This window comes from Lycium barbarum, chromosome 1, assembly GCF_019175385.1.
Source record: "Lycium barbarum isolate Lr01 chromosome 1, ASM1917538v2, whole genome shotgun sequence".
In the NCBI taxonomy this organism is placed as follows: domain Eukaryota; kingdom Viridiplantae; phylum Streptophyta; class Magnoliopsida; order Solanales; family Solanaceae; genus Lycium; species Lycium barbarum.
In genome coordinates this window covers 6,750,871-6,812,080 of record NC_083337.1, presented here as the reverse complement: position 1 = coordinate 6,812,080, position 61,210 = coordinate 6,750,871, and the positions used below count along the sequence as shown (strand labels likewise).

Here is a 61,210-nt window from a genome sequence, read left to right as displayed (position 1 = left end):
TAATTAACTCAAAAATCGGTATCTGCAAAATGATTTTTACTTTTATTTATGAGTCGTATTCTTAAATTATTTAAGTCCTAATGGACTAATAACTAGTTTTTCATTATCTATTTATGTATTAGTCTATTTTCCCCAATCCTCAATACATATATATGTATATACACCATGTATATATCAATATACATGGTGAATATACATATATGTGTGTATATATATATATATATATATATACATATATCAACCGGGCCAGCCTTTTTTTTTAAACAAGGATAAAGGACCAGGCCCAGTCCAACAAAGGACCAGACCCGATCCATTAAACGACTTAAAGGAGGGGGAGTCTTATACTCCTCCCCGTCATTTTTCTTTTTGGCCTTAGGGGCTTGTATGCAAAGTGAAGAGGAAGGAGGCGGCTAGGGGTAACCCTAGCGCCGCCTCACTGTTCCACCACCTACCCGCCCTTTTCTCGGTCATGTCCCATCGGTTTGGAAGCGTGTAAGCGGAGGAGAGGATGAAGCATTAAAAGATTCGTCCTTCTCTCACCAGAAAACAACCAAACAAGCCCTTAAAGGTATTCCCCCCCGCCCCCCCCATTTTATATGTATTGCTAGGATCGAAGTGTTTTGGACCTTTGATTTCATTTTTACTTCAGATCTGGACCGCATATTGGAGTTTGTGAGTGAGACTTGCATAAAACTTGCAAGTCCCACATCGTTGGTTGTAGTTTCAACAGAATTCTGGGGTATTCACGAAAAAGAGAGTCGGAAAATATTAGGGATTTGAAATATTAGTCCTTAAAAGTTAGATTTTCTCAAAAGTTTTATGATTCTTCGATTTTTACTCGAAAACCTAGTTTCTAAAATTTGTGTTCTTTGTTATTTTTGGCATTTCTAGGCTTGAGTTTGGAGGAGGTAACATCCAAGTTCTAGGCCGTGTCAACAAAAGGTAAATCTCTCTCTTGTTATTCTCTTTTTTAGATTTAGTCATTTGAGTGTCTGTTCTTATTATTTCGAGTAGCTTTGTTGTTTTTGTGAGTTGTGTTGTGGATATAAGTGCTCCTTGCGGTTGATTGTTTTGAAATAATATATGCTCTTTTAGTTGTTACTTAGATATTAATAGTTCGAGTCTAAGTCAATTGTTCATTTCAACTTGCTTGTTTTGGAATGAAATAGGGCTTAGTCATCTGATTTGTGGACTTAACTGCCTAAAATGAGTTGTTTTGAAGTAAAAGTACTTTACTTGTAAACTATTGGTTAAACTATGTGATTATTTATTACCATTAGGAGTCTATTGTGGGAATCGATTATTTTTGTAACCTGTTTGATAGACTTACTTGCTAGAAAATGTTAATATTAGTTATCTGGGGTTGATTAATAACAAAAGTGATTATATGGATTGATACTTGGCATTTGGATGCATTAGTTGTGTCCAGGATATTTGTTACTTGACTGTGTAACCTGGGACAATGTAAGGCTAGCATTTGGCTTGTTTGTGATGATCTGGTGAGTGAGAATGATTTAAGGGATAACTGGAGATTGATTTTTTTTTTTAAAAACGGGTCAATATAGTTGTTTTTCTACAAACTTTGGAAACTTTTTGGATTGAAATTATCCCAACTTGACTTGTCTGCCTTACACATGATTGTTCTTGAAAAAAAAAAAGAAAAAGTTTTAAAAGCCAAAAAGAAAATGAGATTATAGGTTGGGGGTGGGGGTGGGGGTGGGGGGTGGGTTTAAGTGCAAAAGGTCTTGTCATTTGACCTTCCTTGTTCTAATTTGATCTGTTTAGTCTCATTGTCTCTTTTTATTATCATTTGAAAGTCTGGCTGTCTTTAAGTATGGTAGTTTTGTCATAAAAACCATTTGCAACTTTTGTTTCTTCTAATTTTAGATAAATGTCTTATATGGGCAAGTCTGATGTTGATAATGTAGTATCATTGATTAAAAAGGGTTTTTTTTTTGTCAAGTTATCTCAGTCCAAAAAGAATAAGGATCAATTCCCTTTATGCCATCATGTCCCACTAAGCTTAAATAGGGTGAAATAATGAGGTAACAAGAGATTAAGTTTGGTCTGAAGGTCTAGGAAAAGTAAGATTAGATTCTGGATTTCCTTTGATATAAGTGCTTTTAGTTGACTAGTTGATTGTCTGGATGACTATGCTTGGTTAATTGTCTATTATCTTATTTAAAAGGGTCAAGTTGAATTGTTCTGTGATTTGCTAATTGTTCAATTTTCATTTTGATCAAAGTAATTTGGCATGAAATGGTCAACACTTTTTTGCAAAAAACAGTAATCATTATCATTTGTGCCTGTTTAGTCTTTATGAATTGATTCAAAATAGAGGTCTAGTTCATAGATTAGTGTGATTTCTGCTTGCTGTATTTTATGTACTTAATGGGTCTATGCAGAAACTTCTCTTTCCTGTGTGTGATGAGTCTTGTTGAAATTGTCTTTGATAAAATCTATGACTATTTTTGGGAAAATCAATGTTTTATGATGGGCACATCCAGTCTGTAAAAGAACTTGTATTGTTTTAAACTTAAGGCTATGGGCATACTAGCATGTAGCTGGTATCTCTTGGATTGGACTTCAAAACTCTTTCTTTTTGTCAAACATGGGATACTGTTAGATCTAGCACACCCTCACACTTTCTTTGAAACAAAACGATGATAAGTCTGCTAGCAAGTTGCACTGATTGCTTCTTTTAAAAGAGACTTGCCATTTCAAACTCATTTTGTCCTGAGTCTAATAATATAAAGTTAGTTCTTGCTTTTTCCTTATTGATAAAATGAAATAAGAAGCAAAAGATCTTCTAGAAGTATTTGATCAGATGCCGGACCTCTCTTCTCTGTCACTATTCTGTAGGGCTGGTTATTGTGGTGCTTTAGTGCTTTGTTTCTCCTTATAAGAGTACAAATCCCTGTCTCTATATGGTGATCGTGGCACTGGCCTGCACTTACTTTTGTTAAATTTTTAGGCTTATATTGATAGATCTATTTCCTAAAATAGTGGCGTGATTTACAAACAGTGATGTGCGTTTAGCCTAAACATGTGTGAGTGTTTGCTTCCTTCTAAAACTAAAAGTAGGACTGATTGATCTTTTTCAAACCTAAGTGGTGAAATGTCTTCTTTCCTTTTAAAATCATATGTATGGAGTGGCTACTCTTTTCAAATCTAAGTGTGTGAGTAGTTGTTCTTTCTCAAAACCAGTGTGTGAAGGTTTATTTTCCTTTTCAAACTCATGGTTGTGAAGTGTTTGTTCCCTTTAAGATCATCTGTGTGGAAATATTTTTTTTTCTTTCAAAACCAAGTATATGAGATATTTATTCTTTTCAAAGTTGATCCTGTTGGAATGATTGATTTGTTTTTTTTTCAAAAGCTAAGTTGTGAAGTGCTTACTCTCCTTTCAAAATCATCTGTGTGGATTGTTTGATCCTTTTCAAAGATTAGGTGTGCAGAATTTTCCTGGCTCTTCCTAAACTGAATTTGTCAATGACTACTATCTTGTTTTTTTTCTTAAAAAAACCCAGTGTGTGCTTGTTTATTCCTTCTAGAACCTAGTCTGATAGGTGTATACTCCTTCTTTTCAAGCTTATATGTGAAAGTTCTGTTTTCTTTTCAAACCTCTTGGGGGTGTTTACCTCTTCCTCCTTCTCTTTTCTCTTTAACTGAACTTATAAGTGACTAACTATGACACCCCTGGTTTGTTTATATATGTCTGTATTTGATTGTGCCTTCCTGTCTATCAACTGTTTTCAAAATTGAAACCATCAAGAGTTTTTCCTCACAATGAAAGTGTCACACCCTTGCGAGGAGTATGACGGGCTCCGACCCGTAGGCCGGGAATCACCTGACTTATCTGTCACTTTGAACATTATAAACCATAACTCAAAGAACACCTGCACGCAGAAAAGGCCCAACATAGAAATATCCGATCATTCAGTACATATGTTCATATGCGGACCGACAAGGTCGCCACAGCATAACGTATATCATAAAGCCGGCAAGGCTAACAGTAAAGTTTCAAGAGCTCAAAATAAGGCCGACAAGGCCACCAATATATTATACAACAATATGAACCGGTGGAGCTATAAAACATCTAACTGTACACACACGTCTACGAGCCTCTACATAGAATACAATGATCATAAGGACAATACCAAATAGACTGCAGCTCCGAAGTAAGTGGAGTGCTCCTGAGAATCTGCTGATAGAACACTTACGAGTCTGATCTGTCTCCCTGTCTACCTGCGGGCATGAGCGCAACATCCACAAGAAGGGACGTCAGTACGAATAATGTACTGAGTATGTAAGACATGAATAACAACATAATATAGATATGGAAGGTAACATGGAATAAGAGAGATAACCTGTACATCTGGATGCCTCATAAGGCGGATGTCATGCATGCTTAGCCTTTAAAAAAAAACTTTTCTTACATACATATATATAATATCATCATCATAACGTACCCGACCTTTTCAGGACTCGGTATGTAACGTACCCGGCCCTTTCGGGGCTCGGTGTGTAACGTACCCGGCCCTTTCAGGACTCGGTGTGTAACGTACCCGGCCCTTTCGGGACTCGGTGTGTAACGTACCCGGCCCTTTCGGGACTCGGTGTGTAACGTACCCGGCCCTTTCGGGACTCGGTGTGTAACGTACCCGGCCCTTTCGGGACTCGGTGTGTAATACCAACTGATCAGTGGTTGCACAATAGGTGTCGTACCTGACCGACTATAGCGCGGATCGGTGTAGTAAAATAATATATATATATATATATATAAAGCATGCATGAGAGCCAAATAAAAGCTATAAATACTTCGGAGTGACGTAAGGTCGGTAACCTCCGATTATCTTATGGAATAATCATCATTGCTATATCTCACCTTGAAGGAACAATTATTATAAGGTTAGATCAACAATAAAGAATAAAATCGAGAAATAGCATGAAATAATCTCCATAATCTCGTAATAGTATTAACATCATAAGCTTTGGAATTTCCAGAATTAAAATCATCATCATCGTAATCATCATAGAATCATTCGCATCTTTAACATCATCATTCATATTGTAAAAACATGTCCGTTGTTGTTGTCATAAAAGCTTATAGAATCATAAATCTTTGACTCGGAAAATAGGGACATATTGGAAAATATTTATGGATTATCAAGAAAGAAGTCATGCCTTTGAATCATAAACTCTATGAATGATGAATTTCTAGCTTTTGGGAATAAGAATATTCTTGGAAAACATTTATGGATTCACATAAAGGGATCATGGGACATTTGGAAAACACCTATTGGATTCATAAGAAAGGAGTCATGCCTTTAGAAGAAAGGGACTAGCCTTAACATACTTGTTCAACCTCCAGTTATCCACACTTATTCGTCCGAATTCATGAGTCTACATTTAAGAGGATTCACACTATCATTAGACTCATCATAGTATAGTTATACTAGACTTTCAAGTCAAACTACTCTATATTCTGCCGAAAATCGGGCAGCATCTCCCCTGTTTATATGCCTAGCCCGAAATTCCAATTCAGCAACCAACAATATCAACAACAATACCAATAGTAATAACATCATTTCCAACATCAACATATGCCATAAAACAGCCCACACGCTGTTTTCCAACTTCTATAACTAACCAACTTACTATAAAATTATTTAACGACTTTATCTCAGTAAATAAGCCTTAAATAGTACCAAAAGAGAAAGACTCATACCTTTTTCTTGTTAAGATAGCAATATCCTCAATATCCACGCTAAAATCCACCGTAAAACAATACTAGAATCACAACCATGCGTTACCCGGACCTAAACCATTACTCCGCCACTTGAAAATTGCTCACGTTTTAATACCCTCACTCTACCTTCTAAAATCTGGAAATTTCTGGGCAAATCTGGTGAAACAAAGAGGGTTCTTACCCTTTTTATTCGGGTCAAATTCGGGTCGGGTGACTGTAGCATTTTACTGTAGCAGGTCGGTACTGTAGCACGCGTTTCTGCTCTGTCAGCTGAATTTGTAATGTCCATAATTCTCTACTCCGATATCCTATCAATGAGCGGTTTATTGCGTTGGAAACTAGACCCGACGAACTTCATTTTAGGATTTTGTTTCACTCCAAAACACTTCATATGCTAAGAGATATTTGTCCCTCAATTTGGACCAAAATTTTCATACGAAACTTTACCCATCCTTTCTCCAAAGTCGTACTACTCCCCCTGCATGATATTTATCATTTATTATACTTGATAATGGCCATGTTATTGTGTTTCAAAATAGTCTTTCCCGATTACGATTTACGAGATCGTAATTCATCCTTTACTTCATTGTTACATACTTCCCATGGCTTGTACCTTCCAAAACATCATGGGACGTCTCCAATTCTCCATTACAACAGTGAAGTACGTGATATGCTCATGCTCTGAAAGTGCGGGGTGTAACAAAAAGAGACCATGCTTGTCTTCCACTAAACCTGCAGAACTTGGTAAAAAAATATATATGTGGCTTCTTGTTTTTGATTCTGTAGTCTCCAGTAGTGTGAGTAATGTTGCTTTCCCATTATGTATTGAACTAGTATACTATCTTCCCTATTCTAAGTCATGAAGAGAACAAATTGTATAGTCATAGCTCACTTTCTACTTTTTATGAAGTCGACCTCCTCCTTTAAAAAAATCCTATTGAGTTGGATGCTATTTCTTTTAATCATTTGCCTAGTCTGCATCTTATATGTGTGATGCATTAGAGACCCTCACCTAGATTATTGAACCCTTTTCTTTTTAAGCTAGAATATGATCTAATTTGAGTTACACCTAAGTGTGATGGTGCTTTTTGAGTACTAGTCTTCGCATTCTATTTAATGTTGCTAGCATGGCTGAATTACCTTGTTCTCTTGTCCTTTACCATCTTAAACTAGTTGATTCAGTTGTCTTCCCTCAGTCTGTTGCTCTTTTACAAAAGGTTGTGTATCTCCTTGTTTGAAAACTGGGTAGACCTATGGTATGTTTTGGGGATGCTGGGCATGATGTGTATTCTCCAAAAGCAAAATGACATCTTTGCTACCATGAATGAGAAATGATTACACGTGTTAGTGGATTTCCAGTTCCCTCTTTTTTAAATTCTTGTGAACCAGTTTGTAGTTGGTTTCCTTATTATGAAATACCATAGCTGGATGTTCTTTTGATACTGGGATAGATAAATTGCTCAGTTTGGGCTAATCCACATGGGCCTAGCATTTGCATTTTTTACTTGGCCCAAGTGTAAAAGTAGTTGTATATTTGGAAGGGACTGTTACCCCCCCCCCCCCCCCTCCCCCAATTTGATTTATGTAATTCCTTTCCTTTTATGTAGTTGTAAATAATTTGAAGTATTTTTTTCCTTTCCTTTTTCCCTGGTCACTGCCTAGTATGTAGTGTAACTCATATACTCTATATGAATACTGAGCTGTTGAGATGTATATTAAGACCTGGTTTGGTAGTTCGGCGTAGTTCTAGTCTCTCCGGTGTTAGCCATGCCTGGGGTTCTTAGAAACCCCTTGGAACTTGTGCAACATCGGAAATATGGGGCTAGAACCCAGTCCCCATGCCAACATTAAGTCTTGAAATAAATCCCTACGAACAGTTTTGATACTTAGGGGCAAGTATATGATTTCTTTCTTATATATATGGTCTGTTTATTTATGCATGCATGTGTGTTTGATTACTTTAGTGATAAGGGCGGTTAAATATAAACTAACCAATTCCTTTTTCTTTTCCTCCTCTACTTGCATGACCGCTTGGGTCCAAACCATCCCTTGTTGGGCCAAAGGCCCAATAGGATTTCTCATTCACATTAAGATCGAGTCTATGGAGAAAAAATGATAGCGAGGCGCGCAGAAGGCCCAGCCATGGTTGAAAATGGCCACTAGGGGCTTGGTACGCCCCTAGTTTAAAATTTGTTTCCATATATATATGATCCTATGTGTATGTAATTCTGTGTATTCAACTCATATTGTAGTGAAAAATACTTATGATTGGAACTAGACGTCTTAGGACAATGGTTCTTATGCTGTTTAGTCGACTTTAGCTCCCCGTACGCAACTTTCGAAAACCATGAGCTCAAACATAAGGTCTTTTTACAACTGAAGTACAAATAATAATAATAATAATAATAATAATATTAATAATAATAATAATAATAATAATAATAATAATAATAATAATAATAATAATAATAATAAAACCCTCTTTTTCAAACTGCTTTCAAAAAATAAATAATAAATCACTATTGATTTTCTAAAATTGAAATGGCAATTCCGTTTTTTTTTGTGGTATTTTCACAAACAATGAGTTAATTATCTTAATGACTGAATTTCCGAAAGAATCAGTTTTAAATAGAATAATATAATGAAATTGGCTTTAACTCGTATTAATAAGTGGCAAATCTTTTTTTTTTTTTTGACAAAATATTGGACCAAGTTTTTGACTCAAACAAAACCAGATTTTTCCTACCAAAATATGGAAACTCATTTCTGGAAAATAGAAATAATTTTTGCACAAACACTGTTTTGGTCCAAAGTTGGCCCAAATTAGCTTATATTTTCAGATGAGATATACTCGTTCAAAAATGTAAAAATCTTTTATAAACGTTTAAAAAACCTACGCGTAATACAAAGTTCTGGATAAGACTAAAACGTACCAATACGAGTCAATATGAGCTTCGGTGTATGAATACAAGAAATAAATAACTTACAAAAATGAAAAAAAAATTCTTTTACTCTTCTTATAAACTTATACTTATTCCTTATATATAAAAGGAAACTATTTAACTCGGAGATAATAAATCCGTAACTACGATGCCCTATAAATAAAGGGGATATATTTAAATTCTTCCAAAAGATATGATATGACAGTTCTTTTATGGAAAAATAAGCACGAAATAAGCAGTTTAAATAAATACTCATACACTGAAATTCGAAGGTTAACCGTATAGTACGGATCCTTAATACTGGGGTGCCTAACACCTTTCCCAGGGGATCATCAGAACCCTTACCTAGAACTCTGGATTACGAAGGTTTTTCATGGCATTTGAATAACCCATTCACCCCTGGTTTTTCTAATTTCCTAAAAATTAGGTGACGACTCTTTTAAAACAAAGTCCGAAAGAGCACCAACGAGCTCGTATTAGCCTTTTTAAGCCCTAAACCCGCGCGAAAAAGCGAACCGTTATAATATGTTCTTTCTATCAATCCACCAAGGTCATGATACATCTTTATTGCCTCTAAACAGACCATCTACCCTTGCTATATTTAATATAAAGTTGGTTCGATATCTTAGGAATCCATCTTGGTGAGATACTCCTTCCCTGAATCCTCTCTCGAGCTTTGGTTTAAGAGATATACCATTTCTAGGATACTATATTTTTACTCGAGTTTCCTGACATATATAGGATACTATATCTTTACTCGGGTTTCCTGACATATACTCTATCTTGCTATTGCTATCCTCGGCTACGCTACACTTCACCGGTTGAAGCTCTGTAGTAATCTAAGCAAGCCTCTCATATACTTATATCATCTCTGTAGTATATGATTTTATAACTTTTTGCTATCTTCCAGAATAGACATATCCATTTTAGTGTTAGATCCATCTTTATTTATTGTAATGCAATGAAGCTGTCTTACACGAACTTTACTCCTCATTGTCTTTTTCACTACTGCCACTAGCCTCTAGTTCATCTTTTAGGTCCATCTCATTCCATTTACTTACAATGCGACTTTAATTCTCTTATTTCCTAAATATTCTATGCCTGGAATTCTCATATCATCATCATACACATTTGTATCATCAAATAATCGCATTCCTCGCGTTCCTCCAAATAGTTTATTTTCATTTTTGTCCTCCTCAATTGATAACTCCGCATCTTTCCATCAACAAGATGTTGCTAGATTCTGGCTCGAATACTTTTGCCTTTAAGGCTTCCCTGTACGATGTTTTCCTAACTGTTCTGTGATGCTGGAACTTTGTATCCACACAATTAGCTCGCAGTGGCTATTTCACTTAACTTTTATCTTAGTCTACTATCTACGTTGAATAGAATCATACTCAATTCTTTTCAGCTTCTTCATTACTGAACTTCCTATTACACTCTTATCTTGAAATTTGAGCAATTCCTTCCTTGGAGTACTATCTCCCAATCTTTATTTAGTCATGCATATGACTGACTGGTTATGTTTATCATTAAATCGTCCTTACATCTTATTGGCCCGCTAGTGTAATATCCCTTTGAGGTAGTTTCCAATTCCTTTGTTATCATATTTCCATATTATAACAAGGCCTGCTTCTGATCCAATACTTGTCGTCTCGTCTTCCCCCCTTAGGGAGTTAACCCACTACTCTATATTTGACATCCCATTTAGCTCTTTTGTTTCTTTCAAGTACTTACTTCCAGTAATTTTCGCGACTAATCTTAACTATAACTATTCATCTTTCGAGTCTATCTAGTCAGTCGCATATACCTGTAAAGGGTCACATATCCTCATATACATTCTGGTTTTAAATGGCCTAATCTTTTATTAAAGAGGTCTTTATAATTCTCCTTACAATCCTTCCAGAAATCACCTTTCTTCTATTACTCGCTTCCCCATTTCATTACTGCAATGGTATCTATTATAGTATTCCATTCCCAAGAATCTACCCTAATTATTACTATTTCTCCTTTCTCTTGCTACATAAACACTCGTTCTTTAGGTAGATCTCTTTTAGACTACACGTTTATCTCATTAATGATGGGCGTATCTTATACCACTTTGTGACTTCAAACTCTTCCAATACCCTAAGTAATCCTTTTAAAACATCACTCACTTCCTTCACTAACCATTCAGCCTTGTACTACTAACTCAATAATCCTGTGATAATAAAACTTTTGGAGAGAAATGTTCGAGTTCTGGATGATGTGAGAAATGAATAAAAATAAACCATGGATCAAAATTATATAACGACATAAGTTGCACTGCCTCACTTCAACGGATCGTCGTTCCACTTGACGGTTCGTCCTTCCACTCATCGAGTGGCACAACCCTCAAACTTAATTTGATTCGATTCGTTTAATTTCCATCTCTTATATTCTTTTCCCCAATATACATAACAACTTATATAGCTTTAAAACACCTCCGTAGGTCTCACATACAACCCCTCAAAATGATTTATTTTCAACTCGAATCTTGCACTCCGTGTCCGATCCTGTTTAGACATTTAAGCATCATCATCCTTATAATTGATACTCTTTTCTGTTTCCATAATCCTTGTTTTACTCCCTTTCCACTCATAAATCATTGGCATATTTATACTCAAGGATTATATTTAAACACATACGTATCCTTTTCATGTCTTACCTCGAGGGACAGTTACAACTCCCATCTAATCATATCAATGTCTCATTAATAAAACACTTCTAAAGTTACTGGCCACACAAAATATAACATAATCTTTTACTATCGTCTGGCTGAAAATCCTCTCAACTCCTCTTCTTTTGAAGTCCCACCAGTAATGCTTCAAAAGTTTTCTTAACAAAATTGTATATAATATATATCGATACCACCCTCAAGAGTTTATAAACATTAATACAACACTAATTACACATGGCGTCATCTTCCATCCCCTCATACTGTACTATTTCCCCTTACTTGCAAGAAATTCATACCTTACGAATTCCTCCTGACACCTATTATTAGTAATTCTGTAAAAATAATCTCTTTATCGAACTATGTTTCCCCACACATACCTTTCCTGCCTTGCTATACTATTGCCTTATTACCACAACATATCTTTTTCCACCGTTCCATCAACATACTCACAACTTTAACTCATTGTCTAACCATAAATTCCACTCTAGGTTCCTTTTTAATATTACTTCTCTTCCGTTCCCAGTATAATCATTTGAGGCATTATGACTTACCATTGTTGCATAACATAAAACATTTCAGTTCATACTTGCTTAATTTTAACACTTTGTCAAAGCGACAAATAAGCCTTCCATTATTAGCTACTCTAATCTTGAAACTCTGACGGATGTGGGACTTCCCATAGCCCAACTCTAGAACCTTGATCTAGCATGAATCACTATAATATGGGCTGGGAAATTCGTCTTCTTGCTGCCTCTCTATCGGCCGTTCTCTACCACCTGAATCATTTACAATTGTGCCAACTTTACTAACCTGTCGGGTCTGACCACCACCTTCATTTGAACCTTGCTCTGAAGATGTCATCAAGTCCTAGTTATTAGGGTCCTCAGGCTGCAAACTCCTCAGAAGGTCCTACACTCTCTGCTGGTTACCATAATCTGAAGCTTAAGGTTTAACTCCGAGCATTGGCCTTTCCCTTCCTTGTCCAGCTATGGTCAAGGATGAAACTGGCAACATTAGAGCTTTTCCTGGCTCCTCTACTGATGGTACTTGTAGCCTTGATTCATCCTGAACCTCTGAGGGGTTTATTTCCATAGAAGATATAATCTCAGAAGGGTCTGTCTCAATGGAGGGTACGTCCTCACTTGGGTCCTCCTCTAACGAGTAACTTAATCCTCCCCCTGTCATCATTACAACCCTCGAATCGCCTATAATCATTTTTGAAGAAGTCATCATCAAACAATAAAATAACAGAAATCAGGGGTGAAGATTTACACCCTATGACTCAGCTTTATGGCACGATCAAGAATACAAAGAAGGTTAACCATCCTAAATGCCTTGTAGCCTCTTGTTTATAAGTGTGGCGCGCTTCACACCCATAAACAAGACTCTACTGGACACGGCTCGTAGATAAATCCTAGGACGAACTGCTCTGATACCACTTCTGTCACGACCCAACCAGAGGTCCATGACGGGCTCCCAGAGCTAGCCTACCAAGCACCGACTTAATAATTTCCCTTCACGTTCGCGAAGAGGCTTCTGACGGTTAATTTTGAAATGTCCATAGCTTTCTATTCCGATGTGCTATCGACGAACGGTTCTTTGCAGTGAATAGAAGACTCGCTGACCTTCAGTTTACATGGTTTATGGATTCCGAAACTCCTCGTATTCTAGGAGATATACCTCTCTAAAGTTGACATAAAATTGTTGTCCAAATTTCTGCCAAATATTTGACAAACTTATTTTCTCTGATTTGCTTGATCCTGGAACCTTTAGACACTTGCTTAACACTTGTTAAGAGTATTTCTTAATCTTATAAGAGTTCTATGACCTTTCTGAGATTACGTTAGTTTACTCACTACGCAAACGAGGAGAAATTTTTTGAGGTGTAACAGAACTGACTCCCATAGTCCCTCCACCCTTACAATGCACCTATTGTAAATAACACGTCTTGACTAACTCTAGCCAATGACACGCTAATACACATAGATTACTCTAGCCTAGTCTATCTGTCTAAATCTTGTGGAAACACACTTCCAAAAAGCACTCTTTGAGTATTCAAAATACCTACACACAACTTCTTTTTAGAGAAGAGTAGGTTTACAGTTTAAAGAGCAAATGAACATAGACATAATATGATGTCTGGATCAAGTTCTTCAGTTTATAAGAGGCTTTGTTCTTGAGAGAACTTGAGAACTTGTGGCGGCAGGGATTTGCACAAGATTATTTATGTTTTCAAGTCTACTAAATATGTTGCAACATGATGTATATATATATATATTGAGGAGCATATGGGATGTGATAGAGACCACTCTTCCAAGTTTGACCTAAAGCATAGACCACAAAACTGTTGTACTGATGTGCAGTGTGCGGTACAGCTTTACAGTTTTTACTACTGACTGTACAATGTTCAGAGAGAGCAGGTAGCAGATCAGGTCTCTCTTTATTTCTTCATCAGTTTGACAATCATCAAAACATAGAATATACTTTAACTTATCAATTTTTCCCTTTTTGATGATGACAAACTATGTTCCCCCTGAGAACCAGATCCCACTAGTTCCCCTTTCAAAACATATCATTTGTTTCAAGGCACCCACAACACGTTAGCAACAAAATACACTGGAAGACCAAGTTACCCACTAAAAGAGTTCTTCTCAATCTCAGCACATATTAATCTTGTAGTTCTTCCCCCTTAACCACAGCATACTTCTCATCACTTACAAGCACATATCCAGGTCAACACATGACATTTATTATTACACATTCATCACCCTATCACCACAACACATCTACCAATCTTCCTTCCCCCTTTTGGCATCATAAAAAAGAAAATAGGCCACAACGAGTAAGAGGTACAAGCACAACATATTATGAGCAGAAAATATACGAGCAAGCGAGCAATTGTACAGGAGAACAATGTAATAGCCCAAAAATAGATAGTAGTTTAAACAGTGCAAACATATGTTAAATAAACTACTATGTACCAGTTATAAAGAGAAAAGTCAGACATGGGAGGGAGAGACAAGAACTGGAGGGAAATGCTAGGGACTGATTACTAAGGATGATCCAGATCATGAAGAATTTTGTCAATTTTCTCAATGTATGCACCCTGATCCTGGAGCATGTGGTTCCGAAGATCTTCCACCTTGGCTTTCAATTGATCCTTCAAAAGAGTGTTCTCAGCCTTCAGCTGCTGAATTTCTACACTGGCTGCCTTTAGTGCTACGGTTATGATAGGAATGGTGGGACCTCCTCCTTCGGCTGCGCACTTACAATCTTTCAGAGTAGCTCTGCAGAGCAAGTTCTTTTCTATTCCTAAGGTAGGTTTTCCAGTTCTTACATTGAAATGCCCAAGCACCTTTGTCAAGAGAAAGCCATAAGGAAGACCAGGTTTATTTTCCCTCGTGCTCACTGTATTGATCATGATAGCTGGCAGATTGATTGGTTCAAAGGATGATAGGGCATCCATGAGTATCAAATTTACTGTAGTGACACTGCGATTCCCTCCAATTATTGGTATGAGTATGTTGTCCACAAATTCAAAGATTAGTTGGTAATTAGGCGCTAGCTCCTTTTTTGGAGAGTTTTCTTGGGAAAGCTGACATTCCTTCCTTAACGATCACATTTTTGAACGATGTGGAAACCCTTCTAGTCACATCCCTCAGCCCTTCAGTTTTACTCCCAAGATTTCGGCTAGCACTGATTCAGTCAAAACAAACTTTGTTACTTTCACTGTTAGAACTAGAGTACTATCATCAAGATGACTTAGATTTGTAAACAGTTCAATTACTTCAGCTTTATACACATACGGAGCCGACGGAGTAAGAAGATGAGTCCAATCTTGAAATTTCACAGTTTCCAACAATTCTTTCATCCCATTCTTCTCTCCCAGGTTTACATCAATCATCATTCGAAAGAGAATATTCCGTGTTTGGAGATGTCCTTCTATCAGTCAACTTCCATGTCTCTTAGAGGCACTTGGTTCTTTACTTGTACTTATCCTCCTTTTCTTCTGAGAAGCAGACTGAGTATCATGTTTCTCTCCTCTTATCTTTCCCTTTGATTTCCTTTTCTTGTTTTCCTTTGGCTTCACACTACCGAAGCTCTTTTTGCGTACAGAACAAAGTATGATATCTCCATCAAAATCAACATTTTCTCCTGAGTTTTCTTTTGAGGTACCTGGTGCTTCAGCACAGATGGGGCACCAGGTTTTCTTTTCAGGGTGGGAGATGGGTAAGACATCAGCAACATTTTCTTCCCTGTTAAGATTTTTGATTTGTTGTCCTGCAGAGTTGTCGATGTTATCTCTTCCCATTTTAACCCCTCCACTTCTTTCGTCTGATTCTCTCAAAGAAGAGTATGATGATAGCAGGTATACATCTGCATCATTTTCTATGAGGTCGAAAGGTTTTCTTTGGTCAAAGAAACTGGATAAGGATGTAGATTTTCTCGAAACTCTTTATCTACTAGTTTCCGGAGGGACGAGTATGGGCGATTTTGGAATTGGTTCAGAGGTAATTTGGTTAGAGGAGATTGAGTGCTCTGAGATGATGGTTTGGAGACCATTTTGGTTTAGTTTGAAAAGGATTTGGTGATGCTTGTACTTGGCGAGAATACAGAGATATGAGTTGGTTCAGACAACCCTGTGTAAGACAAAGGAGGTAATGAGAGATTCCGACAGTTTGAAGATTTTGGTAAGTAAGGAGAGAGAAAAACGAGAGGGATGTATTTGAGGTATTCAAGATGGCATTTTAGGACTGGTGTAATATATTAGTTCAGAATTGAAACGTCAATTGGAAAGTTAAAGGTTTGAATTTTGAATTAGGAGATGCTTGACCGACTTGGCACTTAAGTAGTTCAGAACATATGAAAGTATTGAAAGGACTACTAACCTTAGTCACAGAGAGACCGGGTCTCTGGACAATTTTGACGGTGTCGAGCAACAATTCTGAAACCTTGTTCACGCACTGTCCTGCACCTCCTATGTGTGTATACCCCTTCTCCTGTCACATTCACCTTTTCACCCAGCAATTACATTTTCTGCTTCATCATTCTACTCATCTTCCTTTGTTTCTTCTGCCTGGAGTAACTGTGAGTCCTGAACTGCAACATCTGACATTGAGATATGTCATTTCCTTTAGATAGCAAGGGCACACATCCTGCTTTGAAGGCCTTGAGGAGAGACCTCTTTAACTAACCCATGCGATTTTTGTTGTCCCTGTTTGTCAACATAATTGACAGCTTCCTTTCTTATCTCTCTCTCCTCAACCTGCACACGATGTCAGTGATTGGATTTGGGAACCCAAACCAACTTGGGTCCCTTGTTGTTATAGAAGGGATGAATCAAGCTCCTTTTAGCCCACATAGGCAGCACATTTCTTCTCCTTCTCTGAGGTCTTTTAATTTGAGAGTCAGCTCTTGTTGTACTTACTCTTTTTTTGATAAAATCATCATTCCTTTGAAAAGACTCAATTCTTGCTTTGTAAGACTCTTGTAGTGACCTGCTTACCCACAATGATTGCATAGCCAGTTCTCAGCTGTGGTGACATATTTGTTGTTGGGATTGTGGGGTGCCTTCTCAAAGCCAAGTCCTTCCCTTCCATTTCCTTTGCTTTTGCACATGGAGGTGATTACATTGGAGGACCAGGTCCACTTGAGATATTTATCAAGATCAAACTTAATCCTTGTTAAGTCTTCCTTCAACTGCTCATTCTTCTCAATCTCAGTAGTGATATTCGGTTTTGCCCTTTTGATCTCATTTTCAAGCTGCAAGTGACTCTTACTAGCTTCACTCTTTACTTTAAAAGATGCTTCTATATCCCTTCTCCTTTGACTTTCCAGCATGATATTTAGCTGATTGGTCTCATTGATTTGTTCCTTCACCTCTCCAATGAACACTAACAGATTGTCTCTTTCAAGTTCAGAGTCATTGATTTTATGAGTTAGCACATTTTTTTCAGCAATAAGGGCATGATATGCATCTATTGACACACTTGACAGTGATATGAGCTTTTTCTGAGAGTAGGCTTTCAGGTTCTTCTTAACCTCAAAAAAATTATATTCCTCATTTTCATCACTCTCATCGTCATCATCTGTATCGAATTTCGTCATGAGTGCAAAGACTGACTCATACTTGGAGGCTTCATTTTCTATGACCACCATTGATGTATCCCCGTTTTCATCTTCATTTTTGGACTCACTGGAAGAATCCCTCAATGCAACAAGTGCTTGCTTTACTAGTTTATCAACAACTTTTTTTCTTCTAAACTTTCTGTCAAGAACCTGGTTCCTCTTAGCAGTTCTATTGTAACTGTCCTGCTTGTTTTGAGGGCACTTTTTAACAAAGTAATCAGGCCTTCTACACCTATGGAAACAATAGTCATTCCTTTGAAATTTCTGCTAGAGCTTCCTATCTTCGGAATTCCACCATTTCTTCAAATCAATTTATGGAATCTCCGTGTGAGATATGCCAACTCAAATTCATCGCCGCTTGAGTCTTCTCTAGCAACTTTGAGAGCTAGACTCCTTTCCTTTTTGACTTCATCCTTTTCACCCTTCTTCATAGTCATCTTCGTCTCATATGTCTTAAGGTTTCCAATAAGCTCATCTACTGTCAATGTGTTGAGATCTTTGGCTTCAGAGCTGGATTTACCTTGCTGTCCCAAGAATCAGGCAACACACCAAGGAAGTTCCTCACCAGTTTGGTAGTTGTGATGACTTCTCCTAGAGAATGTAGCTTATTGATAATAGAGGTGAATCTTGTGTGCATCTCATGAATGGATTCATTTTCTTTCATTTTAAACATCTCATACTCTATGGTAAGCATGTCGATTTTTGAGTTCTTCACCTGTGTTGTTTCTTCATGGGAAGTTTGGAGAGCTTTCCAGATCTCTTTAGCAGTTGAACAAGCTGAGACTCGATTGTACTCATCAGATCCTATTCCACATACAAGGATCTTCTTAGCTTTATAGTTTTTCTCCACTGCCTTCCTGTCAGCATCATTGTATTATTTCCTTATTTTTGCAATAGTTTTTATACTCTCTTCACTTGTGTGTACCGGAATGTAGGGACCATCACAGATGATGTCCCACAGCTCTGAATCTTCAGCCATAATGAAGTCATGCATTCTAGCCTTCCACCACCCATAATATTTTCAATTGAATCTGGGTGGTCTTGTGGATGATTGACCTTCTTCCAAGTTTGGTGGGGCTGCCATTTCACAGATTCTTTCTAGGTGTTAACCTTTTAGAAAGCACCTGATGTGATACCAATTGTTATAGGCTATGCGTCCATCAAGCAGTATATGAGGGACCTGGTTGTTTACCAGTTCCCTGATGCAGTATGGAAGTAAAGAAGACAAGATATGTATGTTGAAAACTCCTTACTCAAGGGATTAAAAATCACGACCTACCCCAGTAGGATTAGAAACTCCACTACACCAAGCAAATTTCAGATTACAATCTTTGCAATCTAGGAACTGACTCCCATAGTCCCTCCACCCTTACAATACACCTATTGTGAATAGCACGTCTTGACTAACTCTATCCAACGACACACTAATACACCTAGACTACTCTAGCCTAGTGTACCACTCAAAAGATTGTGGAAACACACTTCTAATAAGCATCCTTTGAGAATTCAAAATACCTACAAACAACTTCCTTTTAAAGAAGAGTAGGTTTATAGTTTAAAGACAAAATGAACAAAGACTCGCAACAACCCAAAGAACATAGACATAATCCCGTGTCTAGATTAGGTTCTTTGGCTTGTAAGAGGCTTTGTTCTTGAGAGCACTTGAGAACTTGTGGCGGCAATGATTTTCGCAAAATTGTTTAGGTTTTCAAGTCTACTCAATATGTTGCCACATAGTGTATATATATATTGAGGAACATATGGGATGTGATCGAGACCACTCTTCCAAGTTTGACCTAAAGCATGGATCGCAACACTGTTGTACTGATGTGCAGTGTGCGGTACATCTTTACAGTTGTTGCTGCTGACTGTACAATATAAAGAGAGAGCAAGTCGCAGATCAGGTCTCTCTTTGTTTCTTCATCAGTTTGACAATCATCAAAGCATAGAATACACTTTAACTTATCAGTAAGACTGAAGCATAATCGAAATCTAGATTAGAAATCATGAAGAATGATACTAATATTGCTACCATTCAATTTAGGTCAAATCTAACCCTAAAAATTGGGAAAACGATCCCACAAGGGTAAAATGGATAATTCGGAAGCAAAATATCAAATTAAGCACTAGGTGAGCATAACCCAATCCAGAGAAATTCGCATAAGTCTTTGAACATCGAGCAAACTGTGTATGTCGACAAAAGCAGTTACGCTTCCAAGTCGGTGTATGTCAAGATCCAGAATACGGTTACGCAGCTGGGTTAAAACTAATAAAAGTTTAACTATAAAAAGCACGAGCGGATCAAGGTTTGTAACACAATTTATCCAAAAACAATTTAAGCTAAGTATAAATTGATAAAAGCAACTGTGCTAGAACCACGGGACTTGAGAATGCCTAATACCTTCTCCCCGGTCAACAAAATTCCATACTCGTTCTTTTGTTTTTGGAGACCAATAATAAAAGAGTTATTTCCTTTTGATTATTGATTAATAAGGTGACTTGGAACACCAAAGCTCATTTCCAAGTAGCGACTCTATTATATAAAACAATTTCTTTTTAAAACCATCACTTCGATTGAAAAAACCCTTTAATAATAAAATCTTGTGTTTATCGCGAGGTGGTAAAAGGGGTGTGACAGACAACCAATTAGCTAACTAAATTCTATTGCTACTATCGACGAGAGAAAGGACAACCTTTTCCTCCCCCTTCCACTTCAATAATTTTGTGTCATGCAGGAAAACATATCCCATACACGTTATCTAGTTAAAACATATAACAATTTTGTGTCTTACAAGAAAATACTATACTGTCGATCTATCTCATTCCATCTTGTTGACGGACATGATCAAATGTATGTGCTCCGAGCATAACGATCTTTATTGCATAAAACACACATTTTAGAGACGAAAAATCAAGCGTTTTGATGATTTTTGCATTATGTAAAACTATGTTCCGGTAGTATGTGGAGAACTCCTGCAACGTTACAATATTACCAATTAACATCAATTTTATGAATAGCCAATTAGCAACCCCAGCAATGAGAGAAGCAAGAAATGAGGATTGATATGAATGGCTAATTGATTGAAGAAAAAAAAAGGACCGAAGAACAAAATTTTGTCTAACCCCAATAATTGCTGGAAAAGTAAGGCGACTACGTTGACCATTAAAAGTGGTGAGTGTAATAGCTTATTTTGTTTCCACCTGTATTTCTTTCAGGTCCGCCAATAATTGCAGCTCTGCTTCTGCTCCATTTCTTCGAAGCCTCTTGAAGGCCGCTTTTGCCTCCTATATTTGCCCCTTACCAATGAGAATATTAGGGGCTCACTGAGAAAGAACGATAATACAAGAAGTGGGAATGCAAAAAAGTCAATACGTGTGAATGACTAGAGCTATCCATAACGGAAATTATCATACGCCGCCGCTTCCTGATAGAAACTAAGAGTCCAACAAAAAGTGTAGAGAATTGTTCCCTAGAGTAAAGACAGGAAGCAAATCACACAAGATATTTACATGAAAAACTCCTTGCTCAAGGGATTAAAAATCACGACCTACCAGAGTAGGATTTCCCAACTTCACTAAACTGAGCAACTTCAGATTACAACCTAGGAATTAACCTCTTAATCTCTCACCCTTTACAATAACTCTATTGTAAGCCCTTTATAATGACTCTATTGCAAAGCTACAAACCTTGACTAACTCTAGCCAAGAAGCCAAAAAAACAAAGGTTGAAATTTGTCCTACAATGACACTTCTTGAAAGTAGTGTAGGATTAAAAATTAAGAGCAAAAGACACAGATTCAACAACTAAATAGACCTAAGATATTGACATTGATTATAGAACTGGTTCCTTTAGTTGTTGCGGCTTTGATCTTGAGAGAGAACTTTGGGAGCAGCGGTTGCTGCTTCTTGAAAGTGAATAATTTCTTATTTTCAAAGTGTTAGAGTTACCCTTGTAACATGTTGTTTATATATGAGAGAGCATGTGTGATCTGAGAGGGACATTTCATTATTTGCTTGTGCCTCTAGCAAAATACAGCCGTGCTGCTATACTGCTGCCAGTCGGTACAGTGTAACAACTTTTACAGCTGTAGAGTTGACTGTATGACGGTCAAGAGAACTGATCACATCTGGTCCCTATGTGGTTCCTCAACTTGGTTTGTGAGTCATTACTGCTGCTATACTGCAACTAGTTGGTACATTGTAGAGTAGACTGAAGTAATAACTGGAACCTGATCGCATCTGGTTCCTTATCAGTTCCTTCTATATACATACCCTACAGTTTTGCAATATTGCTGTGCGAATGACCCAACAACCTTGATCGTATCTGGTTCCTCGAACTAGTATGTCAACTTAGCAGTACATGAGATATCATAAGGTTGACCAAGTGAACCCGATCGCATCTACTTCCTCGAATAGCGTTTATCAAATCATCAAAACATAGAGTCTCATAACTCTTCAACTTCCCCCTTTTTGATGATGACAAACACATAATTATATTCCCCGTGAGAACCAGATTCCCAACTTGTTCCCCTTGAGAATCAAACCCATCTTCCAAGCATAAACATGCACCCAAATGTTCTCCCTGCTAATCAGACCCATCTTTCAAGCGTAAACACACATTAGTAGAGCATATACAAAAAAACCCAATAAACTCATCTGAATTCGCTGAATAATTCCCCCCCCCCCCCCCTTTGGCATCATTAAAAAGAGCAAAGACGAAGTATATATACAAAGCAAGGTTAGTGACATTAACTCATGGCCACTGGGGAAACACAACATAAGCAAGCAATAAAACAAGCATGGCTAAATAATATTGCATAAACAGAGAGATAATGCCCAAATCTGATTAGCACAAAAAAAAATAGTACGTCTAGCATACACAAAATAGTTACAAAATAAGAAAGAGTGTCAATAACAGTACAACCCCAAAACAAGAAGGATATAAAAGTCAAGGGATAGGAATATTAGGAGATTCGGGAGGAGGTAATGAGAGGCAAAAGGACAAACGAGAAAGGTCCAATTCAAAGTTTGGAGAGAAGCTTGTCAATGCACTCATTTGCAACTCGATGATCATAAGACAGATGATGAGTCTGTTCATCCACCTTCTTTTGGAGATCAACTACTTCAGTTTTGAGCTTAGCATTCTCATCTTTCAACATGTTCAAGGTACTTGGTCCCTCCTTTCCTTGTGCACTTTGTTGTAGTTTAACTTTCACGAATGCAATTTTAATGTCCCTTTGGGCTAGTTGAAGTGACAACTTGTTTATCTATTCACTAGCCTCCTCCTGAGCCTCTATCAAACTTGAGATCACATAATTGCTTCCACTCCTTCTCTTTTTGGTATACACTCACAGTCCTCTAGAGTTCTCCCAGTGAACATATGCTTTTGGGTACCCAAGGTTACCCTGCTAACTTGTATCTTAAAGTGCTAAAAAATTCTGGTAAGCAGGAATCCATAAGGAAGCCCATGCCTACCATCCCTGATTGTAGCCACTTTAATCATGTGTTCGATCATGAGGGTAGGCAGACTAACAATAGTGTAGTTGGCTAAGGCTTCAATCAAGAATAAGTCAGGGATTACAGCCACAGGTCTCCTCTCTGAGTGGGGTAAAATTACTTTTTTGACCAATTCAAAAAGCAACTGATAGTCTGGTTTAAATTATTTTTTGAAGACCCTTTCGCCATCTATCGTTCCGTCTCGTTTGGCAATGATATTCAAGAAATGAGGTGATGTAGTGTCAGCCTTGACAGATTTTAACCCATCAGTGGAAACTTGCAAAATCTCCCCAATAGTGTCTTTATCAAGCATAAATTCAAGGCCATTTATAGATAGTTGTAGAGTGCCACAAAAAATGAGCAGGTTGGCATAAAATTCTACTACCTCATCCTTAAATACCTTTGGAACTGGGGGTTTGAAGAGGTGAGTCTATCTCTGAAATAAACCATTTCCATCAGCTCTTTCATTCCAGGTTTTCTAGCAATTTCATGGTCAAAGACTCTGCCTTTTAATACTGTTTGGGTTTCAGAATTTCCTTCCTTTCTGATTCTGACAGTTTCACGTTTTGCCTTCTGGACGAGGAACCAGGTTCCTTCCTGACACTTGTAGACTTTTTACTTTTTGAGGGAGTTCTTTTCCTTTTTTGAGTGCTCTGACTCTTAGCACCTGGTCCCCTTTCCCTGGGCTCAATTTCCTTCTCAGCCATTTTTTCTGATTCAACCTCTTTCAGTTTCCTTTTCTTTGATTTTTTCCTCAAAAGTATGACTTCTGCTTCTTCCTCCTCCATTCCCACATTTTTCACAAGATCAGCCTTTTCAGTTTGTGATACTTCCACCTTATCCACCAAAACCCAAATCTTTTTCACTGGTTGATCCCTCTTTCTTAAAACACATTTTCTTTGACTATTTTTCAACACAGTCTCCATTTGTTGAGATTTTCCTCTTGTAATTGGTCCATCTTGATTTAGTTTTTCCCAAATTCACTTTTTCTTTTCGAGTAGACCTTGCATTTCTTTTAAACCTTAGATTTAGAGACTCATCCGTATCATTAAGCTTCTCAGAATCCTCATCATTAAACTTCTTAGATTGATTGAACACAACCAGTTCTTTACTTTCAGAAATCTCCCCTAGGGGTGTAATTTTAGGTACACGATGTGAACCTGGTCTTTCGTCTGATATTGAAGTATTTTCCAGCATAGGAGAATTCTTTTCCTGTTGGACTGAGGAACCAGGTCTATCAATGTTCCCCCATCCTTCAACATCTCAACAGACAACAGAAAATTGGTAACAATATTTTCCTCTTCACTAGCTGAAATGTTAGACCTATCCCTTTTTCTTTCAACAAGATTTCCCTCAAAGAAATAGTCGACGGAGGACTCAGATTGTCCTTTGTCAGACTTACCACCCTTTTACTTATTTATGGAATTAGATATACCTCGTGTGCAGTGAATCTCCTTTTCTGCAACCTTCTCTATCACTTTTTCATGTTCCTCTATTCCAACATCAAAGGTACCAGGTATAGTTGCCTAATTACCAATTTCTGTCGCTTCGTCCATTCCACGGTTTGCACACTGATTTAGGCTTGAAGCTTTGATAATTCCTTTGTTAACTTCAAGTTAAATTTCTTCACCGAAAGGTTTCGACAAAGACACCGTCCGGTCATCATGGTCCAAAACAGGGTTTTTTTTTTAACTTTAGAAGATTGAGGTTTAGGTACAAATCTTTTTGGTGTTTGATTCTTTCGTTGACGTATAGGATCAGAACTGGCTGGTATTGATGGTAACGTGTTATACCCCGTATATTTATACGTCAAATTATTCACAAACAAGTCGACTCAAGTTAAAGGCAGAGTCATTCTCGGACACGAAATAGACTTTTTTTTAATTTGCAATTTTAATTGGAACATAAATTGTTTATAAATTTTATTTAGTGTAAAAAAAAATATTATTGGAGATTAAGAATTAATTAATTATGATTAGTTTATTAAGTAAAGGATTAGGGATTAATTAATTAATTTAATTATGTTTGTGGGCCCCATCTGATTATTAAAATAAAATTATTATGGGCTGCCACGTGGCACCAAAGTAGGCGGCCACATGGCAGAAAGTGGTCAAGTATGGTGGCAATAACGTGTCCAATAAGTGGACAAGGTATATGTAGCAAAAACCATGACTAGTTTTGCTAATTCACTTTTCATTTGCAAGTTGGACTAATTGAAGGAAAAGGAAACATACGGCCATGGTTGCCAAGCATCAGCCATGGCAGCCCCCAATAATAATAATAAAAAAATTATTCTTGTTAAATTAATTCTAAGGTGATTAGCAAGTTCAAGGAGGTGATAGCAACATTGGATATTGAATCGAAGAAGAAGAAATTGCGAAATTAGAGCAATTAAGAGTAGAAATTCCTCCGAGGAAATTAAGGTAAGATTTTCCTATTTTATGGTATAATGGTGTTAATAGTATTGTAAGGGAATTATTAGAATTGGATTGGACGAAATTGGGATTAAGAAAATGCATGAAATCGATATTATGCGAAATCGTGGGTTGAAATGGATTTAGAATTATTCTGGGCTGAGTTGTGAAGATTTTATGTGTAAATCGTTGTTGTTGGTGTTTCTGTGTTGACAGGAGGATAATTAGAAATTCGGGATGGGCGAATATATAGGGGAAATGCTGCCCGATTTTCGTTAAGCCCTTAACTAATGGAAAACTCTAAACGAGAATATATAAGCTGAAATATAGGTTCTATAAGAAATGGGATATATATTTGTGAACTAGAAAATATAGTTACTAACAATAACGTTACTCTTATATTAAATAGGCTAAAAGAGCGACGAGGCGAACAGATTTACGAATAGTCGCTAACAGGTATGTAAAGCTGTCCTTTCTTTATTTTGACATGTCCTAGATCTAAGTGAAATGATATGAACTTTGGGGTAACTCTATTCCTAGACTTTGGATGTAATTTATGATTTTTATTTACTTATAGATGTTAGAAATCCCGAGAGATTGTGCCTCCCTCTTCTGTTCCCTGTATGTTGAATACTAGTCGATATACATCCATTTCTATTTCTAGGAACTTTATGACAATTTGTGGCTGGATTCCTATAAGATGTTTCATACATTATTGACATATGACTATGGCTTCCAAGCCCTTTGATATACGTTGTGATAACAGCCGAGAGTTAGTTGATATGCCCTGAATAACATTCGAAAGGTATTGGATATGATCATTGTTCTGATTTCTAAATGATAACTCGCATTGATTGTTCCATTGAGTCTTGATAATGATTTAAACTGCATATGGTTTCTCACTACTCTGCTTGTGCATGCCTCAATATGTGTTTCACTAAGTCCCGGGCCAGAATCTGTTATCGTGCACACTTCCACTGCATTGTTCACCGAGTCCCTCACTAGAGGGCCGGGTACGGTATATATATATATATATATATATATATATATATATATATATATATATATATATTATGGTGTTATGCTGTGTTATGGTGTTATGTTGTGTTATGGTGTTATGTTGTGTTACGAAGTTATGCTGTGTTACGGAGTTATACTATATTCTGGAGTATGCTGTGTTATGGCGCCAAAGACGGGGTGGCGACCATGTTCACCGAGTCCCATAATGGGGCCGGATATGATATATGATATTGACATGCATGATTTATGTTTCAAAAGCAAGTATTCTGGTATTCTGATTATTGTACTCGTTTTCTGTACTTCTTATTTAAGTTATGATCCTGTTTACTGTATTTCATGCTTTACATGCTCAGTACATATTCCGTACTGACCCCCTTTCTTCGGGGGGGCAGCGTTTCATGCCCGCATGTGCAGATACTCGCTTTGGTGATCCGCAAGCTTAGGATTCCCTTTTTGCTATCTTGGAGAGCTCCGTTGTTCCGGAGCCTAGATTTTGGTACCCCTTTTGATTTATATATGTATATATTGTCTAAGGGTACGACGGGGCCCTGTCCCGTCATATTTCACTGTTGAAACTCTTAGAGGTCTGTAGACATGTATGTGGGTTGTGTCCAAATGTGGTCAGTTGTACTTATATGGTCTTTATGGATGTTCTAGCGCTGTAGCAGCCTTGCCGGCTTATATATATTATCGTTTTGTTGTGGCAGCCTTGGCGGCTTGCATATATAATTGTTCTGTTGTAGTAAGCCTTGCCGGCTTGCATATATCATCGTTTCGTAGTGGCAGCCTTGTCGGCTTGCGTAATATTCTGATGTGTAGTGGCAGCCTTGTCGGCTTGCGTAGAATAATAATATATATCGTGGCAGCCTCGTCGGCGTGCGTATGTTATTACGTTGTGATTGATTAAGGACCTATAGTATTAGTCTGACTATGTTGACAGGTACATATGGGTGTCCAGCTCGGGCACTAGTCACGGTCCACGGGGCTGGGTCGTGACATAACGAATGGGTGTTTGGGTTGGAGAGAGGTGGAGACTTAGGAGGTGACATTGTATGGATCTTTTCGGAGGGGGTTGGCGATTTTGATAGTGATACATAGGGATTTGGACTGGGTAAGTTTAGTATAGTGGATTTAGACTCAGACATATTGAAATTTGAGTAGAAAGCTGATCGTAGGTGAGGTTGTGATATGCGATTTCGACAGAGGAAACAGGAATGCCAACAGTTTTTGCCTTGAGGAGAGAAATGAGTGAGTTTAGAAAGTGGAAGAGTGTTTACTTTGAGAATTTAAGCGGTGTGACACGTGAACAAAATATACTGACTATGAAAGAGGTTAAGTATTGTCAATTTTTTTTTTAAGAAAAAAAAGGTTAGGCGGGAGTAGTCATATTGATATAACACTCTAGTAATTTTGAAACATAACCTCTGAAGTATGCAATACTTAGCCTCATAAGTTTTTGAGAATTGCCATGCGTGTATACCTATAACAGTATAGAACTGAGTTAGATGTCAAATAAAATCCCTTTTAAGCTTATACTTGTTCTTTAATCATAGCCAAAACATTTAGGAATCTTGAAAGAACCCAGTTCATGGATCGTTGATCAAACCCAACTTCAACTGATTTCCTTTCAAGAAGTCCCCTGCAAAGTGCTTTGGTAAAGATGTCTTCTACCTATTCCCTTGCTTAATAAAGCTTCATACATCTCAACCCTTCTTCAATATTAGCACACCCATCATTTCAATCAGCACTCTCAGAAAGAGTACCCACCAGCCCTGCCATGTTCCTTGTTGTGGATCACCCACGTGGTTCCAATTACCTTTGTGACTATAGGAACCAGGTTCCTAATTTGTTTCTCCCAAATCTATAGACCTCTACTTGCATAGCAGTTATCCAGTAGGCATCTTCAACTGCTTCCTAGATATTCTCAGATTGGCTAGAGTTTTGAGAAATACTTAATACACCATCATCCACCCAATGTTCAGCTTTATAAGGAGTGATGGTGAATTTAAATTCTTCACCATCCTTTTTGACTTGACACATCAGATCAACCTTTCCATTTGAAATTTTAATCGCCTCATCAGGAACTTCTGAACATTCCCAAACTTCTGCTTCATCATCCCGTGCGAATTTATCACCCAAGTTGTTTGCTTCATTAACGATCTCATGCACCCTTTCTTCAATACATTCAGTTCTCTTGTTGTAGATTTTGAAAGCCACACTGTGTGAAGAGTAACCAGAAGGATTTCTTTATCATTTTTGCATCATCATCAATGACACAGGAATATGTCAGATCACACAAATATAAGGACCACTTACAAGTTATACTTCAATCCAATTACATAGTACACGTTATCAATTTGCAAGGGAGAATGTCTTGCAAGTTTTGCCAATGCCAATAATGTGCCCATTCTTTACATTTTCAAAAGGCATCCTCCCTTCTTGGTAGGCCTTGAATAAGGAAAATTCATTCATTCTTTCAGTTATAAGCCTCGACCAATCACTATCCATGTACCTTTTTGACTGCTTCTTCTCACTCAAGCCTGCCAATTGAATCATTGACTAGATTTAGGAACCCAAATCAGATTGGGTCCCTTGGAGTGATGGAAAGGATCAATTAAGCTTCTTTTTGCCCATGCAGGCAAGCCAATTTTTCTTTTTCGAGTACTAAGTCCCTTAACTCTCGGTCTCTTTTCAACAAAATTCTTATTTCTTTGAGGACCTTGAAGTTGACTTTTCATGCCCTTTTATGATGGCTAGTCTAACCACTGTGAGTGCATAGCCAACTTTTAGTTGCGGAGACAAACTTACTGTCGGGATTGTTGGGAGTTTTGGTCTTTTGAAAACCAATACCTTGTCTGTCTCCTGCACCATTTGTGTACATGGATGCAATTGAGGACCAAATCCACTTAAGTGACTCATCGAGCTTGATTTTAACCATTTTCAGATTCTCTTAAAGCTTTTTTTTTCTAGCTCAGCAATGAGATTCATTTTGATTTTCTCAAGTTCACTTTCAAGCTCAAGCTGAATCTTACTAGCTTCCTCCTTTACTCTAGAAGGTGTATCCGTCTATTTTTTCATTTGACTATTTAACAAGGTATTTCTCTAGTTACTTCCTCAACCTGTTTTTTCAAGTCTACGATTCAAACTATCATGCCATCCCTTTCTTGTTCTATTTCACCAATTTCTTCAGTTAGAGCCCCTTTTTCTTAATGAGGCCATGATACACATAAATTATCATATTTACTAACGAAATCAACCTTTTTTTAGAGTAACTTTTCAGGTTTTTCCTGAACATCAAGAAAGTTTAACTCATCCTACTCGCTTCCATCCTCAGTATCAGATTTTGCCATAAGAGCAAAGATTGAATCATATGTTGAAGGTTCTTCGTTGACAGGAAACATGGATGTGTCACCTATGTCATCTTCATCTTCAGATTTACTGGTGGAATCTCCCAGGTAGCCAAAGCCTGTTTCACTAAGTTGTCAGCTGCTTCTTTTCTTTTGAATTTTATGGCAGGAACTTGGTTCCTCCTTGCTTCTTTGTCGAAGTTATTTTTGTCATAGTCCTGCTTGTGGAGAGGACATTCTTTGATGAATGCCCAGGTTTCTCGCATTTGTGACATCAATCATATCCTTTGAGATTTTTACTGTAACTTCCTTTCTTCTGGAACCCACCATTTTTACGGACCAATTTGTGGAATTTATGAGTGAAATATGTTATATCTGACTCGTCATCACTTGAATCACTCTTACCATCAGCCTTGAGAACTAGGTTTTTCTCTTTCTTTGGCTCTTTTCTTTCAAGATTCTTCTTTCTCTTCATCTCATATGTTTTAAGGCTACCAATAAGCTCATCAATAATCAGTGTTAACACCTAATTTTTAACCTCCCACAATTTATTTTGATTACCCAGAGTCCTTGGATATTAAACGGAGTGAAATATGTATTGTTTAGAAGTCAAATTGATTTTATAAAATTATTTGGATAATGTTTTATCATTCTTATTTGGTAAAACAATCTCTATAATATTATAAATCATTTAAAAATTAATTTACATATTTTTTGCAACAATTATGATATATGTGCTAAATTTAACCAAGGGAATAATTAAAAAAATTATTTGTTTAATTTTTTAGATTATCATAAATTAATTAGCAAGTATTTTACTATGTTGATTCAAAGAATTTGATTAATTAAATGAATTCATCATTTTACCCCTCAATTTTTAGTTTTGCATATTCAATTTATTATAATTTATCATAATTAATTGAGCGTTTCATTGTGATTAATTCCATAAAATTGTTTATATGTAGTTAATAGTGGCTACAATTGAAATGATCAATTATTGTTTAATTCTGGCCCTAATTGAGAAGCCAATTCGATGGTTCAAGTCAATTAAGGTCATTATTCCAAAACTAACCCCTGGCTTGTATGATTAAGATAAATATGGCCATAATTGGAACAGCCAATTTCATGGTTTAAGTCTAATTAAGGCTATTGATGTAAAACTAGTCTTTAATTTTTTTAATTATGCTGGTTATGGCTATAATTGAAATAACCTACATCATGGTTTAGAGTCAATTAAGGCCATATTTGCAATTTGAATCCATTTTGCATAACTAACTGTTTCGTTAATTGTTCAAGTGGTTATTAAAGTTATGTTTTGACCGTAATTAAGGGGGTTTAATTAATGGGTTTACTTAATTATGGCCATTTATTAAACTTTTGTTGACGTATATACGTAGGTATACACAAATATACATGTATATAAGTGTATACTTATACACATGCCCCTTATTTCCTTTTTAAAATCGGACCAGGCCCCAGTCCAAATAAGACCGACATGGCCTAGTTATTAATTAAAGAGGGGGGGGGGGGGGTAATACCCATCTTCTCATTATTCATACCAAACGACCCTTATGTCATCTCTCTCTAAAAGGGTTGAAAACACTAGCCGCCTCCACCTCCACCTTCCCCCCTCTCTCTCCTCGTCACCATCGCCTTTTATGGAATTTTTTTGGGAAAACCGTTCTTTTTCCAGGTTTGTGTGACCGTATGAGGCAAAGCATTAATTGCTTCCTCAATTTCTCACCAAACACAACCCAAACACGGTACAATTCCTCCCATTTCTCTATTTCTTTTACTTTTCTGAGTATTAAACGGTCAAAACTCTGTAAAATCTTAATGGGTTTTGTTTGCACTTGTTTGAATTCATGAGTTTTGATTGGTTCTTGAAGAACCTTATAGATCGATCATTTTTGGGTCACATCTGGCCCTTGATGTGTTTGTTTGACTCAATCTCAACCCTTGATTGTTGTGTAAGCAACAAATTCTCAAAAATTAGAATTGTCCCACATAGAATCAAAATTAGGGTTTAGGGTATTTGGGGGTTCTATAAATAGATCCCCAATTCTCATTGTTTAACACACCTATACACTGAATATTAATATATATTCACACATACTCGAAATATCTAAGTTTCTGAGCAATTTGCTTTGAAACTTTAATAGTTTGAGTTAGTTTAAAATTTTAAAGATTTTGTTTGTTATTTGTGTGGGTTTTTCTGATTCGAGTTGGGATTTGAGGAGCACAAAGGATCTCCAAGTTCAAATCTCAATTCAAAGGCTATACACAAGAAAGGTAATTCCCTTTCCCTTTTATTTTCTTTGCATCTTTTCTGGTTTTAAGTTATCTGTGGTTGATTACGTGTTAATTTAGCTTGGTTGGTCCCAGTTAAGTATGTTTTATATGTTAGTTTAGCATAGTTTGTTTCAGTTAAGCATGTTTTATATATGGTTTAGTTAGTTTTAGTTGATTGATATAGTAGTAATGGCTTGATTTAGGCACGGTTAACTTAAAATCCTATTTTGGCATGTGTTTAGCCCAGTCTTTGTTCCTTTTTGTAACACCCCGTATCGTTATAGTTCTAGTGGAAAAACTGAAGGTTTGAACGTTTTGCGAAAATGGTTGATAGGCCTACTTCGGGCAGCCATAACTCCTTGATTAGTTGGGAATTTGGGTAAGTACCCTTAATGAAAGTTGTAGTACGTAGAAATACCTTTCTAACGATATAAGGACCAGGCCAATCAGAGATCGGAGCAAGGATATATGATCGTCTCAATATGGCTAATAGTAAGGCACTTAAAATTCTATAGAATCGGCTAAGTTTTCGATACGTCTTCCTTCCAGTCAACTTTCGTGAAAATCCGTTGGGAATTTGAGAAAACTTAAAACATGAAGGTTGTATCCCTTTGAAATAGATTTCCAACGGTATATTGTGGAGCCCAAACAGAGCTCTGTACAAGAGGTTATGACTTTTTTACCGAACATTGCGTAGAACCGACACACGCCGCTTTTCTGGGTGCGTGGCGGCGCTTACGATGGCCCCGCATCGCGGGCCGATCGCGCAAATCTGAGTATCGACCTGCAGAATGTCGCGCGATGCACGTGCATCGCGGACCCATCGCGTAACAGGTCGGGTTTCGGGTCAAAAGTCGAGATTTCACGTTTTAGGTTATATTTAAGCTTGGGGTCTATTTCCCTATCACCCCTAGTCACGAAAAATCACCCTAAAGTCAGAGGGAACAAGTTCCAAGCCTCAATAACCCTCCAAGGTAAGTTTTATCATGATTCTAGGTTGAATTCAAGTCCCTAATCTCTTTCTAACTTGAGTAAACCCTTCTAATCAATAGAGTTGTGAGTGGAACATTATTGTTGGGCGTGAAAACCCTAGACCTCGTATTCAAGAGGATTGAACGTCAAAAAGGTAATGCTTGTACACTCTAATCATTCATAATTGTGAATTGATGAGTTCTTAGGAGAATAGTAAATGGGTTTAGTAAAGAGAATTACACGAACTATAGTAGGGTTTTGGATTGTTGACTTGAGATTTTTATAATGATATGGGTGATGGAGAATGATGTTAATTACACCTAATTGAGATTGTAGAATCACCTAGAAGTAATAGAATGGGAATTAGGTGAAGAAACACTATTAATGGAGATTGTGGAGCTTTATGCCAATAAGTGTTTGATAAAATGCTTAGATGACCAAAGCATGAATATTATTGCTAATATAGAATCCCTTTGACTTGTATTGATATAGATAAAAGTTGAAAGGGTTGACGGACATTGTATTACGCTCAAAGGCTAGAGTTAAGGTATGTGAGGCTAACTATCTACGTTAGGGAATGTTCAAGATTCTCCCTACGCCTCATTCTTCATACTTGTCAGTAATTTGACTCAGAATACAGTTTAGCCCTAGTTTCATGATATGTTATAGAACGGTTATCTTCTAGGGTTGCAGTTATAGAATTCGTTCATGGTTGTCACTTTGAACATCAAGAACTCAACACGTAATCTTTATAGACTTATGCATTGTTATCACATGAGTCTCAGTCAGCGTATAACCAGTCATTTGCATGAGTCCCATAATCAGAAACAGTTATCATGCTATCAGCTATAGCCAGTTTCAGTCTTGTAAATTGTTAATGTTGAACACCTGTATCTGTATTTTTGGGCCCGAGGCCACAGTTTTTGTGCACATTATTTGGGCCCTAGGCCACAGTTATATTTACAGTTTTACAGGTGATTCTTCATCCAGAACAGGGAGTACTTCAGCTTCTTGCTTTCCTGTTTAGTTCAGTTTCAGTTTCAGTTCCAGTATTTTATTGCTTCAGTTGCTTTACATACCAGTACAATTCAAATGTGTTGATGTCCCTTTTATTGCTTGGGGGCCTGCATCTCGCGATGCAAGCAACCATATACAGGTTGACGACTCAGCTATTTAGGAGTGCACGTATCAGCTACTGGTGAGCCCCAAATTCCTTCGGGGCATTGTCAGCTATCCAGTTATTTCAGTTTATAGACAACTCTATTATTCAGTACTCTTAGAGGCTTCATAGACACAGTTCAGACAGTCAGATATTTGTTATGTTAGCCTTGTAGACAGTTATACTCAGTCGTTCAGTTGTTTTGGTTTAGCCATGTTGGCTACTTTCAGATATGTTCAGATTGTCTAAGTATTTCCACATTATTATATTTCAATCAGACTTTTAGTTAATCAGTATGTGTTAGTTTTAGTTTATAAATTAGTTATGTTTTGGTATCACATGTTGATTCAGCCAGCCAGTTGGTTCGCTCAGTCACATGCAGTCAGGCACCTGGTGCCGTGTTACGTCCAGGCTCAGGTTCGGGGCGTGACACTTTTATCATCTGAGCATGTGATATAGTCCTATTTGTAGTACTATTAGTTCATTATTGTGTTAGATATAGTCCTATGGTGTGATAAAAATGTAAAAAGGACATTAGAAAAGGTTTAAGTGCATTAATGTTAAGTGCTTAGCCTGTTGTGGATCATGTTGTTTGTTCTGTTAAATTGGATCATGTCTAAGATGTTAAATTGTTTTTCCATGTCCTAATTTTGGTTAATGTCTAATAAGAACTGATGCTATATCTATATGTTTCAATTTTGTACACTGAAGATTATGTTTAGCTTTGCCTATTATCTAAATGTAAGTTTGTATGATCCACTGCTATGCTGTTGATAATTGTTGAACTTGACTTTCGATTTAGAAGCCTGCCAAGCATATTGATGTAGTTAAGCTCCTTGTATTTTGGTTATCTTGTTGACTGCTGTTCTACTCATGTATGATAGGATTTGTCATACTCTGATATGAATGCATACTGAGCATGTTCATGAATTCCTTTGTTGTGACAGCATGACTAGTATGTTTAATCCCTCTTTCATGTAGACTGACATGTAGACTTATATTGGTATTTGAGGTATGTCTCTATTTGCTTAAAGTTAAGTCAGAGTCACTTGTGACCTATATTTTTGATATATTAGCTTGTCTTCCTTGTGATGTGTTGTTTGAGTCACACGCTGTTCTCAGAAATATGTTATGGATAGTAGTATTAATGTTATACCCCATTTTAACCAGGGTCAAAATGGTTTACAACATTCTGGTAATTAAGGGGTTAATTAAAGTTAAAGAGTCGCCACCTAATTATTTATGGTGAATTAGGACACCTAAAGTTCATTAAAGTTATTTTCTAAAGTTAACTCCGTTTTAATGTCTACGAAACCAAAAGATTCTAGGTAAGTGTTCAATTAATCTAAAAGGAAGGTATTAAGCATCCTTTAAGATCCATTAACAATGGTTAACTGACCAAACTTATATTTAATTAGGCCATATGTTACGCATAAAATAAATATGTACATACGCTAGATATCAAATTGATGTTTTTATTATGAAAATCCATTTTAGTAAAACCAGATAGTACTGAAATGATTTTATAAACTCAAAAGCTTCTTTTCCATTAAAAAAAATGTAGCATCGGATTTATGGCCTGAAGGCGATTTGTATTCAAAGAAAGACTAGATCTGTTCGTTAGAATGAGGAATGATTTGCAACCTCAATTATATCAGTGAAAACATTTAACCAAATTCCAACCCAAGGGTGAATAAAGATAACTAATTACCTGCCCAATTTCCTTTACATTCTAAATGTCTTATTCCAAGTAAAACGCATGTAGTCCATTATTAACTACAGCAGAACCTTAAGTAAGACTTGGCTATAAACTATGTAGTAACTCAGGTCTTAATAGTCAGTTACACAAAATATGGAATAAAGGTTAGTCACACGAGAAAAATAATCACACCAACAGATAGACAAAATAGTAACGTGAAATGGTAAAAGCCATTTTCGGCTTTCACAAAGGGGTAGCAATGTTTTGAAATACGCCGCTTAGGCAAATAAGAGATAGTAAATGATGTACGGACTTCCATAAGCGGTGCCGTTAGAGTCTCAAAGTGAAACTCTTGAGCTCCGGTTGTACATGCGAAAAAGGAAACACGACAAATCGTTAGAAAAGGGGACATCTGCCTCTCAAACATCAGTAAGAAAATAGAGAAAATAAAATAGGTGCATCCAAGTAATCAATCCGCAAGATAATATACATCAAGGTTTATCATGTCATGGATCTAAAATGAGAGTACAAAGAAAGAGATAAACAGAGCCTAGTATTACTTTGAAATCATGATTTCTAATGCAACTTCTTGTCAATTGCATAACCGAATGTAGTAATGTGCAAATATATTCAATCATATTAGCTTTAACGTACATGCAGGATCTCTAACTTTGAAATAAAAGAAAGTTTAAGTCATATTCTCCTACCACATAGCTAACCACAAAAAAAAAAAAAAGGTATTCTAGCCAAATAACATCAGGGATTTAGAGAAAGATTACTAATATGGCATGATTTTTAACAATCATATTTGGGACACAACATATACACAATATTTAAAAGAACAAATTAGCGAGCAATCTTTTAGCAGATGGGATTTCATAACTATAGAGAAAATCTAATACATGATTTATAATTCGTGGAATACACTCTACTACAAGAAATAAGGTCAAGTTTAAATCTAACAGAACTTTAACACAGATTTAGACTATTCCACCACATAACAAAGAGCATGGATTTCACCAGTAAATGCACAAACAGAACGTAAGTTGATCTCCTAACACGCAAGGCAAATGTTTTGGAACATATAGAACGCTCACGAGCATTTTGTCGAACACTCATAATTTAGATGACATGCAACCGGAAAACATGTCCTTAAATTTAAACCAATGAATATGATTTTAACAACATCCGGGGATACAAATCGCATAAGTAGAGCTTCCTCATATCACTTCGACAAGCATGGTTCAAACATAGCAAGAAACAGGATTCTAAATTAACCAAACTAAAAACAGTAGTCATGTTTCACTTAGCATTTATTTCATATGTTCCATTTTTGCCACAATCTCAAACGAAAGAAAGAAACGAATAAAGGGATTGGATTTACCTCTTGCGGGTGCAGTGAACTAGGACGTCGAGGTCTCGAATCTATTCTCTTGTTATGGAAAAATTTGAGACTTGACACAAATGAGTTCTAAATCTCTCTCGCAGCTAAACTTTAACCAAGATAGAAAGAGGAACTCTAGAAATTAAAGATTCCTAGAGTTAAAATGAGCAGATTGTATTTAGTGGTGGTATTTCCAGATGTTAAAAACTTTTTTTCGGCTTAGGAGTTAGAGATGTATTTATAGGTGGAAGAAGAGTGCTAGGGTTAATTATTTTGAGCGGGATTTCAATGTCGGATTTGAAATGTAGCCGTTTGAATGTGCAGAAGGGCGCTTCACGGGTTTGAGATTGAATCTTTGTTCTTTGATTCTCTCCTGCAAAGTAAACCAAAAATAAAAAAATGTTTGTCCTATTGTGTTGACTAAAGTCGCTGAAGATAAGAGAGAAGGAGACCTTTATCAGACATTGAGATATGGAGATACAAAAGTCGTACAAGGTTTGCCTAAAATGGTGTGACAAGATCTGCTAAGGGTTGATGGAAATAAAGACCTTTCATTGAAATGGAAAGGGGAAGAATAAAGACAAAAGAGGCATGGCTGCTGGGTTATGAATTAGGTTTGAGAAATGGTGGGTTTAACAGAAAATGGGCTGCTCATTTGGTGGGCCGTTTTGGTTAGGTTTGGCCATTTATTTGGCTTAAATTTTAGGCCTTTTTCCCTATTATCCTAATGCATTCCATTTCCCCCTTTATATCATTAAAATACTAGGATAATAAATTTAATAACTAGCGTAAATAGAATATAATTTAGTATTATAATCTTACTAGTAATTGTAATAAAATGTCATCTGAGTTGTATCTTTTTTATTGGCAAGTGATAAATTAGTAATAATGTAAGATCAATAGTAAAATAATTGTAGATGTAATAATAAATAAAGTTGTCTATTAATTGTAAAAGTAGCAGCAGTGAATTGTAATAAGTATTTAGTTTATTAATAAACTTAGAAGCTCGAGGAAGTGGACTGGAAGAGGGAGGGTCAAAATTGAGTGTCAACAATTAAACCTTTATGTTCACTAGACCAAAAACTATGTCTGTTGAGACCAAAATGACATTTGCTTGATTTAAAAGATGAACCAGACCTTTGCATGTCCCCTTTCATGACCCTACTTTCAAACTATAAGGTCTATCCTTTTGGTCCGTGACATACTAATTGACTTAATAAGTGACCAAGACCTTTGTATTCTCCCTTGATAACTTGGTTTCAAACCCTGAGGATTGTGCCATTTGGTTTGTTGTTTTTTAATGCCACAAGTCTCAGAAATTTTATTTTAAAAGGGTTTAAAGGATTTTAGTCTCAGTATTTGTGAACTTGTACTAATGATCTCTGAACTTATAATAGTGTTTAAAGTCCTATATTGATAAAATATGCTAAATGTGTGATGTATGACCATTTTTTCTAAGCTTGAACCTGTTCATGCCTACTTAACAACACTGTATGGACTAAATGAGTGTATATCCCTGTATAATGTTTGTCTGGACTTATGTGAATGATGGGATTGTCATGTCTTGTTAGTATACTGAAAAGAAATAACAAATGCATGTTCATATAATTACTGAATATGCATATATTTGATTTACCCATGTCTATTAGAGTAGATACAGTTTCTTTTCATCTCATCTTTTTGTGTATGACTGAACATGACTACTTAACTTAGAGCTTGGTATATGGTTTTCAAGTGTTAAAAGACTAAGTTAATTATCACAACCTAATTTAGGATCGCGCGGGCACCTACCTTTCCCTCCTCGGTAGGCGAACCCTCAATTTAGTAATTCTTCAATCAATAAAAACAATTTGATAAATCGGATAGTTAAGTACAATTAACAGCGGAAATCAATCCCTTTAATAACTCAAGAATGAAAACGATTACGACAGTTAAATAATTACAGACTCATTCTGACTTCCCATGACCTGGTCTAGACTAGTACAAGAGCGACTAATGATCTAGATTACTACACCATTCCAAGACTCAAAACAATTTGACAAATCGGATAGTTAAGTACAATTAACAGCGGAAATCAATCCCTTTAATAACTCAAGAATGAAAACGATTACGACAGTTAAATAATTACAGACTCATTCCGACTTCCCATGACCTGGTCTAGACTAGTACAAGAGCGACTAATGATCTAGATTACAACACCATTCTAAGACTCAACCTCCATCCCAGAATGAAGTGGGAGGAGGCCTTCAAGATAGGCACCGAGAATTTCCGAACATGTCACAATGAACAACCTGAAAACACTCTACACCCCAAAAAGGGTGTAGCAAGAGCAGTATCAGTACAATCAACGCGTACTGAGTAAGTATCATAGGCTGACAATGGCTAGAAACACATATCAGTATAGAATTCGCAAATAAACATGATAAGTAACTAAATCAAGTCACACATTTATCTATCGCTCAATACAACACCCTTTAAAATCATTAACTTTCATCTACTAATTCGCAAGTCAATTCCACAACCATATCACATAAATCACACATCATTATACAATTCGTTTTTAGTCTAGAAATCGACTCATCATGACGATATATTTCATTCTACATCCATTAGAGGCCAAACACATAACTGGTCCTACCAATGATCTACGAGATAATCAACAAGTATAAGGCAACCATATTCGGAACCAAGCACACGTCATTACCTAAGTAGAGCATCTAAACCCAATTGTTCCAAGTCTCCATATGTCCAATCCGAAGACAACATCACAAGTAGAACACCAAGTCATGTCAATATAAGACATGAATGCAATGTGATGCAATAATGAATGAATGCAATGCAATGTCATGCAAATGTTGTGTACACATGTACTCCGGACGAATCGACATCTCGGTAGCACAACCCAAGGTGACTCGCGAAGTCTAAGTGCCTCTTTGCCCAACAGACAGACAGGACTCCGAATCTTTGCCCATGGGGGGTTTTCACCGACACTACCCTGGGGGACCTGCGGAGTCCATGCACTCACTCAATCGACGTTTCGAAACGAACATCGGGTATCAGACTCTCACGTCACTCAAGTAAAAATCGAGCCCAGCTCATTACAGTGTTTCATCAAGTATCATCAGTGTCTCAAAATTATATCATGAAGAATGAGAGTGCGGGGCAATGCATGTATCAACATCAATAATCATGCTCAATAATCACAATTACCAACAATGGATACGCCAACAATATATCAGTGTCACAAGTACCAATGATGGGTACGCCAACAATATATCAGAATCACAAGTATCAACAGTAGGTACGCCAATAATATCATAATCAAGATGGAACAACATATTCCAACATCTACTAATAACACGTGGCATCAACTAACACAATAGATCAATAAAGTCACATTACGTTATTACCGCTCTTCCTATATTAGTCCATTAGCTTGTACAAATTAAATTCACCTTCTACTCACAAGACATATGCTACAACTCGTTTTAGAACCCAATCACCCTCGTCGGTACATTTTATCCTTCCACTTATTAACTAGACTCACTATTAATATCATAGCACAATTAATCACATATTACGAAAATTCTCATCGTGAGACATAGCAAAATAGGTACCAACCACTACTCCTAAGTAGCACAAAATCCACCGATATCATGAAACCAAATCAAGAATCCTAGAGAATCTACAGGCCACAAGCCCGAACATACAAATCGAACAACAATACCATTCTATGATTCCTTCCCAAATCTCCAATTCCTACACATGCATTCTTCATTCCTTCTATTACATGAATATGGAAAACTAACAGGAGTCTACCAAAAGAAAATTCGTAACCTGCCTCATGGCTGAGCGAGTACCGCGAACATCCATTGATTTTTCAATTCAATCACCACATCGTAATCCGCACGAAGGAGATTTGAGACAATGTGAGGCCCAAGAATAGAAATCATCATTAGAACCCGCATAAGAGACTTTAGATTAATAAGGAAGGTTTGGGAACCTAACCCACTTCTAGATTTCGTTCATAACAACACTAGGTGATATATCAATATTTTTCCATAAATAAGGTCAGCTATTTACGCCATTGGATAGGTAAAGTTACCATTTTTAAGCTCATCTTTGAGAAGACCCATTTCCAACACCCATGAGGAAACTCATTTTTAAGAAGAAAGAAGGTAGGTATCTAGGTTATTAACCAACCTAGATGAAGAACATGGAAGATTGCTTAATGGAGTTCATGTGAAAGATAATGCTAACCCAACATTCCTCCAACTCTAGGGACTTGTAATACCCATTAGATGGTTCTCTAGGTGAAGATTTTTAGGAGTAATTTACTAGGTGGAAGAAGAATTTGAAGGTATTAAAGGTGTTTTCATGCCTAACAAATCTGATTATTTTGACTTCCCCAAAGACCTGGGTGGCTAGAATTTAGGGTTGTGAGAAAATGGGACCAATTCTCAAAAGGATTTCTTAAATAGGAAACTGTGCGTCACCGCTTCAGCGGCAGCACTGCAGCGCTAGCATAGCCGTTGCAGCAGCTTGATGCCAACATAACACCAGCGCTTCAGCGGGGTCATGGCTGCTGGAGCGTGACCGCTGTAGCGCTGGGGCGGTCTAACTGGGTCCCCGACCTGGATTTTGATGTTTGATTCTCTTCAGAACAATGGGTCCCGCTAGGCTAGATGTCTGTCTGAAATACTTTAGCAAACGGAAGGGTCCAGGATGACACGGTTACAGATGTTTTGGATTTGTTTTACGATAACGATGAAATGGGTTGTTACATTAATGGTTAGAACTTATGGTATGGTTGAATATGAGTAAGATTTACATAGGACCCAAGGAGAAGTGAAGAGGACTTTGAGTTTCTAGCTAACTCAATCCAAATCTTCTGTCCTAAGTTGTTGGGCTTCCCTCATAGGAATCCATGTCCTATGGGATCCTTCAAATGATTAAAAATAACTAGAAATCTGTGTATATCATATATACTATGGGTATTTGTCTTGTATATTATCCCTTGCTTAATTTTACTTAACTGTATCTGTAATAAACCATTTGGTCGTTATAGTCCTTCTAGCATTTTTTCCCTTTCCCGAGCATTGATTAGCTCAATTTTGACCTGAGAGAACAGTTGATGCACTTCTCAAGGTGTCTAGAGCAGATTCTGCCAACGTTTTAAAAAATTCATCGATTTTGAGAGGTCCGGATGGTCATTTATGACTTGTGTGTATATCTGGTTCGGTTCTCAATGCACTCGGATGCATTTTGGGACTTAGGTTGGGAAATGGAAGTGAGGCATCGAGGGTTGACTCGGTTAAAGAGACCTTCATTGGGAATTTCGAGGCCACGAGTGCGTTCGTAGCATATTTTTGTGTGGGCTTGTGTATGTGGTTTGTGAGCAGATGGCCTCAGGGATGGTTCGGGATTTCATTTGGGACTTAGAAAAATCTTGGCATTTCTGGTACCTGGTGCCCGCATTGGCGGCACCAGTGCCGTCCCAGTGGCACCGCTATGGCGGCATATTTGTAACACCCCGTACCTTTAACCTAAGCTTTGACCATGATCCTAGACTTAGAAAACCAGATAAAGAATGTGGGAATTAGAAATTTCCTCTTTAGTTGTAAGATGGTGGTTTACGCCCATGAACAGTGACCGTATTTCAGTATACGGCCCGTAATTCAAGTCGTAAATTGTTACCAAGGATTTCTGAGCATTCTGGAATTTGGCAGTTGGATGTCATATGTTTAAATACGGACCGTAATTCAAAATATGGCCCGTATTTCAAAATGTATTTGGAATTTGGGAAAACGTCCTTAATGAAAGTTGTAGATCTTTGAAATACCTTTCCAACGGTATATTATAGGGGTCAAACAGACATCTGTGCAAAGAGTTATGGCCATTTTACTGAAGAGACGCAGTGTAGTCCATATTTCAAAATACGGCCAGTATTTAACTGGGCCGAAAATCCAATTTTTCCAGAACAGTATATATTCGTCCATATCAGTTCAAATCATTATTTTTCATTCCTTCAAGCCCTAGAACGACCTCCTACCCTCTTCCATCATCAAGAACACCAAGGTAAGCCTACTCTAATTATTCCAACTCAATTCTAATACATATCCTTGTAATCTAAACAAGAAATCATCATTCCAAAACTAGGGTTTTCAAGAAAACCCATCTCAAGGTTCAAGAATTCAAGATTTTGGAAATCTTCTTCAAAGCCCAAGTCTTTAATTCAAGTTTTGGAGCAATTAAGGTATGTAGAACTTCCATCCACATGTGGGAATCTCTACGTTCTTTCCCATGCTCCGTATTCTTGATATCCATGAAGTTCAAACCCTAGGGCATTAAACCTAACATATCTGTAGCCCGTATTTATGTATTTATGTACATGAATTTTGTATCTATATCCGTTATTGTATTCCTAATCTTCCATTACGGTTATTAGGAACCCTAGCTTAATCCATGAATCATGAATTCTTCCTCATGTGTTCTCATTATGTTTATATGAAACTTTATGATTTTATGTAGCAAGTTACAAGCATGTTTTCAAGTCAATTATATATATATATATATATATGAACTATTGTTATTACTCATGAATCAAGAACATGTTTGCAAGACTATTACAAGATATTTCATGAAACGATGTTACAAGTTATTTCATGAAATCATGATTACAAGTTATTTACAAGTTATTTCATGAAAATCATGGGCTTCTTAGCCAACTGTATCATGTTCATGTTTTTGGGAATTGCTTAGTTAACCGGGAAGGCTCAGATAGCTTGAAACTACGTTGCCACCGTAGGATAAGGGTTGTCAGCAAGGAGGCAACACCTTCATTATGCAGTTTGGATCCTTACATGCTTATTATCACTTAAATCTCATATCCCTGGAAAGGTGTGAGTGTTCTCCTGGTAGGACGCAAGTACCAGATCATGTTGTCGGTTATACAATAGCATTCCCCACGTTACAAGCAGTTTTACATACATGTATTTCCATTGATTTACTATTTTCAGACTTTACTCACGTTTCATGCTCATGTTCAAGTTACATTCAGTTTCAGCTCATGTCCTATACCTATGTTGTGCCATGTTCTTCATTTCAGCAGGTTTTACATACTAGTACTATTCACTATCTACTAACGTCCCTTTTGCCCGGGGCCTGCACTTCACGGTGCAGATACCGATTTTCAGGAGCATACACCTGCGCAGTAGGATCACTTCAGTTATCAGCTTATTGGTGAGCCCCACTCCTCTCGGGGTTCAACATGGAGTCTGCATTAGTATTCAGTTTATGGTAGTCCAGGGCCATATCCTGGTAGTTAGTATTCAGACATGTTTTAGAGGTTTCATAGATAGATGTTAGTCCACAGAGTCGGTTATGCTTTCATGTTTGCAGACTGTTATGTTTTCATGATATCTCATGCTACGAGATAATTTCAAGACTTTATTCCGCAAATTATATTTTCATGATTCATTTAAACTACATCATATAGATTATATTGTTTTGATTCCCATGTTGACAAGCAATCCATGAGGTTCGCTCGGACACGTACAAGCAAGGACCGAGTGTCGTGTTACGCCCAGGCCATGGTTCGGGGCGTACCAAAGCTTGGTATCAGAGCCTAGGTTCAAGTGTCTTTAGGGAGTCTATGAAACCGTGTCCAGTGGGGTCACTTTTATATGTGTGAGGGCCCCATACATATAAACAGTTGACCACCAAGACATTTAAGATTGTCTCACTTCTTTCAACTCTAGATCGTGCAATAGAGATATATTCTCAGAAATCACTCGGACTCGTGTGTTGTTTCCCGTTCTACCGAATACGCCTCGTCTCAATGGATGAGAAAGATATAAATCTAATCATTATCGATGTGTTTCTTTCAGATGGAGTCATCAGGAATTATTCTAATTCATGCCATGAAGCTTAGAGCAGTAAGTAACATTCTTTTTCCATCGATTCTGAACGTATCAAATGTGTAAGCGGCAAGAAGGAAATTCGAGACCCAAGACTTGCCAAATAGTGCATGGTGTGTTTGTCAGGTGTTAGTACCATTTGAAAGACAAATTTCGGTATGGTAGCACACGTAGGTTATATACCCTATAGAGTAAGTTTATTTGGACTCTTTGACCATGGAGCTATAATATAAGGGTGATGGTTCATATTTAAGATCCCACGAGATAACATGTTATGAAGTTAATCGCAGCAGGCGTAAACTTCCACGGTAGTTTTGAGCAGGAAATAGCCTAAGAGCCAATCACCTATAATACTAGATGTCTCGACTTTTTCAAGGATATATATTTTTTTGTCATATGATCTATGCACATGACTAGGAAGGGACTGATGCGATAAGAAAATCACGAGTAGACGATATGAATTTTTTTAGGGTTAGTTTTAAATTATTTCAGCTTATTCAGATCAGACCTAGAGAGTATGATGTTAGTGAGTTACTACAAGAAGCAGTTATTACTATGAGATAAAAGATATGACAATTCCCTCTTAGGTTATGTGATTAAGTATTTATCCCTGATATGGATAGTGTAATATAATTTTGAACTTGTATAGGGAGTTTGGGATTAGTTGTTTCAATTTCTCATTTGAGAATTTGAGATAGATAAAATTTCCCTAGGTGTGATTCATGCCTATAGTTCAGAAAAATAGTATACAACCCCAGAATAGAGTCAGATAAGGAGGAAAAGTTAGAAATAACCTTATGCTTCACTTTAGTACTCAGAGAATAATTAAAGAATATGATGCTAGCAAGTGGTTAACAGAAGCATAGTAAGTAAGTTTGAATAGATAAGTGAATTAGAAATTTTCAACAGAGTTAGTAGAAGTACGATTTGAGTTACTTAGTCAAGTTAGCACTACTAAGTGGGTAACTGTTTGAATACACCGAAGGCGTGTTATAACCCAAAGGGTTTAAGTTAAATTTGAGGTATAGAAATTGGTGAAAGGAGAAAACCATCTAAGCAATAAGAGAGAAAGCTACAGAAGAAGAGCCTTTAAGGGTTATCAGAAAAGAGTTTTCCTTAAGACTGACAAAGCTAGTATGCCAGTTATGTACATTAGAAACCCGTTCATTTAAGTAATCTAGTTTTTCCAGTAAGTAAGACTTTCTTGAAGTAAGCCGAAGAAATGAGTCGTCAGTATGTTAGAGGAAATTAGCAGAATCACTAGATGACCACTTATCGCTAACTCAAGAGATCCACAGGCTTTCAACGTCAGCTTTTGAACTAAGGGGGAGATCGTGTGATAAGGTGCCGATATAACTGTGTGTTTTGTAAGTTAATAGGTGTTAAGGAGATTATGTCAGAGGGTCAAAATTTCATATAGCCAAGATAAGGTGCGTAGAATGTGATCTTTGTCATGCTGTTGAGATCAAGTACTAGGTAATTATGTTATGAGATAAAGTTCTAGATCGAATAGCGGGTTTTAAGGGTATAACGGTTCCAATTCCAAAGTAATTCATATACTATGTGTTACTAATGCCCAGACGTACTCTACTCGTGCCTTTCGTACCCATATCATGCCCATGTTAGAGATTGATACTCCGCGTTTAAGATACAAGAATTAAGACTTCATACGATAGTAAGTTATGCAAGGGAATGTCCTTTCATGTCTGGCACTTCTGGTGTGCTCATGTCTAAAGTTAAAAACCGCATTCAGGTCTCACGTATCTATCATCCTTTTAGAGTCATGTTCATGTTCTAGCATCTAAGTGTTTTTCGAATCTGATGATGATCTTGACCCCTATGATTATGTTATCCATGTTACCACATACTCGTGCCCCAATTCATTTTGCTATGCATTCCACTTATAGCGGTATCGTAACAATGATTTTGTGAGATAATAAAGAAGGTGAACCAAGATGGATGTCCTACCCATGCTTCTACGTAATTCATGCTTATGTTCCTTTAGCTAATGTTTTACGATCATTACGACATGATTTCTTTTTCCTTTCGCTAAGTATCTAGGTCTCGTTATGTTCAAGGTGACTTTCTATCCATGTCTTAGATGCTCGAGGAACGAGTTATACATGCCTATAATCCATTCTTTCATGTGTCTTATTTATAACAAGGGCATTTACTCACGGTGATAAGAGTAAGCTATGTTGAACCATGTCCTATTCTTTCGGTATATCTAAATCCTAAAGGTAATGTTTTATCCATGCCTTACGTCTCTGTGTACCCAAGAGTTAGCCTACAGTTGTACTCCACGCAAGTCACACTTATGCCTTAGTCTCACTTCAATGCTCATGAACTCAAGTTTATACTCCATGGTATGCAGATACTTATGTGAACGCCATGTTTTTCATGTACCCATGTCCCATGTCATGCCATTAACGTATTCACATTTCATGTCATATGAATCACGTTCCCATGTACGCATGTTCCACGTTACGTCCTCTATGTACAATGCACGATGTTATGTTTGTTCTCTAAAGCAAAGTATCTTATATGAATAGTACCAATAATTCCTTTTCTCTCAGTCCTCTATAATTCGCTTACGAGAATGAGCAAGATGAGCTTAAGGTATTCATAATCATGATTAACAGCTAACAAGATAATCAGAAGTAAGGTGCATTCCTATATTCAAATAGATATATTTTTATGTACCCTATGGTACTTATCTCGGGAGTATTCTAGTCAAATTCGACGTATTCATGTCATGCCTATGCTAGAGATTTATGAACACCTATGTTAGGATCATATTCTTGTTATGCGAATCAAGTCTGTCGCATTCACATCGAGTTGCTCTTACATTCAAAGCCTAAGTCATACTCCTATTTCATATTACCATGGTGACATACGAATGTCTGTGATTAAGTCTCTAAGTATCTAAATCCTACACGCGCTTAGTATTCAACCCACATGTTGTAACAATCATGTTTCGACATTCAGATCCTATGTTACGATATCCATTTTCACACGTATTTGTATCTCATGACAGTTTAGCACTCATGTATTCATGTCATCCAGGCTTCGTGTATTTATGTCCCACGTCATGCATCTCACGCCCAGGTAATCATGTCACGTTTGTGCCTATTTCCAGTACTCATGTCAATATCCGTGTGTTCAAGCCAGCTCGGTATTTATGTTAGATGCATTCAAGATTCAATAATCACGTTATGTCACATCATGCGTATTAAGATGCTATGTGAGTTGTGTGTTGGTACTTTAGTTAGTTGGCAGGCGTTTGAAAAATGTCGTGAGGGTCCGAATTATGAAGGAAGTCCTGCCATAAATTTTGTAGATTCCAGAGTTAGTAGTGATTCTTAACCACTAGTCATAAATCGAGGACAAATGTTTCATGATTCTCATTCATGTAGGCGCTACTCAGTTTCATGTTCCCCATGTACATGTTTCCATGTAATCACGTACTCAGTTCTCATGATCCATGACCATGTCCCTACGTAACCATGTCAACCTCTCATGTTTTACGTCATGTTTCTTTGATGTTCATGTATTCAAGCCATGTCCAGCCATGTTCTTAACCATGACCCATCATTCGAGGACGAAAGATCCCAAGGGGGAGATATTGTAACACCCCGTACCATTAACCTAAGCTTTGACCATGATCCTAGTCTTAGAAATCCAGATAAAGAATGTGGGAATTAGAAATTTCCTCTTCAGTTGTAAGATGGTGGTTTACGCCCATGAATAGTGATTGTATTTCAGTATACGACCCATAATTCAAGTCGTAAATTGTTACCAAGGATTTCTGAGCATTCTGGAATTTGGCAGTTGGATGTCATATGTTTAAATACGGACCGTAATTCAAAATATGGCCCGTATTTCAAAATGTATTTGGAATTTGGGAAAACGTCCTTAATGAAAGTTGTAGAGATTTGAAATACCTTTCCAACGGTATATTATGGGGGTCAAACGGACATCTGTGCAAAGAGTTATGACCATTTTACTGAAGAGATGCAGTGCGGTCCATATTTCAAAATACAGCCAGTATTTAACTGGGCCGAAAATCCAATTTTTCCAGAACAATATATATTCGTCCATATCAGTTCAAATCATTATTTTTCATTCCTTCAAGCCCTAGAACGACCTCCTACCCTCTTCCATCATCAAGAACACCAAGGTAAGCCTACTCTAATTATTCCAAGTCAATTCTAATATATATCCTTGTAATCTAAACAAGAAATCATCATTCCAAAACTATGGTTTTCAAGAAAACCCATCTCAAGGTTCAAGAATTCAATATTTTGGAAATCTTCTTCAAAGCTCAAGTCTTTAATTCAAGTTTTGGAGCAATTAAGGTATGTAGAATTTCCATCCACATGTGGGAATCTCTACGTTCTTCCCCATGCTCCGTATTCTTGATATCCATGAAGTTCAAACCCTAGGGCATTAACATATTGGTAGCCCGTATTTATGTATGTATGTACATGAATTTTGTATTTATATCCGTTATTGTATTCCTAATCTTCCATTACGGTTATTAGGAACCCTAGCTTAATCCATGAATCATGAATTCTTCCTCATGTGTTCTCATTATGTTTATATGAAACTTTATGATTTTATGTAGCAAGTTACAAGCATGTTTTCAAGTCAATTATATATATATATATATATATATATATATATATATATATATATATATATATATATATATATATATATATATATATATATATGAACTATTGTTATTACTCATGAATCAAGAACATGTTTGCAAGACTATTACAAGATATTTCATGAAACCATGTTACAAGCTATTTCATGAAATCATGATTACAAGTTATTTCACGAAAATCCTGGGCTTCTTAGCCAACTATATCATGTTCATGTTTTTGGGAATTGTTTAGTTAATCGAGAAGGCTCAGATAGCCTGAAACTACGTTGCCACCGTAAGATAAGGGTTGACAACAAGGAGGCAACACCTTCATTATGCAGTTTGGATCCTTACATGCTTATTATCACTTAAATCTCATATCCCTGGCAAGGTGTGAGTGTTCTCCTGGTAGGACGCAAGTACCAGATCATGTTGTCGGTTATACTATAGCGTTCCCCACGTTACAAGAAGTTTTACATACATGTATTTCCATTGATTTACTGTTTTCAGACTTTACTCACGTTTCATGCTCATGTTCAAGTTACATTCAGTTTCAGTTCATGTCCTATACCTATGTTGTGCCATGTTCTTCATTTCAGCAGGTTTTACATACTAGTACTATTCACCATATACTAACGTCCCTTTTGCCCGGGGCCTGCACTTCACGGTGCAGATACCGATTTTCAGGAGCATACACCTGCGCAGTAGGATCACTTCAGTTATCAGCTTATTGGTGAGCCCCACTCCTCTCGGGGTTCAACATGGAGTCTGCATTAGTATTCAGTTTATGGTAGTCCAAGGCCATATCCTAGTAGTTAGTATTCAGACATATTTTAGAGGTTTCATAGACAGATGTTAATCCACAGAGTCGGTTATGCTTTCATGTTTGCAGACTGTTATGTTTTCATGATATTTCATGCTACGAGATAATTTCAAGACTTTATTCCGCAAATTACATTTTCATGATTCATTTAAACTGCATCATATAGATTATATTGTTTTGATGCCCATGTTGACAAGCAAGCCATGAGGTTCGCTCGGACACGTGCAAGCAAGGCCCGAGTGCCGTGTTACGCCCAGGCCATAGGCGTGACAATGTTGGCCGCTGGGGCGGCCATGTGTATCTTGGCCCAGACCGCTGAGGCAGCCTGGGGGGCGCTGTTGCGGTGCCGCTGTTGCGGTTCCGTTACCATCGTGGCTGTAACGGGCTTGTTATTTCATTAAGTGCATTTTAAATAAGCCCTTAGTTTATTATTTATTGCCATTATGAAATTAGAGATTTGGGGACTATTCTTGGAGATATTTGGAGAAAATTCTTGGAGGTAAATCTTGCTAATATCTTTAATATTCCATTAATCCTAATCATCATAGATTTCCCCTTTCCTTTAATAATCCCTTAGTAATGGAAGATGGAAGTTAGTTTTGATGAACTGTTCTCTAGGCTTATTAATGATGAAATTGATGGGATTTATGCAAGACTTTGATGAATCTAAGTTTATTAATAATGTATCTTCCATTTCTAGTATTGAATTTCAGAATCAAAGAGTTAAGGTTTATATCGAAATTGGGGGTTTTGCTTGAAACTCGAAATTGGGTAAATCTATGAGTTAATTTAGCAATTATTGGTTGGGTCATGATCACCTAGTGCTTTATTTGATATATTTCTTTCGAATTTCCCATTTTGCCTTTGTGGGCCCCGTTTCCCTAATTTCTAGGGTTAGATTGACCTAAATTGAATGATAGCAATATTAGTATCATTCTTCATGATATCTAATGTAGATTTTGAATATGCCTAGACTACTTTGGTTCTGAGGCTCAGCGGAAAGGCAAGGCAAAGGAGTGAGTTGTTGGTGTTTGCGATTCGGCCATCCAGGTAGGTTATGGCTTACCCATGGGGAGACTTCCTATACCGAACCACATATTTAGATTATTTGTCGGAAACAGCATGTGAACCTTCGGGTATGAAGTTGGGTTGGATATTGTCTTAGGTCGGGCCATGTTGTATGTTTGGGGCTAGCCATCCTGTTATGTTGTGATTTGATTGTTCTATTGTGTTGGCTTGATGCCATGAGTTATTTTATAGATATTGGATTCTGTTTTACCTTCTTGATTACGATTTTGTTGGTGTACCTACTGTTGGTACTTGTGATTCGGTTATATTGTTGGCGTACCCACTATTGGTATTTGTGATTCAAATATATTATTGGCGTACCCATTATTGGTACTTGTGATACTGAGCATGATTATTGATGTTGATACATGCCTTGCACACACTCTTATTTTCATGATACACTGTTGAGATACTGATGATACTTGATGAAACACTTCGATGAGCTGGGCTCAATTTTACTTGAGTGACGTGAGATGGTCGATATCCGATGATAGTTTCAAAATCATTGATTGAGTGAGTGCATGGACTTCGCAGGTCCCCCAGAGTGGTGCCGGTGAGAACCCCTCGTGGGCAAAGATTCGGGGTCTCGTCTGTTTGTTAGGAAAAGATTCGGGACGGGTGGCACTTAGACTGCGCGAATCACCGTGGGTTGTGCTACCGAGATGTCGATATTTTTGTCCGGAGTACATGTGTACACAGCATTTGCATTTCATTACACTCATACACTATTGCATTGCATTACATTATGGCTTGATTTTGAGATGTTTTAGGTGTTGTACTTGTGATGTTGGATTCGAACTTGATGTATTCAGACTTGACACATTGGGGATTAGAGGCTCTACTTACGCGATGACATGTACTTGGATTCGATTACATTTGATTTATACTTGTTTGTTTGTTTGCCTATCTGCTTTATTATCTGAATTGTGTTAGCTATGCTTAGTCAGCCGATGATGCCTACCAGTACTGATGTTTTGTACGGACCTGCACTTGTTGCATTTTTTTATGAATGCAGAGTATCAGGTTGGATCCGCTTCCGTTACACGTGGCTGATAGTCGCTTCAGTATTATTGATGTGCCGCCGATTTGTGGCACATTCGATGCCTTTTTACTATGAATTTTGGTTGTTTTCAAGTAAGTCTGGTTCTCGTTAATATGTTTTGTTGTATTTTTAGGAAAACAATGGCCCAAAAGCAAAAAGCAAAGAACAACAGAAAAACTGGCCAGAAATGAGAATCGACGGTCCGTCGATCAGCCGATGAACCGTCCTTTGAATCGTTGATAAGCCTAATTTTCCAGTGATGACAAAGTTGAAGAAGACAAAGGACGGAGGCATCGACGAAGCATCGAACTGATCGACGTTTCGTCGTTTGAGTTGTCAAGCAGGATCTCTCAACAAAGGAGAAAAAGACGGAATACTCGACGGAGCGTCGAACTGGTCGACGGCACCATCGAACGGTACACAATGCTGAAGTTACAAAAGGCGAAGAAATCGACGGATCATCGAATGATCGACGGTTCGTCGAATGATCGACGGTCCGTCGATCTTGCTATCGGGGGCACTTTTTTCAGTTTTCTGCTGTGCGTTTTTGAAGCCTATTTAAAGAACATTTTAGGTTTTTTTTCTTTCCATCCAGATTTTATTGTACTCACTAAAAAAGTCCCATTGGTGGGTGAGCATTGAATACTCCCCTTTTGAAGCCTAGTGAAGACACAAGATTCTATATTCCATCATCTTTATTGCATTTGTAAGCTTTATGTCTCATTTATTGCTTACTACTTTTGAGACCATAACGTGTGAGTAGTCTCTTTAATCAAAGTTGTGGACCCAAATGATGGGTGCTATGTCATGGGTATCTAACATTGTATATATATATATATATATATATATATATATATATATATATATATATATATATATATATATAATGGGTTGTGATGTATTTTATTATTTCTCATATTCATTGTTCTATAAGTGGTTGCAAACACTTGTTCATGCACAAACCCTAGTTTATTTGGAAAGATGAACTAGGGTGTGATTTGAAATAATATAACAAGGACTCGGGACACTAACCCTCGTTTAATGAACTCGCTTAGGAATAAGATGAGTTCTACTTGACATATTTAATCAACCTTATTTATAACTTTTCTGCATTTGGGAAAATCATGAAAAGAAATAATTTCTAACTATTGGAAATTATTAGAAAGTATGTTAGAGATTAAGTGCATACATAACCGCGACCCATTAGAAATATATCATATTGACACCCATAGTATAGCGTCTAATCATTGCGGGGACACAACTTTGGTTCTCCAAATCCAAACAAATTTCAAACAGTTCAAAATAGCAAATACAAACCAAATCTCCTTTTTAAAATATTCGGAATAGGATTAAAGCCTTTAAAGACTAGTATCGCATACAATTAGTACCCCTTTTCTCTCTATATTCCCTGTGGGATTCGACCCCAACCTTGTTTGGGTTACTATATTTGACAACGTCCGCTTTACGCCATTAATAGGTGTAATTTGAGTGTATCAAATTTTGGCGCCGTTGCCGGGGAATACGGTTTAGAAATTACTGATTGTTGTGTACTCTTTTTTAAAACTTTTTCTATTCCATCACACCTCGTTTGCTGTTGTGGTGAACCAGGTGAACATGGCATGAAGACCGAATCAGAATCAAAGAAACCAAGGTGGACTCCAAGTGAACCCACCAGCACCAGAAGAGGATGAGGACGGAAATATCTTTGCGAAATTCATTAATGAAGCTGATTATGCTTCTGTTGTGGTTCCTCCTAGGACTGGAAATGCTACCTTCAAAATTGATAGTTCAATCTATCAGCTGCTGAAACTTGAAGGTTATTTCCGAAATTCTTCGGAGGATTGTCCACTTCGACATTTGAAGAACTTCTTGCATGTGTGTTCTCAACAATCCCAAGGTGCTGTTTCTGCTGATGCACTTCGGTTGCGGGTCTTTAAATATTCCTTGGCTGGCCAAGCCAGGGAATGGTATGAAAAGCTCCCCAACAATTCTATTCATACCTGGAACGAGTTAGCAAATACATTTTTGAAGAAATGGTTCCCGCCAAGCAAAAAGGCTGAGCTTAGGGATAAGATCTTTGAGTTCAAACAACTTCCGGGGGAACAATTATATTCAGCATGGGAGCGTTTCAAGTATTATCTAGCTCAATCTCCAAATCATGGTGTCACGACCCGACTAGGGGGCCGCAACGAGCACCCGGTGCTAGCCCACCCGGGCACCCCTTAGCTTACACTCATACTCGCATCTAGATGAGCCACATCATCAATCATACATTTCTAATCATCAATCATGCTAGTCCCATTGGACGACAACATCTTTAATCATCATAGGTAGCTATGCCACAACAATGTACATGGGCCGACGAGGCCAACAAAATGATATACAAAATATAGGCCGGCAAGGCCAGACATAACTAACCACATACATGTGACTACGAGCCTCTAAGAGTATAGCATATCACATGAGCGAGACAGGACCCCGCTATGCCCATAATTATGTAAACAAAAGAATAAGTACCCAAAAGCTATGGCTCCGAATGAGATGGAGCTCTGCTATGCAATCTCTGGATAAGCAACTATGAGTCCAGTCTGTCTCCCTGTGCACCTGCGGGCATGACGCAGCGTCCACAAACAAAAGGACGTCAGTACGAAGAATGTACTGAGTATGTAAAGCATGATCAACATCAATATAGAAGCATAATAGACAACTTAGGCAGTAACCTAGGAGGGGAGACAACAATATCATCATCATGGCACTTACTTGCTTTCCATAGGGGCATTCCGTTTCGATTGCGTATCCGTATACATACATCCACATCCGTACTTAATTACTCTCATAATCATTTACATCTCATATACATAACATATTCACATATATACATACATATACATAACTTTCCCGACCATGAAGGTTCGGTGTTTCATACATACTTGGCCAACCAAGGCTCAAGGTCATACATACCTGGCCCTGCCAAGGCATCAGGGTTATCCGTACCATCTGCAGAGGTGTGCGCGCGTTACGTAATCATATACATACTTTATACATATTCATATACATATATTCTTACCCGGCATCATAAGATCGGGGTCATATTATAGCCCTTTATAGGCACACGAACATATAATAGCTCATAAGCATCTCTAGCATCATTTCTATCCTCATCGTTATCGTTACATCTATGTCATAGGCTTACTAGCTCAGAAGGTCAATCATTTGAAGGAATCGTAGACTTATAGGGGATTTAGACTTTTGGCCAAAGAACCATGCCTTATAAAAGAAGGGTTAGCCTTACATACCTTTTCGTCGAACTATTCTACACTTGCACGTACTCCTTGGATACTCACGTTTCTACCTTCATTAAAGTCGTACTATCATTAGAATCGACAATTAGCACACATGGCTAAAGCTAGAGAAAATCGGACAGCATTTCCTTTATTTATACGACATTCCTCCATATCGTAATTCAACTTCCAAACGTCAACAATACATTCACAATATCATAACAATGGCCATTAATAATCTACATTATCCACATTCTCAATTCACTTCCATTCATCCATATTCATGGTCACAACACCCAACTTCGTCCGTTCATATACAATGTCTATTTCATGGTCTTAACGTCATTTATAACACATTCATGTCACAACACAACAACAATCATGATTCAATTCAAACTATTTCTCAAAAACGTCACTATTCATCATTCATAACCCATTTTGCTATACTCTTCTAATGACCAAGCATTTTAACCTTCAAACACATTGAACAACATATAAATATCATGAATCTTACCTTAGATGTCGTAGGAATGAGCCTTAGTTGATAATACTCCACTTTGAGCAAAACCCTAGTTTCCCTCCATTTGGATTTCTTGACTTTAGATGATCTTTGATGGGTTCTTACTCTTGATTCACTTGTTTTATGTTGTTGATGGCTTATAATCCTTGAAAACTTGTGTAATAAATGTAGAGAGATGTTTTAGAGAGAAGGATAAAATGTGGAAATGATTTCATGAACTTGGCCTCTTATTTAATAACCCATCACTGATCTGTCGGGTTCATTATACGGTCCGTATAATTGACCGTGAAATGGGTCTCTCCTTCACCCTTCACTGTGAACATTTAACGGTCTATTATACGGTCCGTATAAATTTATACGGTCCGTAAAACCTCACCAGCGAGCAACCTTTTCTGTGATGGTTTTACGGTCCATTATACGGTCCGTAAAACATTATACGGTCTGTATAATGAGCCGTATAACCCATCAGTCCACTGAACTTATTCTAGTCACTTCGATTGATCTCCGATCCTTATGGAACCTTCTTAACACTTGTTTAATACTTCATTAACAATCTAAGGGACGTTATAACTCCTTCCCAAAACGCCCTCAAGTCATCATTAACCCGTTACTCGTATTTCCACCAGTTCATCCACTTGCGTACCAACAGAAGATTTTTTGAGGTGTAACATTTCCCCCCCCCCCCCCCCCCCCCTTAAGAACATTCGTCCTCGAATGTTAAAGTGTTCGGGAATCCTATAAAAATTTCGCCAGAGTTTCCCCAATAATATGGCACTACCATCCTGCCACAACAACCCATAATATCAATGTCTCACAGGGCCACAACATAATAGCATTTAAAATTTGGCCACACACGACCCAAAAGCATAAAAGGAAAACATACATACCTTGTGATTTCGACGTCTCATCTTCGCCCTCGTCCAAAGGCTGAAATAAATGTGGGTATTTGTATCGCATATTCTCTTCCACTTCCCATGTCATTTCCTCTCGATTGTTATTCCTCCATAGAACTTTAACTGAGGCCACTTCTTTGTTTCTAAGCCTCCGTACTTGCCTGTCTAATATGGCAATGGGTATCTCTTCATAAGTCAGTCTCTCTGTCACTTGCACATCTTTCACTGGGACGATCCTAGGAGGATCTCCAATACATTTTCGAAGCATCGAGACATGAAATACGGGATGGACTGATCCCAATTCCGAAGGTAAATCTATCTCATAGGCCACTTTACCTATTTTGCGCACAATCTCATAAGGCCCTATATACCGGGGACTAAGCTTCCCCATTTTGACAAATATCATAACGCCTTTCATTGGCGACACCTTCAAGAATACCCAATCTTTAATTTGGAACTCCAAGTCCCTTCGACGATTATCCGCATAGGACTTCTGACGACTTTGGGCCGCTAGCAACCGATCTTGTATGAGCTTGAATTTCTCTATGGCTTGTTGGACCAAGTCTGGCCCTATCAATTTAGCTTCTCCAGTTTCAAACCACCCAATTGGGGATCTAAATTTTCGCCCATATAAAGCCTCATACGGTGCCATTTGATTGCTAGAATGATAACTATTATTGTAAGAAAATTCAATGAGTGGCAAATGATCATCTCAACTTCCTCCAAAATCTATCATACATGCCCGTAACATATCTTCGAGAGTCTGGATGGTGCGTTCAGCTTGCCCATCAGTCTATGGATAAAATTCCGTGCTAAGGCTAAGTCGGGTCCCTAAACCCTCTTGGAAAGACTCCCAAAATTTAGCTGTAAACTGAGTCCCTCTATCGAAGATGATAGCTACTAGAACACCATGGAGTCTCACTATCTCCTTAAGGTAAAGCTTGGCATAGTCTTCTGCCACATAGGTCGTCCTAACTGGTAGGAAATGGGCTGACTTGGTGAGTCTATCCACAATCACCCATATAGAATCATGTTTACGTCGAGAATGGGGTAACCCTGTAATAAAGTCCATATTAATCACTTCCCACTTCCAAGTTGGGATTTCTATAGCTTGCAACAGTCCGCCCGGCTTTTGGTGCTCTATTTTCACTTGTTGATAGTTGGGGCATTGGGCTACGAATTCTGCAACATCTTTCTTCATCCCATTCCACCAATACATAGACTTAAGATCATGATACATTTTCGTCGCTCCGGGGTGGATAGAATAATGGGAGCAATGAGCTTCTCTCAATATTTGGTGGCGTAGACCAGCTACATCGGGGACACATAACCTGCCTTGACATCGGAGAACTCCGTCTCCTGAAATGTCAAATGATGACTCCTCTCTCTGAGGAAGGGCATCCCTGCACTGCACTAGCATGGAATCTTCATATTGTCGCACTTTCACTTCCGCTACTAGCGACAAAACTGCTGAATTCTGAATAGTAGTTCCCCGGCTACCGAAATCCATCACTCGGACTCCTAGACTAGCTAACTGCTGGAGCTCACGAGTCATTTCCCTCTTTCCTCATCGCACATCACATAAACTTCCCATAGACCTGCGGCTAAGATCATCAGCCACAACATTTGCCTTTCCGGGGTGATACAAGATATCAACATCATAATCTTTTAACAATTCCAGCCACCGTCGTTGCCGCAAATTCAACTCTTTCTGCTTGTAAATATACTGGAGACTCTTATGATCTGTATAAATATCCACATGAACACCATATAAATAATGTCTCCATATATTTAATGCATGGACCATCGCAGCCAATTCTAAATCATGTGTTGGGTAATTCTGTTCATGTTTCCGTAATTGCCTTGAAGCATACGCAATCACCTTACCATTTTGCATCAATACACAGCCTAGCCGAACGCCTGAAGCATCACAATAAACAACATATCCTTCCAATCCTTCTGGGAGTGTCAAGACTGGGCAGAAGTCAATCTGTCTTTCAACTCTTGGAAACTACATTCGCAAGCGTCTGTCCATTGAAACTTAGCTGATTTCTGAGTCAACTTTGTGAGTGGTGCAGAAATGGAAGAGAAACCCTCAACGAATCTCCTGTAATAACCTGCTAAGCCCAGAAAGCTATGAACCTCCGTAGGAGTCGTGGGCCTTGGCCAAGTCTTCACGGCCTCAATCTTTTGGCTATCCACTCGAATACCATCAGCTGCAATAATATGCCCCAGAAACGACACTGAGTTCAACCAAAACTCACATTTTGAAAATTTTGCAAACAACTCTCGAGTTCGAAGAACTCCGAGGACAATACGCAAATGATCAGCATGTTCAGCCTCGGATCTAGAATACACCAAGATATCATCGATGAATACAATCACGAATAGATCCAGAAAAGGCCTGAATAAATTGTTCATCAAATCCATAAATACTGTGGCGCATTAGTTAGCCCAAACGACATTACTCGGAACTCAAAATGACCATATCTTGTTCTGAAGGCTGTCTTAGGGATATCTTTCTCCCTAACTCTCACTTGATGATACCCGGACCTCAAATCAATCTTTGAAAACCATTTGGCACCTTGTAATTGATCAAATAAGTCATCAATCCTCGGAAGGGGATATTTGTTCTTGGTCGTCACTTTATTCAATTCCCGATAATCAATGCACATTCTCAAAGAGCCATCCTTCTTTCGGACAAATAATACGGGTGCTTCCCACGGGGATGAACTAGGCCTAATGAAGCCTTTATCAAGCAAGTCTTTCAGTTGCTCCTTCAACTCTTTCAATTCTGCGAGAGCCATCCTATAAGGAGGAATAGATATGGGTTTAGTGTATGGCAACACATCAATAGCAAAATCAATCTCCCGCTCGGGAGGAAGGCCTGGGAGCTCTTCCGGGAATACATCTGGAAATTCATTCACCACTGGAACTGACTGAAGAGTCGGCGACTCAGCTTCTACATCTTGAACTCGCACTAGATGATAAATACATCCTTTCGCGATCATCTTCCTTGCCTTTAGATAGGAAATAAACTTACCTTTTGGTGACAACGTATTCCCTTTCCATTCTAAGACTGGTCCTCCCGGAAATTGGAAGTGAACCATTTTCATTTGACAATCAACATTGGCATAACAAGAAGCCAACCAATCCATGCCCATAATGACATCAAAATCTACCATTTCTAGCTCGTGCAAATCAATCATGGTATGACGATCACAAATCATAACTACACAATCTCTATATACTCAGCTAGCTATTACCGATTCACCCACGGGTGTGGACACCTCAAAAGGTTTGATCGACTCCGGCTCAACTATAAATTGACCCGCAATATAAGGAGTAACATATGATAATGTGGAGCCCGGATCAATCAAAGCATATACATGATGAGAGAATACCGATAATATACCTGTGACCACGTCAGGAGAAGACTCAAGATCTTGGCGTCCAGCCAAAGCATAAATACGGTGCTGAGGACCGCTGGAACTGGGGGCTCCCCCTCTGCCTCTACCATGGCCGACTGGCGCATGTGAACCTGGCCCCGTAGGGCGTACAGATGCCGAAGATCCGGCTACCGACCCTGATGGCGGGGTCCTACCTCTACCATACACTGAGGGGCAATCACGCATGATATGGCCTGGTCGACCAAATGAATAGCAAACATCTGAACCCAATCGGCATCGACCCCAATGCGACTTCCTGC

General features: G+C 37.7%; 1 protein-coding gene and 1 non-coding gene across 2 annotated transcripts; both read right to left on the bottom strand.

The window, feature by feature from the left end:
• Positions 1-16,891: 16,891 nt before the first annotated feature.
• Positions 16,892-29,386, bottom strand: LOC132609018 (uncharacterized). The gene is made up of 11 exons (XM_060322850.1): positions 29,299-29,386; positions 28,961-28,988; positions 28,408-28,693; positions 24,450-24,540; positions 24,036-24,267; positions 23,531-23,917; positions 19,364-19,492; positions 18,643-18,717; positions 18,234-18,375; positions 17,861-18,042; positions 16,892-17,750 (listed from the first exon to the last, which is right to left on the bottom strand). Exons 1-11 carry the CDS (start codon positions 29,384-29,386, stop codon positions 16,892-16,894), a joined length of 2,499 nt encoding a protein of 832 aa, XP_060178833.1.
• A 25,479-nt stretch (positions 29,387-54,865) lies between these two features.
• On the bottom strand, positions 54,866-54,972 carry LOC132618618 (small nucleolar RNA R71). The gene has a single exon (XR_009574228.1). It is a non-coding gene; the product is annotated as a small nucleolar RNA R71 (small nucleolar RNA).
• Positions 54,973-61,210: the final 6,238 nt, after the last annotated feature.

Bases quoted from the DNA above. Each gene is read 5' to 3' on its own strand.
- LOC132609018 (XM_060322850.1), bottom strand. From the start codon at position 29,386: ATGGTTAAAATCAAGCTCGATGAGTCACTTAAGTGGATTTGGTCCTCA. The intron at 28,694-28,960 runs GTACATGGATAG...AAAATGATAAAG, and splicing joins GAGAAGAAGCAGTCAAAAAG to AAATCCTTCTGGTTACTCTT. The intron at 23,918-24,035 runs GTTTAAAAGAAA...GTTGAAAAATAG, and splicing joins GATGAGTCTCTAAATCTAAG to TCAAAGAAAATGTGTTTTAA.